The sequence below is a fragment of the Hoplias malabaricus genome, chromosome 2 (assembly GCF_029633855.1).
Source record: "Hoplias malabaricus isolate fHopMal1 chromosome 2, fHopMal1.hap1, whole genome shotgun sequence".
NCBI classification, from domain to species: domain Eukaryota; kingdom Metazoa; phylum Chordata; class Actinopteri; order Characiformes; family Erythrinidae; genus Hoplias; species Hoplias malabaricus.
Genome location: NC_089801.1, coordinates 79,887,558 through 79,948,505, shown reverse-complemented (window position 1 = coordinate 79,948,505; position 60,948 = coordinate 79,887,558). Strand labels below are relative to the sequence as shown.

Genomic DNA, 60,948 nt, shown 5'->3' with positions numbered 1-60,948 from the left:
ATAACATTATAGTTGGGGGTGATTTTAATCTGGAGCCTGAATTTTGGTTCCAAGGTTCAATGTCATAAATGTGATGATCTGATTGTTCAATTGATGAACAGTGCAAATTTGATTGATTACTGGAGGGTTAAAAATCCTGGGACTTCTCAATTCACCTGGTTTAATGCCTCCTCTGGAAATGGTTTCAGTTCTAGAACAGACTACCGTATTTTCCGCACTATAAGGCGCACCGGATTATAAGACGCACCTTCATTGAATGACCTATTTTAAAACTTTGTCCATATATAAGGCGCACCGGATTATAAGGCGCATACAAAAGACGCTACAGTAGAGGGGGTTACGTTATGCATCAATTAGATGGAGCTGCGCTAAAGGGAATGTCAACAGAACAGTCAGATAGGTCAGTTCAACTTTATTAATAGATTACAACCCAGCGTAGTTTAAGGTAAAACATGTAGCGTCTCACTTTATTCCCTCGGAAACTCTGTTTAGTCTTCTTTACTTGGCGTAGGTCATCTTGTTGCTTCCTCCACTTTCGCACCATTGATTCGTTAATGTTAAATTCTCCTGCTGCTGCTCTATTCCCGTGTTCTTCTGCGTGACTGATCGCCTTGAGTTTAAACTCTGCGTCATATGCGTGTCTCTTAATAGGAGCCATTTTGGGGTCTTTACATAAAAAAGAAATGGAAATGAAATATATATACCGGTATATATCCAGCATGCACCGCGCGCGGAAGAAAATGAAGTAGGCGGCTGCTTACCGTAGTTGCGAGACCTGTTGTGGCTCAATATTGGTCCATATATAAGGCGCACCGGATTATAAGGCGCACTGTCGGCTTTTGAGATAATTTGAGTTTTTTAGGTGCGCCTTATAGTGCGGAAAATACGGTACTCGCTCATTTCTACCTCCCTGATAAATTATATCAGCAAATGTGACCCCTCTGCCTCACCTTTAACTGATCATTGTGTTATTTCTTTATCTCTGATGCTTTCAAGGTCAGATCCTAGTCTCATTCGTATTTGGAAATTTAATAACACTCTTTTAGAAAAGTCTGATCTCTGTAAAGATGTCAAACAACTGATATCATAAATCAATGCCTTGGAAATGTTACCTGTCGTCAGGATCGCGGGGACTGACGGAGGCGGACGCACTCGCTATAACACAACATACTTTTATTTATACAAAAGATAACAAAACAAGGACAGTCAGATTTGTATCACACAACAGGATCCTTAGACAAAGAGAGCTAATAGACTAGAGACAGAAACCACAGGTTACACAAAACACAGGAAAGGAAACACTAACAGAGCAGAGAGAGAAATAGACAAACCGAGCACACGCAGCAAAGGAGAAGAAGAAAACAGACCAGAGAAAGAGACACAAACCAACTTGATAGAGATGAGAATGGAGAATAGACAAGACAAATAGACCAGAGACAGAGGACCGAATATGGAATGTCCAACAAACACACACAGAGACAAGGGAACTTAAACGCACACCACAGACAAGGAACACCTGGGACAGCTAACGAGAGGACAGGACTACAAATGAGACACTGATGAGGAGGAGGAACAAAGGCAGGACTAGGGCGGAGACATGAACAATAACAAAGAGCACATGGCGGGGGAACAACAGACACGACAGGACAAGGGCGTGACACCTGTGAGTAAATGGGAATGGTTTAAATTTAAGAGAAGAGAACTGGGGATTTATTCAAGTAAAAAACTATCTAAGTTTAAAAAACAAAAACAACTTAAAATTATCACCAGTGTTAATGATCTTTGTAAGAAAACTAATGTGTCTCCTGAGGAACCTGTTGAATTAAATCACACACAGAGTGAACTAGACTTACATTTAGAAAAAGCAAAGGGTGCATTTGTTTGCTCTGGAGCTCGTTGGATTGAAGAAGGGGAAAAAATACCTCTTTTTTTTAACCTTGAAAACCACAGGCAATTAAAGAAAATCATTAGTTAATTGAATGTAAACGGTTATGTTTCAAAAGATGAAAGACAAATTGATAGAGAAATATTAAAATAAATAAAATAGTCTGTCACCAAACATAGAGGTTTTATTTGGTTGTTCTGCGATAAAACAAGTACATTTAAGTTTATTCGAAAATATGTTCCCAGGCGCTCCCTCTCTCTCCCAGACCCAGAGAGAGTGAGTGATCTCGGCACATCGACTCTCTTTGTCTTCGCCTGAGTCCCTGCTATTGGTTTACAGAGGTGTCAATCACTTCTGACCCGCCCCCTCAGAGCTGTGAGCGAATCCCTGTGGAGAGCGGCGTCCAGCAGCGCACCCCTCCCCCGGGGAATAGGACCCCGCTCACAGCCGGCAGCCGCTCATTGGTCCACAGCTGCACTGAATCTAAGAAGGAACGCCCTCAACTTTGAATTCACGAAGACTTTACGTCAAAACTTACCATTGCCTGGGCGCTAGGAGCTCCAGAACAGTGCGTTACCGTTACTCAGGAAATAAAGGCACGTTTACTGTGGCGTGGTGAGTAAGGGATTGTCTTTTGAAGCTTTTCACCGGTGCGGCGCCTCTCTCCTGAGACTGTGTTTTTTTAAAGACAGAATCTGAAGAGATTTTACAGTCTGTTATGGTTTAAATGTCCGAGTTTAAATGTCGTCCTGCTCCAGGTGTAAACAGTCAGTACCGAGCAGGGGGCTGAAAGTCAGTGTGTGTGTAGTGGTGTTACTACTGAGACATATGAGGTGGTGTTGAGGGCTTTTTGATCAAATAATTTGACGCTATGAACTAATTAATGTTGATTAACAATAGAGGGCGTTTCTGTACAAAGGGTTTAATGGAAACTTTTACATCTGAACATAAAATTGTGCACTAATGTGACAAATGTTGTCTTCGAAAAAACCCCTAAATAAAATAAAGAGCAATTATTAACGATTCCTAATGAAAACAAGTGCACAAGTGTAGTACAATAGGAAACAGTGCTTAAACAGTGAGTGTGTGGCTGTGTTTGCGCTGCTGCTGCTGCCCTCGTGTGGTGCACATGTGTAAATGCGACCGGCACAAATCTGTGTGGAGACACTGACCGGTCGATCACGATAAAAACCGGTGTGGATCCTAATCGTCCCCGTCCTAATCCCCCTTCCCCTTGTTTTCCTGTGGTTGATGTCGTCATGTGATTGGATCAAATGTACGTCAATCAACAACTCGACAAGGACCCTCTAAACGATCAGACGGTTAATGCATGTCCGAGTTTTTACCCACATTAATATTCTTGTGTCTTATATGTTTAATGAGAATGACTGAAAACACCGTCCCAGAGGGAACCACAGAGGGACCCCACAACTTCAACTTAAAAGTCTGTAGAACGATGAATAAAATAGTTGTGTAAATGTATCATTTATAACAAAATAAACTTCAACACTTTTCATTGATCACTGTGTGAAACACAACACAATTTAGAGTGTATTCTACGATTAAATGGTTATTTATATCATTATTGATCTTTTATTAGTTATTTTCAATGTTGTGTGTAGCTTTTACAGCAATTAATGGTTGTTTTTATTGTTCATCTTATTTTCTCATCATCATTAATCATGACGACAGTGACACTTCAATCACTGAATCAGAATCAAAAGATGGGAAAGGACTGATAATTAATCCCTGAAGCACTTTTTTACCAAGATCTTTGTGTTGAAAAACTGAACAGAATGAAATGCACTTTTATTAAATACATGTGCCTCGTGTTTCTTCAGTTTCAAATGGTATAATCTGTTCAGTGACGTACAAAAGTGTACACATCTCTAATGAAGCTTTCTGTTCACTACGACACAGTGACGTTTCAAAATGATTGACAGTGAAGGAGGGTTAATGTGTGATGAGCTCATGAAAATACATCTACATTATCACTGTACGTCTATCGTCTATTGATGTGTTTTATGTTTTTAAATGTTCCTGTGTGTAAACAATTCACTTGAGTTCAACTGAACACCTTTATTCTTTTTGTGTTAAATAAACTGCCACAGTATTTTACATTGGTAAGAGATGGGTCAGTGTAGGAGCTGTATACGTCGTCGTCACCATATTAATGTTTTCTCTCTGTGTTTGTTTCCATGCGCAGTGGGGACATTAATGTTTGTCTGTGTTCATTAAATGTGAGAAAAAATGCTGAACTGTGACAAAGGAGACAAAGAGATGTTTTCACTTTCATCAATTTATTATTATTAGAATTTCAGAATTATGGAGAATATTCTGTGAAAGGTCCATCGCAGCGTCCACAGCCCAACCCCCGAAAAACAAGACATTGGCAACAGTGGCAAAGAAGAACTCCCCGTCTGGAAGAAGCCTTGGAAGGAACCAGACTTTGACGGAGGCCTTTTAACTGAATCCATTTTAAAAATAACCCTCCGAGCACCGTCCATCCTCCATTCAGTGACACACACCCCTCCCCTCCCCCAACACACACACACACACACACTCCTTAAATAACCGTGGTCTGGAAGAAGAGCCAGAATTAAAGGATGACGTCACAGATTCAGTTCAGTGGAAAAGTTTGGACGCCCCCCAGTCACCTACAAGTTTATTGTTTCTCTAAATTCATTTATTTATTTTGTGTTCATCTCCTTCACCTCAGAGACTCAACCATGTACTCAGGTGTACCCAAACTTGTGATGAACTGCACTGAAGCTGCTGATAGAAAGGAGGCGTGTCACGGCTGTTGAGTCAGAACCTCGTATCTCTAAAGAGTGCCTTTACAGGAGCAGTGAAGTGAAGCCCTGGTCTTCAGCTTCAGAACAGAACTCACAGCCCTGAAAATCCCAGCTCTGGAGCTTTTAAACATCTGAAGGAGTTCAGAGATCTTTGGCACGTTCTCAACAAGCTCCACTATAAAGTTCATTACTGGAACCGCCTTGAAACAGATTTTACACAGATTCCTGAAGATAGCTGAAGATTTACTGAAGCTCCATCTGACACAACCCCACTGAATATTCACAACCATCCCAACCCCCTGAGGAGACACCATCACACAGACTACACCCTGAATAGAGGGCTTCAGAGTGTGTGTGTGTGTGTGTGTGTGGAGATGCAGTAGAAAGACAGACTTCTGTTTTTTAAGAGATTTATTAAATGTTCATAATATTAAACTTTAATAAAAGTATATTTCAGAATTCTTCTTTTCCACCAACAAACATCACTCTTTCATTTCCCCCCACAACAAACCCCCAGAATCCAATCTCACAGAAAGGAGAAGAGTTTCTTAGAGAAGCCCCATCTTTTCCTTCTGTTCCTATGTTTGTGTTTCCTTTCAGCTTTAAGACACATCTCTTAACCCCCGTCCACTCAGCATCAACACACTGTCTGTGCTCAGTTTACACCATTAACCAGATTAACAAGAACAAAGACAGTTCAGTGTTAGCCCACACTTACATTGTGTTTGGCGTCATTTGAAAACTAAATATTTAATATTTACAAATATCTGAAGAGTTCTGGAGGTGGAAGTGCACTATGACGAGGGTCTGTGTTTACACTGACGACACAGATGAACACAACCCACCCATTACACCCTGATCCCCTCTGTCCTCTTTCCTCCTACAGGAAACACCTTCACTCACTCACACCCTCACTCCTTCATTACAGAGTAACAATAGAAACCTCTCCCATGTTCTGGGCTAAGGCTGGTTCTCTCTGTTTGAAGCTATATTTCCTGCTGTAGAGAAGAGGCGCTCAGATGGTGTTGAGGAGCCTGGGATACAGAAGTAGGACCGAGCTGGACACGTCAGAGACAGAGAATCCACTGTTTTGTAACTGACTCCCCATAGATTTGATGTGAGAGACGATGGAGACCAGCGCACAGTGTAAATAAACACAGCGCTTTATAACGAGAGAAATCAAATAAACAGCTGAAAAATCCTGTTTACATCAGGGATATAAAAGAGAGAGACGTGCAGGGGTGTAGTGTTCACTCAGATCCAGGTTTTATCACTGTTTTGTCCCTGAAGAGTCTCTCTGCTCGCTTTCTTTTACAAACTGAGCTTCATTTCTGTTTCATCGTCTTTTGTGATTCTCCTCACATTTTAAAGCAGCAGCTCGTTTGACAGAAAAGACCAATCAAAACAATAGATCACACACAGCACTATTTTATCTGACACAAACTCACTGAGGAGTCTGAACCAACCAAGATGCCTGAATAAAGCCTAAACCCAGCACACAGGGGTTCAGTGAATGTGGTGGTGAGTGTGTGTAAGTGTGTGAGTGTGTGTGTGTCAGTGGAGACGCTGTAGAAGGACAGAGTGCCGGCCGGACAGTCCACATACACTCCTACTCTGTTAGAGCTGGAGGGAGGAGGAGGGACATCAGTAATGTTCTTATTGTGACGGACAGAGTAACTGTTATTAGAGCAGAACAGACTCCAGGACTTTTCATTCTTTCCAAACAAACAGTCATCACTGAGTCCTTTTCTGCTGATTGATTTATACGCCACTGAAATATAAACCTCCCTCCCACTCCACTCAGTTTCCCAGTAACAGCTTCCAGTCAGACTCTCTCTGCACAGAACCTGCAGCCAGACACTGAATCTCTCTGGATGATCAGGATACGACTGTGTCTCCTTCACACGCTTCACCTTCCTGTTCCCCTCAGACAGAGAGAGGCGTGTGTGCACTGTGTTTGGGTCCAGTGTGAGCTCACAGGCATCTGCATACAACAAGGTACACAACACACAATCAGACACACAATGGTACCACATTAAAATAAGAATACACTAATAAAGGTTTATAAATGGTTTAAAAGCCTGTTATTACATGGTTATTAATTACACTGTGAACATTTTAAAAGTGATTAATAATCCTTTGTAACGCAGAGAACGGAAGTGTGACAGTGAACTCTTTTGTGTCTAATACTGAAAGTGTGAGAGAACTTAGTGAAAATGTGGAGGTAAAGAATAAGCTCAGACCTGAGAATGTGAGTTTAGTCATTTCACATGTTAAAGTTCACCACATTATCATTAAAGTAGAAAAAGACACTCTGGTGGTGGGTAATTCATTAAAGGGTTAAACTCATTAACAAATATGTGCTGGAGTTGATGGGGTTAATGTCAACTGATGGAGGAGACACAGTGAGGTCAGTATTCAGCAAGATCTGAGGTTTAACTGTAGATAGATGTGGGTTCACTATTTGGCAAACAACAGGTCACTGGTGCCCTTTATATCTGTGTTATAACTGATTATTAATGTGTTAACAACATAACTATTAATAAACAGACTTTAAACCATTTATAAACCTTTGTAAGTGAAGTCTTATTCTGAAGTGGTACCTACACAACACACAAACAACACAAAATGAGACACAACGAATGTAAAGAGAAAGAGCAGGAGAGAAAAGGAAAAGTGAAAACGAAACAGAAAAAGCAAAAGAGCATGAAGGAGGAAGGGAGAAAGAGAGAGAGAGAGAGAACCTACATTTTCTTGGTCCTGGTTTAATCCTGATCTCTCCTCCATGCTCCAACCTACAACACACACACACACAGTTGTGAGTTGATGGTTGTGTTTGAGTTGTGTGTGTTCTCACTGTACTCTCTGAGCCCCACATTCAGCTTCTTCACAGCGTCATTCATTGATGTCATTTTTAGAAACAGAAGAAAGATCATCATCTGTGGTGATTCATCCTCTCTGTCTTTTTATCACAGAGAAATATCCTGTCTCTCTTTCTCTGTGTTTCATTTCCTCCATTTCCATCTGTTCCTCTCAGCCTTCAACACAGAATAATGCAGCAGAGTCGCTCTTCTACAACTTCATTAAACCCTTTTTAGATCCTACACTCAGCTGCTCATTTATTAGGTTCTTCTGAGCCTGATGAACTTTGGTGTCATCCTGGAACAATCCACTGCTGGGACGACCTGGTCATTCAGTCCATTCAGGTCCTCAGTGGACTTTTTTTCCTCAGTGGACATTTTACTGCCACACACCACTGCTGAGTCTAGACCTGACCCACTGAAGACCCCCAGATCAAAAAACTGCTGAGTCTAGACCTGACCCACTGAAAACCCCAGATCATAACACTGCTGAGTCTAGACCTGAACCACAGAAGACCCCCAGATCATAACACTGCTGAGTCTAGACCTGACCCACTGAAGACCCCCAGATCATAACACTGCCAAGTCTAGACCTGACCAACTGAGGACTCCCAGATCATAACACTGCTGAGTCTAGACCTGACCCACTGAAGACTCCCAGAACATAACACTGCTGAGTTTAGACCTGACCTACTGAAGACCCCCAGAACATAACACTGCCTCCAGAGGCTTGTGCAGGGGGCATCACTTCATCCACTTCCCTTCTGACCCTGACACACCCATCGCTCTGGAATAGGATCAGTCTGGACTCATCAGATCACATGACCTTTCTCCACTGCTCCAGAGTCCAGTCTTTATGCTTCATAGCGAACTGAATCCTTGTTTTCTGATTAACCTCTACTAGATTATTTACTATTAAATACTACTAGAGCAGAGCAGAGGCTAAATGAAGAAGGAACAAAGAGCTGTAGAGCTTATAGAAATACAGTAACAGCAGATGACATCAGTAACTGAACACACACAAATACAGAAAGCTGTCCGTACCTGAGTGTGTCCAGTCTGCAGTGTGGATCTTCCAGTTTAACAGAGAGCAGCTTCACTCCTGTGTCTCCTGGGTGATTGTAGCTCAGATCCAGTTCTTTCAGGTGTGAGGGGTTTGATCTCAGAGCTGATGCCAGAAAAGCACAGCCTTCCTTTGTAACTAAACAACCAGACAATCTACAGAAAGCAGGGAAAGAGAGAGAGAGAGAGAAGTGAAAGATGTGGTATTTACTCAGAGCAAAACAAGCTGCTGTTTAGAATCAAATCAACAAGCACCAAATTCTGTTTAATTTACAAAAACACTTCAGTATCAAACAGGTTAAAATCTAAAGGTAAAAGTTATAAAAAAAAAGTTTAAAACCCTTAACATAATTACAAAAAGACCTGGATGTTTGTTTTCATAAATCTAAGACATTTTAGAGTTTAGAGTCAAAACCTCACTCAATAGAAATGAAATGAAATCACAACACAACAGTGTCCCACAGAGGGGTTATTACTAGAAGTATATATACAGACATTAATCCAGTAAAGGTTTCTATACTATGACCTTATGAAATTATGTGTTCATTATTACAAATATGACAAAGCAGATAATGAGGCCCAGGGTCTTACGGAGGGGTTAAGAGTTTGCAAAGAGCTATTGTTGAGAAAATTGGTAAATGGGTAAACGATGGTGAACTTAAAACCTGGCTAGCAGCGCAGGATGCATACACTCTCCATAAGCCTATTTCTGTGAAATTTAAGAAAAACAGAGTTTTTGTGAAAAACATGGATGAGCAATGGCAAGCCGATTTAGTGGATATGACTAGTTTATCAGGGAATAATGAGAATATGAAATTTATGTTAACTTGTATAGATATTTTATCTAAATATGCTTGGGTACGTGTATTACGGAACAAATCAGGAGCTGAGGTGACAAAAGCTTTTGAGTCTATTCTGATGGATGGGAGAGTTCCTAAAAAACTGCCAACTGACCAAGGAAAATAATTATTTAATAAAAACTTTCAAGGATTAATGAACAGGTATAATATCATACATTTTGCAACAGGCACAGGCCAGAAAGTTTCGGTCTGTGAACATTTTAACAAGACGCTTAGAAATAAAATCTGGAAATATTTCGCAGCTGTTAATATGAGAAAAAACGTTGATGTGGTACAGGATTTTGTCCTTGCTTACAATAATAATTACCACAGCTCTATCAAAATGAAACCTGTTGATGTTAATTAAACAAATTCATTCAAAGTTTTTAAAAACTTGTACGGCTTGATTCCTTCAAGAACCAAGAAACTACGTTTTAAGTTTAAGATCGGCGACATTGTAAAGATTTCACGTGTGAAAAGACATTTTGAAAAAAGACATGAGCAAAACTACACGAATGAAAATTTCACGGTTTCGGAACAGATACCGAGAGATCCTCCGGTTTACAAGCTGCAAGATATGGATGGTGAAAACATTGATGAGGCATTTTATGAACAGGAGCTACAAAAAACTAAAGTCGCAAAAGATATATCCTATAAAATTGAGAAAATTTTAGATGAAAAAATACAAAATAGGAGAAAGATGTGTTTAGTGAAATGGGTGGGGTGGCCTGAAAAGTTTAACTCTTGGATTCCTGCAAAGGACGTGATTGACATCAAAGTTTAAAAAGATTTGATATGAACGCATTGAATATCATAACCATATAGTCATGGAAGAGAACAGATTCTACTTGACTCTCCCGAGCAACGCATCCAAAGACATCTATCCTGAAAACAAGATTTCATGTTACACCACCAAATTTGCCAAACCTATTGAATTGACGGGTGACTGGGAGGTGGCTCTCACTGAAGTACAATGTCCTCATTCATGGTACTCGTTGACAGTGTGGGAAAGAATTTTATACCTGTCAAATGAGTCCGGGGTATTACAGCAACATAGATGCTCTGGTTCAGGAAATTAATAGAGTGGTAAAAAAGTTAGCTCTTGAAATAAAAATCCAATATAATGTTAATACCAACAAAATACGTATGGTGACTGATAAAAGTTATTCGCTGGGGGCTCACGGGATTCTATCAATTATATTAGGTCTGGAACCAAAAAAAAAATCTTACACGTGATGAACCTGAGGCTCCCTATCCGGTAGATGTCCGCGCAGGCTTTTATGTCCTGTATGTGTATACAGATATTATTCATTATCAAAGGGTAGGGGATACCATTGTTGAGATGTGTACATATAACCGGTGAGAACAACGAGATTGTCACAATAACTTACGACAAGCCACGCTACGTACCTGTGAGTAAGAGTTTTATAACTGATACAGTTATTGAAATTAAGTCAGACCAGAATCAACATATTCCTTTTCTCTACGGAAAAGTAATTGCTAAACTTCACTTTAGACCAGCAAAACATTCATTTCGTGTTTGAAAAAATGACTGGTATAAGCTACAGGGACCCCAGAAATCTTATACAATATTATACAAACCAAGCAGGAAGTGGTCTGCCGGGGTATAAAGGAACACCAACTATGTATGGTTCTGGGGTTAGGTGGAATCTCCAAAGCGCTTTTTAGGATGGCTGTGCCTGTTATTAAAAGGGGTATAACTATTGTAAAACCACATTTTAAAACAGCTGCACAAGGTATAGTAAGTGATGTCGTGAGCAACATTATTAGCAAGAATCAAAAACAGTATGGATCAGGAATTGCTGCGACTGCGCACAAGAATATTAGGAAGCCTCCTGGGAGGCGCATTTTAATTACAGATAAAAAGCGAAAGCTCACAGAGAGTAAGGGCAGAGTGAAAAAGAACAAACGAAGAGACAAGCGTGCTTCCTCCTAGGCCTCTATCAAGCAAAGAAGATTGAACATTTTATAACACAATGGCTTTCTTTCAACTGAATGCACCAAATCTGAACTAGATATTTTTACGTTACCTTACACTCAAACAAGTATTGAAAAATATACTTATGTCGAAATACCGCCACTTTCTGCCTTGACGGATAACGGACCCTTCGAGTTTTACGTAGCGGGAAATGGGGAAGACTACCTGGACTTGAACAACACCTTTTAACATCTAAGATGTAAGATCAGAAATCCTGATGGGTCAAATATTGCTAACGATGCCAAGGTCGGTAGTTATTATTATTATAACTACCCTATAGCACCTCTATTTTCACAAGTAGATGTTATGCTTGGGATCGCCTCATCAGTGAATCAAGCAATACTTACCCTTACAGATCAATAATGGAGTGTATTTTGAATTATGGCGCAGGCGCCTTGCAAACGCAATTTTCAACCGGATTGTTTTATAAAGATACAGCCGGTCAGATGGATGTAACCGACCCTTAAGGTCAGAAAGTAAAACCTTTGATTTGATCGGGCACATCCACTCTGATATATTTTTTCAAGATAAACTTTTACTAAACTGAGTTGATCTAAAAATTAAAATGGTTCGAAGTAAAGAGGAATTTTGTCTAATGAAAGACGGACCGAGGGATTACAAACTGAAATTACTCTCAGCATCACTGTTTGTGAAAAAAGTAACAGTTTCTCCGGCTGTGAAACTGGGTCATGCGCAAGTGTTACTTAACCCTACACCTAAATATCCATTAGAGAGGGTCTCTATGAAAACCTTCAGTCTACCCGCAGGCAGTCATATCTGTACCCAAGAGAACCTGTTTTTCCTGCGTTATTTATCGTAAATACTGATCCGAGTCACATGCCTGGGGAACACTGGTTGGCTTTATATCTCATCAATGAAGTCACAGGATATTTTTTCGATTCATATGGAAATCACCCAAATTCCCCAAATTCATCTTTCCTGAATCTATTTATTATTTAAAAAAAAAAGAACTGTCTGGAAGTAATACATAACTCAAAACAAGTTCAGAGGTTCGAATCTGTTTGTTGCGGACAACATTGTGTATTATTTTTATATCATAAAGCTAAAGGTTATACTTTAAATGAAATTATGTCTATGTACAGTGATGATTTAAAAAGAAACGATGATATGGTTGTAGCTTTTGTTAAAAAATGTACCCTAGAAAAAATTACATTACAAGTTATGAATTGTATTCAATGTGTTAACTCTGGTGAAAAAATTACAGTGTATTTGAATTAAAAATAATAACAATGATATGTAAAATCATTGAAATTACATTTTATTTAAATAAAGAAAAACATTACATGGTTAATTGTTACAAAGATTCATCATTTATGAAATAAAATTACAATATGATTAATAAAAAATTCAACCAGCTTGAAGTGGTAAATCTAGGAGTTTTAAAAACAGGTTCAAGATTAGAGGACTCATTACTTTTAGGGGAGTGTGGTGGAAAATTATGACAGAAATAAGAAAGCTGAGTCGGTTTCTCAACTAACTTCTCTTATACCTGGAATGCCCTTTGAAGTTCACCATCTGTTTGCTCTTTTTACATTTCAATCACCTTTCAATGTATCCTGCTCGCAGTATGACTCCAAGTCTTTTACCATTTGTTTTTTACTCTCTTTTGTATTTCTAACACCTTTGCAGACGTGCTCTGTGCCTCCCCCTCTACCCCTTTGGTCTCAGTTATCTCCTCTCTGTGTTCCGGAGACAAGAGGAGTTGATTGAACGGAAGGTGTCGATATGCTGTTATTTGAAACACACACACACACACACAAGTCTGCTGTTACACACAGAGAATTAAGAATAAAACAATTTCAGTTTACACAAGCATGCATGGTCATTGCTGATTAAAAATATCTATATGGATTATGAATAATTTCTATAAACAAATTTCCATCACAGGAGTAGGCAGTGGGAGAATACAACGATTTTGATTTTTTAACATCAGATATTTTACGTCTAACCCCTGCATTAGGTATGGTTGATAACGGAATGTTTAAGTTAGCGACAGTTTGTAACAGTTCAGCCCAGCCTAACGGTCTCTGGTCATCAAATACTTTTTGAGGAGCTGTGAGATTTTTAATCAAATCCAACATGTGTGATCCTTTGACTGTTTGACCTTGAAATAAATTCTCCATCATTCCATGAAACTACATCATTAGACTTGAATATTTTCTCCATTATGTAAGAAGCATTTTTTTCGGGTTCTGGCTGGAACATTTCCTATAGCCTCTTTAATAATTTTGTATTTAGTTGTTTGTAAATCCTCAGTAGCCACCGTCAAAAAGTAGCCTCTGTCAACGCCATATTTTCAGCAGGTAGGGAAACGGTTAATTGAGACGTTTCTTCTTCTCCCTGTTTGACAATTTTTAAAAATCTTTGCAAGGCTGATGCATAAAGTTTAGCCTTTTCATAAGGAATCAAATCACGCATCACATTGTCTATATAATTTTCCACCATTTTTCTAACAATTTCTTTTCCACTTGTCATGTTTTTAAGTTTATCTAATTGGTGTTGAGGCACCAAATACATCTTATCAGCGGTTTCCATGTTATCTCTGACCATATGCTATTAAACTGCTGATGAAGGGGACTGCGACACTTAATAAAGGCAGAAGAAAACCTCCGGATTGGTTAACAGATTTTGTTTTAGCATCCACTAAAAGATTCTGTTCTTTAATTAGCAAATAGTTTAATTAATTTTTTCTGTCTTTTAAACTGATGATATTGACGAGACGTTAAAGGAATGTTTCCTCTCAATGGATGTAGGGCTAATTCGCAGATGGCTAATATGAGATCTGAGGAAGCTTTATGTAATATAACCTTCCTTTCTCCAGGGGTAGCATGATATAGAGATGTCAACATCTGAAAATTTCTCTTTAGACACGCAGACATTTTTCAGTACTTTAAATTTTTTTTCTTTGGAATATACACTGCAGGATTCTCCCACGCAAACAAACCTGACCTGAGACAAAGTTCTTCTGGTGTTGATGCATTTAAATCTAGAAATAAATACCCATAAGGTCTAGCAGTTGCTTCTTGGTAACATTCTAAAAAGTATTTGTTGTTACCCGGATACATTTGACGTGCCAGTATGCTTATCTGTAGCTTATCTCTAGGATGTTTAAAAAGTACCATATAGTTGGTGTTTAAGTTGATGGTTCTGGTACTTTTTCCTTGAAAAAACAGATTTTGAACCAAATAGATGACGCTCAGGTTTCTGTGGTGTGTATAACCTGTGGTGTGTAAAGGCATTCTCTACCTCCTCGTTCTTGCTAGCTGTTTCCATCAGATCATCAATTACCAATAAATTAGTTTTGTGCGGTGGAAATAGTTCATCATCACACAAAGAGTCGGGTATTCCTTGAACAAAACATATGTTTATTTTGTTCATCAGATCATCATAGAGAGGCTTCCTGCACATATAACACCATACAATTTGATCTGGGATTTTTGACATGGAATCCGTACAATTTTCCAACGACATTTTGATAAAAAAAGATTTCCCACTATTGCTTGGTCCACACACTATACAAGAAAAAGGAAGCTGAAGTCTAGAATCAAATCCCTTTGGATTAATAATTTTTAGTTAATTTAGTTAGTTATTTAATATCCGTATGGTAATGTTGTGAAATCAGGTAAGAGAACATGTTTATCATACACAGCTCTGAATCTTTTCATCAGTGATTTGTGTTTTTAGTGAAAGCCTCTTTTATCTCTCACAATTTGATTGTGGGTAGTCATAATTTACGCATCAGAATTAGGATTTTTCACAAGTTCATTAACTAGTTCCGTCAAGGATTTCAAATACACAATTTCACCATTGGTGTAGTTTAAAGTAATACCCTTAACTTTCATTGTAATTTTACCTTTGAGAGTGCGGTAACCATAGGTTTTCGGACCCACACTGACAAATTCTACTATTTGATCACCTGTGTCCAGTTCGCTCGTAAGACCTCCTAAGTAATCACTTAGAGGAGGCATCCAGTCACCTTCTTTACTTTTGAAAATGATGCTGTCAGTTTCCGTGTATAAGCATCTCTGCTGTAGTCAATCTATCAGATTGTACAATTCAAGTCTTGCATAAGCTGTGGTGAAAATACTGATAAATACATTAGCATTACCCGGTTTGAGACACCTATCGTCTGCGTAACGCCACTGCACCAATGCCACCTCCTGATTCAGAATAGAGAAATGACTTACGTTGTACATATCCGAGAATATGAATTGTAAAAACTCACTATGGTCTTTGATCAGTGAAGTGTTTGTCCTGTCAGTTCTCTGACACATTTTTCCCCATAAAGAATTCAGTGCCAGTTTAGCCACAGTTCTCTGTGCAGGATTAACTTCAATGCGTGATTGTTCTAGTTTGATCCCTTCATTCTCCTCATACTTTTGTATGTACTCTTTTTTCTCGGCCTCATCAACCACCCAGGAGGGATAACCTGAGCTCTCCTGTTTTGTCTGCAGAAACCTGTTGATGTATTCTGTAAACAAACATTTCGAATGATTAGGTAAGTGCCATATTTCAATCACCTTCAACACTCTGTACCCCTTCTCAATGGCTTTCATCACCTCAACGCAACACCAACTACCTGTCAGGGCCCTCTCCTCATCCGTGTGTTTACAATTTTGCATTTGTTGTTCAGCACACATTCGACACAAAGGAAACAAGAGTTTGCATTTCACCTTATAAGGGAGAACAGGGGCCCACAAGCCCTTAGTGGGGAGAACTTTTGCTCTAATGAGCCTGAAATATGTTTCCAACGGTTGAAAATGACAGAAGATGATAGTGGGGTGACCCACGGGGTACCTCTTTGTTTTATTTAGATAAGGATAGAGTGAAATCGTAGTAATCAATCCTTTCACCGGGCTGAGCTACACAATGGAGATGCAATGCATTTGTTCGACCACTGAACAGAGCATCTCACAGTTTTATGCGCTCAGGAAAGTCAACGTGGGTCATAAACAATTTAACATCCTGGTTTGTTCTTTTCATCTCATTCCAGGTATGCTCTCACATCACAGTTACGTTCAGTTTGAAAGTGTTTTGCAAAGTCTGAATTCTATCCATAGAATTTTGATAAACATCCCCAAAAGGATTGTGAACTCTTACTTAGAGGATGTGGTAAATTTGAAGGAAAACATTTATCACATCCGTGATAAAAACATCCTAAAAACTCAAAAGCCTTTCGTCCACTACCATTTTCATAATAACCATCCACAAAGTAGTTTCTGAACTTGACCTCACCTTCATTGAGGGCATGTCAGATGGGGATCTTGCCTCTGTCAGAGATGTACTCGAGCCATTGTATGGAAGGTGTTGAGAATGATTTCTGACTGTCGAAGTAATTATCTAAAGGTGGTATAGCTAAAATGTTTTCAGACAGAAAGTTCATTCTGAATATTTGCAAACAGACACTAGCTGTAGTGATGCATTTGAACGGGTCAACCATTGTACTGCTCAGTATCTCATCCCTGAAAGCTATACAACCTTTTCTCAAAATGTGGACAACATTCTTACAATATTGAGCCATTTGTTCCTTAAAGTGAAAGAGCTTTCCTGCACGTGTATTGTACCATTCAAAAAACTATTCTGTTTCTTTGGCCATCATAGTGTCTACCCAATAGAACTAGGTGGATAAGGCCCTACAAAATTCTGATTTTCTTAAGTATTTCAGAAATGTGGAAAATATCCTTTTTTGTCTGTTGTGAACCCCATAGCCTTTGGAATAGCACTCAGTCTCATAGGGAGAAAAGAGAGACTGTCGATGTATCTCTGTTTATACTCAACATCTTGAAAACACAAGATTTTTCCACCTTACGCTATGATGTTAGGGGTGATACCTTCCTTTGCGAAATGGTTCAACAAAAGGTATGAATCATACCCTCTAGCATTGTGTGCTTTGAATGTATAACCTTTGTACTTTTCCCTGTGATACCTCCTAAAGAATGATGCCACACATTTATCCCCTTTTGCTGTCCACTCCTTACCTCTGAAACCAATGCAACATATATAATTAGCTACGTGGTAACCTGTTTGTTGATTTGTCTCAAAATCATAAAAGACGTACTTTTCATCAGGAATTTCAAATGTTTTAGGTTGCATAAAACATTCATGCATGATTTCTGAATCAACTTTGGCTCCGCAGTTTTTACAACGACTGTTTTGACACTGGTGTTTTTTGGATGCTTTACCCTGATCCTGCACTGTGTTACATTTAGGACAGTAGAATCTAGTTTTGCATAAAGTTTGATCATCGCTTGAATCAATCACTGTTTTATGTTTATCATAACAATACTGCGATCTACAAACCCTTAGACAACAAGTCTTTTTTAGTTGCTTAGGACAGTCTTTGTCAAGACATACGTTGCAATGAAAATCACATTTGTGATGTTTCAGATTGTTAAAGCCAGTGGAACAGTAAGGGCAGACATAGGATGTACCTAAAACACCTTTAAGATTTTTGACACCGTAAGAATGGTTATCTAGCAAGAACAGGGAAATGGTTTTGTCATGAGGCATGTTCCTGTTCTGAAACAAACTACACACTTCTTTTCATCACTTCGGTACAACACTATGATTTTGCAGTTCAAATGTTGCTCAAACCATGTAATATGTGCAAAGCTAACCATTTCATCTGTGGATAAACCTACATCATTTTGCAGTTGCGTCGCTATTTGTTCTACTTCAAAAATGTTTTTATCAGGATTCAATATTTGAGAAACGCATAAGGCAAAACAGGTTATGTTTGTTGTGAAAAACATACAGATGTTTCAACTTTTTCTGAACAAAATCTGAAGATACCCGATAGTTTTTTTTCCCTCCACCCTGAGGAGCATGCACAATTCGTATAACTAATTATAAAGTTTCATTGGAAAGTATTTCAAATTTACTCTGAATGACGTTTTCAAACAACATCAGAAAGGAATTCAGGTCGATACCCCCATCATTTATCTGCGACGATTTAACACGCGACGAAACATTGAGCGAATCACCCTGAATTTCTACAAACACACCATCACTCAGACCACCTATTTCATCATTGGCAATATTAAGCATTTCATTTAAAATCTCAAGAACATAATTGTAAAATTCAGCAAAACTATCAGCATTGCCTAGAGAGGAAAAGTTTATCCTTCTTCTAATTTCTGTGGTGCGGAATCTGTCTAAGCGATTTATATTGATATTTGGGTCAATACCACCCCCCATTTGTACATCACCATTGTCAGGTGGAGGAGAATTGTCATTCAGTTCATCCTCTCTTTCAACACTAGGGGATGGAGGAGAATTGTCATTGAGATCACTCTGATTTTCAATATTAGGTGAAGGAGGAAATATTTCAACCTCTCTTTCAACACTAGGTGAATGTTCGTTACTCGGATCATCATGATAATCAGGACCGGTTAATGAATTTTGACTTAAATTTATCAGATTATCATTTAATCTCAAAAGAAAAAAATCTGACAAAGATTCAGGATTATTTTCTGAGGTATTAACAGGAGATGTTAAACATTCAAAGTTTGGGGTTGGATTAGGAGGTTCTGACAATCTGTCGTTTAGCTGTTTTACAGCGTCTAACAGAAAAGGATTCAGAGTTGTACACGTATCGTGTTCATTGAGTGTGTTTTGTAATTTCGATAAGCTCTGCTCCAGTTCAAAGAAAACATCACACAAACTTTCAGCTGTATTTTCTTCAGTATTGTTAGGAGATGTTAAACATTCAAAGTTTGGGGTGTGATTTACGGACAAACTGTCATTAAGCTGATTTACAGCTTCTAATATAAAGGGATTCAGAGTTGTACCCGTATCGTGTTCATTCAATTTAGTTTCTAATTTTGAAATACTTCGCTTTAGTTCGCAGATTATCGGAGTGCTATTTAAATCATGTGAAAAAGGACTGATGTTAAACTTCTTAGCTTCATTGTTTAAAACCTCATTGTTAGGGCGTTTCTGTGCCATTTGACTAATACAATAACGCAAATTGAATAAATAAACATTAAAATAATATAAGTATTACATTCTTGAGTCAGCAGTCGATGGTTCTTCACAGATAACAGCATTTGTAGAAAGTAGCATCATAATAGTACCAGATTTGTTTTTACTGAAATCTAAAGATGAAAAAAAAAAAGTTTCAATTAGGACTAGGAAATACACATAAAATTATAAATTACATAATGTACTTTACTTACAGGGGAAGAGCTTCATCATAAGTGCATGTGTTCAAGTAGGAGGTGTCTCCAGTTCATAACTGTTTAGCATACTTGACTAAAGAGATACGAAAATTTCCATGAATAACATTATAAAATACATATTATATAGCAGAGGCGATTGCTCTAAGACTGCAAGGGAAGCTCAGCTTCCACTAAAATGTCAAAAAATAAGTGATCAAATATATACTGTTGTGTGTACATGTCATTGAATAAATATGCACTACAGTGCGCTCAACTTTTGTTCAGAATCAGCTTTTTATCACTGGTAAAACACGGCTTTCCTCTCAATCATTCCCTTCACGGTGCTTTAAACAGTGAGGACGCTGAGCGTCCACAGAGTTCAATAGAGAAGCAGCGAAGTGCAGCGAAACGAGACGAGTCATTGGATAAATGCTGGGCTTTGTCCCGCCCATCGGACGCTCTGTGTCTCTGGGAGTCTATGAGGCAGTGGGCTGGCCTCGGCTGGCCCGGACGCTCAGCTTCTGCATGATGATTGGATGATCTGTCTGAGGCTGAATCCCTTTTTGATTGACAGCGAAATGAGCGAATCAGCGATCCTTTGGTTTAAAGATCCGTGGGAGCGGATCTTTAATTACATTTTCATTCTGTTCTGAGTTGAACCAGACTTTCTTAAACCTCTTAGCGGCATTTTTTTTGTTAAAAATGACTAGCGACAAATCGAGCTTCTATTTCTGGTGGGTTTTTTTGTAGCTGCTTGTGTTTGGAGACTGACTTCTATCACTCTTTCTGATTTCTATCACAGTTTCTGTCCAGCGGGTGCTGCTGAGCCCCTCCACCGTCACAAAGCACTCACAGGCGGACACACTTCACATGGGCCAAGGCCGTTTAAGCAGCCTAGCTCTGCTGGCCATTGAGAGGACACTAGTCAAGTCCCTGGAAAAGACGCCTTGTTGGTACGACAGGGTCATAGATCATTTTCTTGAAAAAGAACGGAGGGTAGAATTTACGTATAAATAAACCGACACATTTTATGATGTAGGCCGAAATTGAGCTTCCCCTCCTTGAAAGACCAGCATCCGCCACTGTTATCAGTGGATATAAAATAATATTCTTAAATTAATCTTATTTTCCGTGATAAATAACAGAATGTCAGTTCTTACCTGTAGATTTTGGTACAAGTCTGAGCTGTATGTCAGCCAAAGTCACTCTGAGCTGCGTGTAATGTGTAAATTTTGAGAGCTAATCAACTCCTAGATATACTGAGTCACTGATCGTAAACTATCTGAATGTACAGCGAGGGGGGGGGGGGTTGGGAGGGGGCAGCGTTAAGAAATCTTCAAATGTAATTTTTTATCATATGAAAACAGTATGTTTTTGGGGCGAGGGTCATATACTGTTTTTTGAACGGGTGAGAAAATGAATGATTTAAAAAAAAAAATTAATCACTAAAACACTATTAATCATTTAGAACTTGGAGTTAGAAAATTATAATTTTACTTATGTATGCGCGTGTGTGTGTATGTGTGTGTGTGTGTGTGCCGTGACCATTAGGTGGGGGTGGGAGACCGTTGGGGAGATACCTGGAATGGAACAGCGTGTGCGCGCTAAAGGGGGTGGGGGGGGGGGGGGTTGTGTATGTGTGTGTGCGATAAAGGAGGGTTTGTGTATGTGTGCACGTGATAAAGGGGTTCATAGTGTGGGGGTGGTAGATCGTTAGCTATTATGGTAGCGCATGTGCGCATGAGAAAGCGTAGGTTGTGACGGGGTACCTGTAATAAAACAGAGCGTGTGCGCGCGTGTGTAGAGAAAGGGCGGGAATTACGGTTAAATTACACGATTATGATTGGTTGAGAGGAGGGTGGGAATTCTGGGTAAAATACACGCTTATGATTGGTCGAAGCGAGGGCGGGACTTTTGATCAAGGGCAGGAAAATACACGCTTATGATTGGCCGATGCGAGGGCGGGACTTCCAGTAAAATAGACGCTTCCGATTGGACAAGGGGGCAGGACTTCCCTCCCAAAAGGGGGCGGGGCTTGATGTGGCACGCTCTGATTGGTCCAAATGACCTGTCAAAACAAGGTTACATATAGTGCCTCATATTCTCTCTCTGACGGCCTTGGAACCATACTCTCAAAATAATTTTGGATACGGAGTAGTCTCCTATTTTACATTTTCCCAGTTTCAAAACGAAACACACGATACACATCCTCCATGTTTGTTTTTCTGTAGAAGGCTTCTCCCAGTAGGAGGGACATATACAGTGTATAAGGCAGTCACAGAACCAGGAGACATCAGCCAATAGCATTCACTCAGAAGAATGGCCCTGACCCCGCGCCCAAACTTCCCCGTGTCACAAACCTCCCATTTCAAAACATTTAAAATTAAGAGGGTAAAACACATTTGAGAATAAAAAAAACAGACAGTTTGAGAGTCAGATTATGATCTGTGTATGAGCGCATTCTCTCTCTCTCTCTCTCTCTCTCTCTCTCTCTCTCTCTCTGCTCACACAATTTTAAAAAGGTACAGATTTAAATGTTCCACCTGGTGTTACTGCGTCCTCTATTTTTAACACTGACGTGACGCCATTTGTTTCCTTTTACAGACACAGATACACATTAAAAAGTACTTGTGTTGTGTTTTAATCTCAATGGAGTGTAGCCTTGGCTAATGGTTAGAGACCAGGCTTGGTACCGGAAGGTTGCTGGTTCAATCCCCAGGTCCAGCAGGAACATCCACAGCTGAAGAGTCCTTGAGAAAGGCACTGAACCCCAAACGCTCTGGTTGTGTGTTCACAGCCCCTAGTGCACTAGTGTGTGTGTGTGTGTGTGTGTGTGTGTTCACAGCACCTAGTGCACTAGTGTGTGTGTGTGTGTGTGTTCACATCCACAGATGGGTTAAATGTTGAAGACACATTTCATTGTACGTTATACAATGACAAATAATTGCACATCATACATTATATAAATTATAGTCAAGTAATCCATTCTTTTCCTTAATATTTTATACTAAAGCTTAGTATATATATATATATATATATATATATATAAAGTCAGGAGTAGAAAATGAAGAATAAAATCCAAGATCTCTGACCTGAGTGTCATAATAATTATAATAATTATTTTTCAGGTCTTCCTTGTATTGCACTACTTTAATTATCTTCTTATTTACACAGAGAGCGCTATGGTGTTGTGGAGATTGAGGAGCTGGATTCTGCCATGAACACAATTATTTATCAAACTGGGTCTATTTTGTAATTTCTAGTTCTTCTGGAATTGTTATTCTCAGATTCATCAAATTTAACTCTCACTGATTAAACACTGAGGTCGTTACATTAGAACTTCCTTTTGCACAAATCAGCCACGTTTACATACGGCCTGATAATCTGCTAATAATCAGACTAACAGCTCAATCTGAATAGAATAGGTCCATATATAAACCTCAATCAGAACAGAGTAGTCCAGCTGAGGTCAGTCAGATTACAGTTTCTATACAATTAAAGGAGCTGAGTAATCCTTTAAATAACCGTAGAAGGTAACAGCAGCACACATTATCACTGGAACAGGGTCTAACAGTGTGTTCTGTGAGGGAGAGAGAATCTTTCATCCACTCACAAAAAATCATGAATAACTGCTGTGTCGTACAGAAATGTATCTTCCGCTCAGAGTCTGAGAATTCCTTCAGTCCGACTCTCTCCCTCCAGTCTTTACTCTGAAGGGGTTCTGAGGAAATTCACTGAGGAGAAACTAAGTTTATAACAAAATACCAGAGGGAAACTTTGTTTTATCGCCGTGTGAAGGACTGGCGCCCCCTGCAGGGTGTGTTCCTGCCTTGTGCCCAGTGATTCCGTGTAGGTTCCAGACCCCCCGACCCTGAACTGGATAAGGGCTTACAGAGAATCAATGAATGAATGAACGAACTTTATTTTAGCGAATGTGTACACAGAAGAAAACATGTCTTAATGAGACCAGTTTCTCTCTCTCTCTCTCTCTCTCTCTCCCCCTCTCACAAAATTCTCCTCTCAGCCGTATACATACCCTACAAACTCACGTCATTTCCGCATCAGACAAACTTGCTTCCACCTCCACCCTGTCTCCACTCTTTTTTTGTGTGTGTGTATGTGTGTGTGTGTGTTTGTGTGTGTGGGGGGTGGGTCTGGTTTGATACGCAGTCATGAGCCACCCTGAACTCCTCCCCAAAGACTTCTGAGTTCACCTCCCCCTTTTCAGTCTTTGTGGGCGTGGTCTGGATTAACAAACGTGTACTAAGTGCTACTTTGTGCATGTTTTGAGAATTTGATCAGACTGGAGATTAGACTGAACAGATAAACACCTCCGTCTGGGTCCATGTACCTTCTGTTCATTCTTTTTTATTTTAAAATCAAATATAAAAATAATGAAAAACAGATACTTATTTGATTTTCATTTCATTCTCCAAATCCATAAAATGTAAAAACAAAATGTAAAAACGCTTCAAATCCGAATGCACGGTTAGGCACAACATTGTTTTTATTACTGAGAAATGAAGTAAAATATTGGACTTGTGGGAAAAATTATTCAGTAATCATTATATTTTTCAGCTAGCTTGATACTTTTATTATTTTTAAGAAATAGCATTATTTTACCTTGTGCAGTAGGACAAAGGATAAACGGTGTGTGTGTGAAGGGGATGGGTGTTAACTGGCTGAACTTACTATAAACAACAGGGTCTCCCAGCAGAGAGGTCAATAGGTCATTGGAAAGCCTTAGCAACAACCTAGCCACGACTGACGTCTGTTATCAGGGAGCCAATCAGGGTGAAGCACATACGCTAGGGAGAAGGATATTATCGGGGGTCAGATGTGAAACCAGCGAAGAACAGCGCACAGAGACAGAGAGGCACATCTGTACTGTTCTTCCCAGAATTCTGTTTAAATAAACTGTTTGATTGTTTATTCGAATTCTCTGTGTTGACCTCATTTGTTCCCAGTATCTACATCAACAAATACGCAGGACAGTTTTTGTCCAAAGACTAAAGTGGCGCAGCAGATAGTGTCGCAGTCACACAGCTCCAGGGGCCTGGAGGTTGTGGGTTCAATTCCTGGTCCGGGTGACTGCCTGTGAGTAATTGGTGTGTTCTCCCTGTGTCCACGTGGGTTTCCTCCGGGTGCTCCAGTTTCCTTCCACAGTCCAAAAACACACGTTGGTAGGTGGATTGGTAACTCAAAAGTGTACGTAGGTGTGAGTGTGTGAGTGAATGTGTGTGTGTGTGTGTGTGTGTGTGTGTGTGTGTCTGTGTTGCCCTGTGGAGGACTGGCGCCCCCTCGAGGGTGTATTCCCACCTTGCACCCAATGATTCCAGATAGGCTCTGGACCCACCGCGACCCTGAACTGGATAAGCGCTTACAGATAATGAATGAATACATGCATTTTGGCAAAATGATACAGTTGACAGCAAAGGGGTTCTTCTGTTTAATAACACTGAATTGATTCTGGCATCAAACTCAAAGTATTAATTATCAATATAATTGGTACAGTAAAATTTCACCTGTATCTTTACATCAGTCTTACCATTCAAATCCAAATAAGTGTTAATAAAATAAACAATGCTCGTAAGAAATGCATATATATATATATATACACACGAAGGCTGGAGGAGGTGGAGGAGATTTCCTTTTTGTGTTCTATCTCTTAATTTGCTCGCTACACCGTTAATGCTACAATGCTATAAAAACAGTGATACGACTGAGATGTTTGCACGACAAGACAGGGCCATCACTAGAGATGAATGATGAGGGGCTAAGCTTTAACCAGGGGGTCTGGGGTAAGTGTCTCATAGCAGAACATTTCTTTGACGAGGTACAGATTAAGCAAAGCCACAAGGAGCTAAGATAACACTAGTGTACACGTAGGGGTTCGATAAAGGGTGGTTGGATCACTCTTCATTCAAAAAGAAACCAGATGGAGACGGATAATTTCCTGGCAGTGCTGTCTTTTATTTTTCCACCGTCAGAAGCCACACACTCACTCTCTACTCACTTCCCCGTTTTCCTTACATCACGTAACTTCTTCAACCAATCATAAATCAGGATGAATATTTGTGATAATAAACAAAGAACAGTTATTCTCTTAAATATTTGGACTTAAATTCTGCCAGAATAAAACTTTAAAATATAAAAGATAAAACAATTTAAAACTATAACATTTATTATCTATTGGCCCAATTTAACCCTTACACTAGTTACTATGGAGTGAGATCACTGTCTTTTATGCGAGAGCGTAAAATCACACTAAATCAAGCAAGTCAGACTCGACGAGCGCACAGAATCATGAAAACCGAACGAAAACAGCGACAGCGATGTAGCTCCGCGCTCTCGTTTCACTGTTTTCAGTGCGCGTTCCTGTTTTTTCCTCGCTTTAAAAATTTGAGCTCTCTCTCGCTTCTCGCTTTTAACAGGAAATACGTCACAAATTCAGAACCTGGTAACCGATTCCTAGTGATGGCACTCTTGAATCTGAAGCTTGAAGCACGCACAAAAAAATCTCTCATGTTAAATACCTCATAATGCAAGCCCACATGAGCCTTGCCTATGGAAAACACAGGCAATGGATTAGTGCTGTGTAAATGTATTATCAAAAGCCCTGCTCATATGTTTCTGCAAGAATATTAGAATTTTAGATATTAACCGAATAAGATTCAAGAGTGCCAAAACCTGAAAATTGGACTGAGAATGGAAAAGTGCTAAAATGTGGTATATTGTCTAAAATTCTGTTTAATCACCAGTGGTCCGGCCAGAAAACGCTGTGTAAAACACTAGTGGACCTCCAACTTTGTCCTTAGTGGGTCTACAGTGGTCCGCCCTCTCCTTGCTATCAGTGATAGAATATACTGTAAATGATAGGTAGTTATCAACATACATGGTTAGTTGATTGTGTAATGCTAAAATCTAAATGACTTAATAGCTTAATACTGCAGTTAGCTTACGGTTAGCTATTCATAATTCTGTCGGCTATAACTCTAATGTAGAAAAATATCCGCGCGCGCTTGCAAAAACCTTCAGTGCCTTTCTCAAAAACCGCTGTCAGAGGGACTGTGACTCCATTATTCATAAGATAATTCACTCAATCAGTTTCATTGTGTACACACACACAGACACGGTTTCACTGTATATATTGTACACTATACCCAAATAAATGGAATAAACAATACAAAATAGCCACAGAGACGGCTGTAGAAGATAGTCCCCTTTTTTATTGTGTGTACAACTGTCTGATAATAACAGCTCTGACAACAGTGACCTTACAAGAGCAAGTGTAAAAACATCAAAGTGAGCACTCTGTATTTATGCCTTGAGTTGCCTTGATGACGGTGTTAAAATTCGGTTTGCACTGCCGGGCCGCGCTGAGCCTCGTATCTGTGAGTGTGGGTCGAGTGAAGTGTTTTTGTCGCTGTGCAGTTCAGATCAGCACCGCCCGACAGTGCACACTGACACATGGTGACGATACAAAACTGTTTCTGAGAGAGAGCACATTTTAAAAATGAGAAAACTTTCTTTATATAATACCATTATACGAAATATAATAATTATATATTAAATTATACCGTTATTTAATATACCACATGAAAATATGAATAAATAAAATTTTATACACAATATTCTATTTTTGGATTTAGCCACAAATGATAAAATACTGTTTATCATGTTCCATATTGTATTGTTCGTGATAATATCATCAATTTTCAAAACTATAAAAAAATAAATTTATCGTGACTTGTTTACGTAACATAAGTCATGCAGTTACCCAGAATACAGCGTATGTTCTTTACATGAGTCACTTAGACACAGTGAAGTACGGTGGAAAGTGGCTCTGAGGCAGAGGAATTTACTCCAAAAAGGTAGAGTGACTTCAGTCGTGTGGAGGTGGATTGTTACAAAATATCAGATGAACAATAAACCGTGGTGTTATGTAAGAAATGAAAGAAGCCTGTAACAACAGAAGGAGGAAACACAACTAATCTGTTTCACCTCCTCGAGCAGAAGCACCTGGTGGAGGACAAGGAAAGTCCTTTAGAAGAGTTCAACAGCCAATGAGCTCTAACCAAAGCAGATAAACTACTCTGACTCTGCACAGACACTATTCTGTGTTTATTTATTTATTTTTTGTTATTTACCATAAAGCTTTAATGCTACTTTTTGTATACTTCCTTCCTATTCACACTATACACTTTCTGCTACGTTATTCATTTCATACAAAATCAGAATCTTGGAAAGTTACTGTTGTTTCCAAAAAGCAAATGTTTACAGATTTGTTTGTCGCTTCTTCTGAATGTTGTAACAGTTACATTTGTAGTAAAATAAATCTTTTTAATAAATAAAAGCATTTAAGATCATTAATATGTATTAAATATCAGGGCTGGGCGATATATCGATATTTTAAAATATATCAAGATAGAACAGAGATATGTAGTGAGGCTATATCTCTCATATCGATATTTAAAGTTTTTAAAAGTCTAAAAATTGCCACCCGGGTTCTCTCTTTCTCTCTCTCTCTCACACACACACACACACACACAATGGAGCAGAGTAACACAGGGCATGAAAAAGAACAGCGGTTTGGTTATATGTAAATCAGAGGCGATTGCTCTAAGACTGCAAGGGAAGCTCAGTCTCCCCTAAAATGTCAAACAATAAGTGATAAAATATATACTGTTGAGTGTACATGTCATTGAATAAATATGCACTACAACATGCTCAACTTTTGCATGATGATTGGATGATCTGTCTTGAGGCTGAATCCCTTTTTGATTGACAGCGAAATGAGAGAATCAGCGATCCTTTGGTGTAAAGATCTGTGGGATCATTACATTTTCATTCTGTTCTGAGCTTCCCCTCCTTGAAAGACCAGCATCCGCCACTGATGTAAATGGTTCGGATTTTACCGGTCAGATGATAAGCAGAAACGTCTATCTGCAGGGAATGCTGAAAGGACGTAGTATCAAAATGTGGGAGTACTCTCAGCCTATTTCACCACTTACAACAGCAGCACAAATTTCTGTATGAAGCTGTTAAATTTCGAGGGGCTGCTGCCACTGTTCTGAAGTATTCACATCCCAGTACAGTTCCCTAAACCAGTTCAGACAGCACTGCAAGCTTCATTAGCTAACGCTGTGCCTTACGAAGAGAAAAGTACGAAGTGGCGTGGTGTTACTAAAGCGGTAGTTTACTACAGAGCAAAAGGGTCTGCTCCCCGTCTCAACAGTAAAGAAAAAGGGCTCCAAAAGGCTGATTAAAACTCCTGACCCACGATAACAATTGTCCAGTCGCAGTTGCACGTGAAGCGTTCCCTTTCAATGTACAATTATGAGGAAGAGTTAATGAAAACCTTTGTCTTAAACACACATGGACATTTGATTTTCATTTGAATATTGAGAGACGAGGTGGAGCTAACACACACAACTGAATGTTCTGTTTATAAAATGTTCATAAAACATTTGTTCACATTTTTCACAACATGTATCGTATATCACTATTCAACTAAAATATATCGAGGTATGATTTTCTGTCCATTTCGCCCAGCCCTACTGATGACTGAAGGATGGATTTATTTTTATTTCATTCAGTCTGTTTACATGATTTGTTATTTACACAAAGTACTAGACGTACAGGAGCACACACAGGAGGAAGCACTTTGGTGAAGTCTGCTTCACAGGAAACTCACTTTTAAAGAACAAATGAACTTTCTGCTATTGTTGCTCTGTATGTTTTCTGTTTACAGTTTAACAGCACAGCTATGAGTCTTTTGTTATGAAGGAAAATCACATTATTTTATTTAAGGAGCATTATTATTTAATATATGCCAATAGTTTATTTTTGAGCAATGTCTCATGGACATCTACAGCTGAATGTTAATAAAAGTTCCTGTGTGACATTTGGGACATGTAGCTTTGACTCAGAAGTGCCTTTTTGTTATTATCTCATAAGAAGAAAAATGTCGAGATATATATCGCCCAGCTCTATTAAACATATATTATTGAATATAATTCATATTAATATAACATTTATTTAAGTATTTTCAGTGTTTTATTCATATCACCAAGAATATTGTTATTGTCAAGATTAGGGCCGTATCCCCCACCCCAAGTTGTGTTAATAATCCCAGTGGAGTGTTTATTATAATCTAGTAACACAGTCTTTTCCTTTATATTTTATAAAAGAACTTAGAGAAAAATGTCTTTATGATTAAAGTCATGTTTGTGAAGAATAGAAAATGAATAAAATCCCAGAACTCTGACCTGAGTGTCTCCAGTTTACAGAGTGAACTCTTCAGTGCAGCAGAGAGCTTCTCCACTCCTGAATCCTGCAGGTCATTGTTACTGAGGTCCAGTTCTTTCAGGGAGGAGTTCACCAGTAAAACTGAGCCCAGATCTTCACAAGCCTTTTCCCCAAGTTTACACCCAGTTAGTCTGTAAAGAGAGAGGACATTACTCACTGAATAGATACAGGAACAACAAAAACAAACAAACAAAAAAATACCACTGCAACTCAGCTTTCCTCCAGTGCTTCATTTAAACATTAAAACACTCAGTTTAACAGAACAGAACTGAAGCTTCACAGAAACCTCTTAGAGCAGCTAAAGAGAAATGCCTCAAATAACAAGATAACTTTAGGAATAACAGAGTTCAGTCTGATCTTTTACATTACACTGATCAGACTCTGTGTAGAACACATTAAAAGATAAAAACCAAAGACTCAGTGTCTGTATATCACTATAATAATAAACCTCTGCTCTGGTTCATAGCCTGTATGACTGATAATATCACCATGGGGAGAGTCTGCTGTTGACTGTTACTCCAGCAGTCGAAACACTTTACAGAAGTCCTGAAGTGTTCAGAGAGCAGAGATAATGTAGGAGAAGATGATCTGATTTTTGTGAGTAGTGAATTATAATCTAGGAATCCAGCACCTGACTTCATCTTAATATTTCATATTGTATGTTACGTGCCAGAGAGGCACTGTTTGTTTTGTTTTCTCCCTCTACTTTCTTTCAATTCCTCTCTCTAGTTTATTACCTGTTCAGCCAATGGGGGAGCTGTTGCCCAAGACTGCTGTCCTAATCCTCCTATAGGACGAGCTGTTCACCTGGAAGAGGTGGGACCTCTTGGATATAAAGACCACCAAGTGAAACAATGAGGGGGGGAGCTTTTTACCTGTGTGATATTTGAATGCTACTAACTTATGGTTTGAGGCTTGTTGCTGCTAGCTTATGTTTACAGATGTTGCTGCTATTTTGTTTGATGATCTTTGCTGCTAGCTCAACTTGAGGTTATTGTTGCTGTCACTAGCTAGAGTTTGAGGTTTAGTTGTGGTGCTGCTAACTTTACTTTAGCCTAGCTTCACTTTAGCCATTTTAAATCTGTGGATTGCTCTTCCCTTGTTAAATCTCTCTACCACCACCACTGGTGTGAACAGGCAAGTGCAGGCACCTACACATTCCATGGTAGGACAAACCCTGTATATACACACACTAGGTAAGGGGTGAGTGCCACGGTTGTATTTTTGGGGCATGTTAGTTTTATTTGTTACGGAACTTTTGTTTATTTCTTTTCTTTGGCACCATCCACAGTCCACCCAGTAGTAGTCGGATGGTTATAGCATTTGAGATTTTTCATTTTCTTCTACTTTTCATATCACTGCTACAACTACATTTGCATTGTTGTGTTCTTAAACCATTATCATACCCCTACTGCTGCTTTATTATATCTTGTACTTGGCTTTAGATAAAGGCTGAAAAGAGCATTCTGTTGTTCCCTCACTTACACATTACACCACACATTCCATCTTACACCCATCCCTCGATACCTCTAGATACATCTTACAGAAAAGTGTGGGGCGCAACATTGTATCCACTAAATAAAATGTTAAAGATGTACAAATTTAATGTTGGTGAAGCATTAAAAATCAAGTCTGAACTGACAGAACTGACCTGAGTGTCTCCAGTTTACAGTGTGAACTTTTCAGTGTCTTAGAGATCAGCTTCACTCCGGAATCTTGCAGGTCAGTTTGACTGAGATCAAGCTGTTTCAGGGGTGAGTTTGGTGATTTCAGAGCAGAGTAGAGACTATTATAGAAATCCATGGACAGGTCACAGCGAGGCAATCTGTAAGGAGAAGTAAACACAGTGTAGAGTTAAAACAGAGAATGTGAAACTCACCCTCACAGGAATCAAGAATGATGACATGTGGAAAACACTACTGTTATAAACTTTATGTCTGTATGTTATAAACGTTATTAAGAGGCACAAACAATGAGCTCAATCTGAACATTCATTCATTTTCTGTAAGTGTTTCGTCCTGTTCAGGGTCACGTGGGTCTGAATCCTCCCCAGAATCACTGGCTGCAAGAGGAACACTCCCTGGACAGGGCCCCAGTGCATCACAGGTCTTCACTTACTCACCCATTTGACATTTATGAGGTCTTTTATGATTTAGGATTCACACTGACATTTGTGATCACGGTCAATAATGACTTTCTTAAATGTACGAGAAAAACAAAGCAAAAAACTTTATTCCAACTTATTGTAGAGAAGAACAAACTATAGACACCTGCTGCTGGGAAGAGCAGAGAAACTCTGCCACTGAACTGATTTAATCTGGAGAAATTCTTCAGGAAATACATCAGTTCTTTACTAACATTTATATTTGTATTTGTAAAACCTGTTTATTCTCAAGTGAAATGTTTCAGAAAACAGCTCCATATTGTTTTGAAAGAAATGTGATCCTATGTTCAGTTCTGTTTTTCTTGCCATGTGTCTTTTCCGCTCATTTCCTAGCCATGTCCTGCACCTGTGAGTCCTGAGCGTTCACAGGTGTTTCCTATCGTGTTTTCCTTCATAAGCTCCTCTCTGTGTCCTTGGTTTGTCCTTCATTTTGTGTGTGTCATTTGTTTATTTCTTGTTCCCGTGACTTGTTTAATAAATCTCCATCTCTGCATGTGCTTCAGTCCCTTCGTCTCGTTCCTGAACTGACAGCTGCATAAATCCAGATCCATGTGGAAGATCTCAGTAAATAGTGTTGGAGAGTGTGGTTTGATGAGTGTGGTTTGATGAGTGTGGTTTGTTTATTTCAAACACTTTCAAACATTTCTGTCAGAAATTAAAAGATAAAAAGCGTGTCTTACATGAGTATCTCCACTTTACTGTTTGAACTCTTCAGTCCGTCAGAGATCAGCTTCACTTCTGATTCCTGCAGCTCAGTGTGACTGAGGTCCAGCTCTTTCAGGGAGGAGTTTGGTGATTTCAGAGCAGAGAAGTGAACTTCACAGGAATTCATGGTGAGTTTATACACATTCAGTCTGCAAAGCAAAGTAAATACAGCACAGTTCAAACAGAATGTGGATTTCAGACTCAGAATCAGTTTAATGAGATTAATGAGTAAAATAATACTTTCCATTATTTACATTATTCAGAGGGGCATTAATAACAGACTCAGTCTGAACATTTTTTTTGAATATTCTTCTGAATATTTTCTGCACTGTTTGCATTCTCTTATCCACATGAACTTTGACCCTCAAAAGTAAACTCTCTTTAAACTCCCTCTCACTTCAGGAGGCAGAAACAGTGGAAGAGAGAGTTACAGTCAGATGAAGACAGTGTTGAGGACTAATCTTAATGGAAAATAACTACAGACTGCACCAAAATAACCAATGAATATATGAATAAATTCATTAATTCATCTTCTGTAACCACTTCATCCCAAACCAGGTCAAAGTGGCGACTGAAGCCTAACTAGAATCATTGGTTGAAAGGCAAGAACACACCCTTGACAGGACAGCAGTGAATCACAGGACATCACACATTCACCCAGACACACTCACATACCCGTGGATGTGATCACGCCCCACACAGACGCAGAGAGATCACGCCCCACACAGACGCAGAGAGATCACGCCCCACACAGACACATTAAATAGAAAACTATATGAGTCCTGAATGTTGAATATCAAAAACATTTAGATCACTTCTGTCCAAATCACAGACCAACCTTTATTAAATGTTCTGTGTAAAACTAGAGCAAATCTTACTGTTTCTACAAACCTTTTCTATTCAGGAACACACAGAAATCTCACCTGATTATCTCCAGTGTACAGTGTGAACTCCTCCATCCCTCAGAAACCAGCTTCACTCCTGAATCCTGCAGGTCAGTCTGACTGAGGTCCGGCTCTTTCAGGGGTGAGTTTGGTGAGTTCAGAGCAGAGCAGAGACTTTCATAGGAATTCAGGGTGAATTTACAGTCTGTGAGTCTGCAAGGTAAAGTAAATACAGGAGAAAGTGAAGTTAAAATAGAGAATGTGAAATTCAGACTCATGTGAATCAGGAATTATGAGATTTTCATACATCAGTATTTCTCCAATATTAATTATTCAGGGGTGTGTACATTATGAGTTCAATCTGAACATTTGTTCTGAATGTTATTCTGAATATTTTAGTGCTATTTACATTCTATTTCCACATGGTATTTCACTCCAAACTAAACTTTGTGAGGGTAACTACAGCCAACTGGAGCAGGAGAACACACACATTATCCACATGGACATTCAACTCACAATCACACAACTCTCACCTGAGTGTCTCCAGTTTACAGTGTGAACTCTTTAGTGCCTCAGAGATCAGCTTCACTCCTGAATCCTGCAGGTCAGTGTGACCGAGGTCCAGCTCTTTCAGGGGTGAGTTTGGTGATTTCAGAGCAGAGCAGAGACTATTATAGAAATCCATGGACAACTCACGGCGAGACAATCTGTAATGAGGAGTAAACACAGTGTAGAGTTAAAACAGAGAATGTGAAACTCACCCTCACAGGAATCAAGAATTATGACGTGAGGAAAACACTACTGTTATAATCTTGGGGTCTGTGTGTTATAAACGTTATTAAGAGACACAAACAATTAGCTCAATCTGAACATTCATTCATTTTCTGTAAGTGCTTCGTCCTGTTCAGGGTCACGTGGGTCTGAATCCTCCCCAGAATCACTGGCTGCAAGAGGAACACTCCCTGGACAGGGCCCCAGTGCATCACAGGTCTTCACTCACTCACCCATTTGACATTTATGAGGTCTTTTATGATTTAGGATTCACACTGACATTTGTGATCACGCTCAATAATGACTTTCTTAAATGTACGAGAAAAACAAAGCAAAAAAAACTTTATTCCAACTTATTGTAGAGAAGAACAAACTATAGACACCTGCTGCTGGGAAGAGCAGAGAAACTCAGCCACTGAACTGATTTAATCTGGAGAAATCCTTCAGGAAATACATCAATTCTTTACTAACATTTATATTTGTATTTGTAAAACCTGTTTATTCTCAAGTGAAATGTTTCAGAAAACAGCTCCATATTGTTTTGAAAGAAATGTATATCATTTAAAAACACACTGTTTCTAAAGGTTTGTTTTTGTAAACAGTGGGAGAACATTTACACAACACCTCATTTATTTACTCTTTTCAGGCACTAAATTGAAGAAGAAACAGCTTTATTGATCCTCTTAGGGAAATTACTTCTCTGCATTTTACCCATCTGTGGCAGTGAACACACAAAGATACTCTTGTGAGCAATTCTTCACAAACACTAGGGGCAGTGAACACACACACAACCAGAGCAGGGGGCTGCCAACCACCTCAGTGCCCGGGGAGCAGTTCGTGGGTTGGGCGCCTTGCTTAAGGACACTTCAGCCGTGAATGAAATTTTCCTTAAAAAATTTAACCGGCAACCTTCCGGTCTCATGCTCACTTCTCTAACCTCAAGGCCACGGCTGTCCCCGTTATTAACTCCTGTTATAATCTGTGACTGTTCTCCTGTGTTTATGTCCTTTGCCATGTTTTGATCACGTGTTCAGTTCTGTTTTTCTTGCCAGGTGTCTTTTCCGCTCGTTTCCTAGCCACGCCCTGCACCTGTGAGTCCTGAGCGTTCACAGGTGTTTCCTATCGTGTTTTCCTTCATAAGCTCCTCTCTGTGTCCCTGGTTTGTCCTTCATTTTGTGTCTGTGTCATTTGTGCTCCCTTTGTTTATTTCTTGTTCCCGTGACTTGTTTAATAAATCTCCATCTCTGCATGTGCTTCAGTCCCTTCGTCTCGTTCCTGAACCGACAGCTCCATAAATCCAGATCAATGTGGAAGATCTCAGTAAATAGTGTTGGAGAGTGTGGTTTGATGAGACACATTCAATAAAATGCCTCATAAAATATGAAATAAGAATAAGAACATAGTGAACATGTGCTGTGTGTAAAATATAAAGTGAATCATGAAGCTGAAGCAGCAGAGCCACGCCGTCAGACCTCCACAATCTGATATTTCAAACACTTCTGTCAGAAATTAAAAGATAAAAAGCTTGTCTCACCTGAGTATCTCCACTTTACTGTTTGAACTCTTCAGTCGGTCAGAGATCAGCTTCATTTCTGATTCCTGCAGCTCAGTGTCACTGAGGTCCAGCTCTTTCAGGGAGGAGTTTGGTGATTTCAGAGCAGAGAAGTGAACTTCACAGGAATTCATGGTGAGTTTATACACATTCAGTCTGCAAAGCAAAGTAAATACAGCACAGTTCAAACAGAATGTGGATTTCAGACTCAGAATCAGTTTAATGAGATTAATGAGTAAAATAATACTTTCCATTATTTACATTATTCAGAGGGGCATTAATAACAGACTTCAGTCTGAACATTTTTTCTGAATATTGTTCTGAATATTTTCAGCACTGTTTGTATTCTCTTCTCCACATGAACTTTCACCCCCAAAATTAAACTCTCTTTAAACTCCCTCTCACTTCAGGAGGCAGAAACGGGGGAAGAGAGAATTACAGTCAGATGAAGACAGTGTCGAGGACTAGTCTCAATGGAACATAGCTACAGACTGCACCGAATTAACCAATGAATATATGAATAAATTCATTCATTCATCCTCTGTAACCACTTCATCTCTAACCATGTCAAAGTGGGGACTGGAGCCTAACTGGAAGCATTGGGTGAAAGGCAAAAACACACCCCGGACAGGACACCAGTGAATCACAGGACATCACACACACACACACCCAGACACAGAGAGATCACACATCACACAGACGCAGAGAGATCACACCCGACACAGACGCAGAGAGATCACGCCCAACACAGACGCGGAGAGATCACGCCCCACACAGACGCGGAGAGATCACACCCCACACAGACACGGAGAGATCACACCCCACACAGACACGGAGAGATCACACCCCACACAGACACGGAGAGATCACACCCCACACAGACGCAGAGAGATCACACCCCACACAGACGCAGAGAGATCACACCCCACACAGACGCAGAGAGATCACACCCCACACAGACGCAGAGAGATCACACCCCACACAGACGCAGAGAGATCACACCCCACACAGACGCAGAGAGATCACACCCCACACAGACGCAGAGAGATCACACCCCACACAGACGCAGAGAGATCACACCCCACACAGACGCAGAGATATCACACCCCACACAGACGCAGAGATATCACACCCCACACAGACGCAGAGATATCACACCCCACACAGACGCAGAGAGATCACGCCCACACAGACACAGAGAAATCACGCCCACACAGACACAGAGAAATCACGCCCACACAGACACAGAGAGATCACGCCCCACACAGATGCAGAAAGATCACACCCCACACAGACACAAAGAGACCTGAGCTATAAATGTTCAATATCAAAAACATTTAAATCACTTTTGTCCAAATCACAGACCAACCTTTATTAAATGTTCGGTGTAAAACTAGAGCAAATCTTACTGTTTCTACAAACCTTTTCTATTCAGGAACACACAGAAATCTCACCTGATTATCTCCAGTGTACAGTGTGAACTCCTCCATCCCTCAGAGACCAGCTTCACTCCTGAATCCTGCAGGTCAGTCTGACTGAGGTCCGGCTCTTTCAGGGGTGAGTTTGGTGAGTTCAGAGCAGAGCAGAGACTTTCATAGGAATTCAGGGTGAATCTACAGTCTGTGAGTCTGCAAGGTAAAGTAAATACAGGAGAAAGTGAAGTTAAAATAGAGAATGTGAAATTCAGACTCATGTGAATCAGGAATTATGAGATTTTCATACATCAGTATTTCTCCAATATTAATTATTCAGGGGTGTGTATAATATGAGCTCAATCTGAACATTTGTTCTGAATGTTATTCTGAATATTTTAGAGCTATTTACATTCTATTTCCACATGGAATTTCACTCTAAACTAAACTTTGTGAAGGTAACTACAGCCAACTGGATCAGAAGAATACACACATTATCCACAAGGACATTCAACTCACAATCACACAACTCTCACCTGAGTGTCTCCAGTTTACAGTGTGAACTCTTTAGTGTCTCAGAGATCAGCTTCACTCCTGAATCCTGCAGGTCAATGTGACTGAGGTCCAGCTCTTTCAGGGGTGAGTTTGGTGATTTCAGAACAGAGCAGAGACTTTCATAGGAATTCAAGGACAGTTTAAAGAGAGACAATCTGTAAGGAGAAGTAAACACAGTGTAGAGTTAAAACAGAGAATGTGAAACTCAACCTCACAGGAATCAAGAATTATGACGTGTGGAAAACACTACTGTTATAATCTTGGGGCCTGTGTTTTATAAACGTTATTAAGAGACACAAACAATGAGCTCAATCTGAACATTCATTCATTTTCTGTAAGTGCTTCGTCCTGTTCAGGGTCACGTGGGTCTGAATCCTCCCCAGAATCACTGGCTGCAAGAGGAACACTCCCTGGACAGGGCCCCAGTGCATCACAGGTCTTCACTCACTCAGCCATTTGACATTTATGAGGTCTTTTATGATTTAGGATTCACACTGACATTTGTGATCACACTCAATGATGACTTTCTTAAATGTACGAGAAAAACAAAGCAAAAAAAACTTTATTCCAACTTATTGTAGAGAAGAACAACCTATAGACACCTGCTGCTGTGAAGAGCAGAGAAACTCAGCCACTGAACAGATTTAATCTGGAGAAATTCTTCAGGAAATACATCAATACTTTACTAACATTTATATTTGTATTTGTAAAACCTGTTTATTCTCAAGTGAAATGTTTCAGAAAACAGCTCCATATTGTTTTGAAAGAAATGTTATCCTGTGTTCAATTCTGTTTTTCTTGCCATGTGTCTTTTCCGCTCGTTTCCTAGCCACGCCCTGCACCTGTGAGTCCTGAGCGTTCACAGGTGTTTTCTGTTTCCTAGAATAAGAACATAGTGAACATGTGCTGTGTGTAAAATATAAAGTGAATCATGAAGCTGAAGCAGCAGAGCCACGCCATCAGACCTCCACAATCTGATATTTCAAACACTTTTAAACATTTCTGTCAGAAATTAAAAGATAAAAAGCGTGTCTTACCTGAGTATCTCTACTTTACTGTTTGAACTCTTCAGTCCGTCAGAGATCAGCTTCACTTCTGATTCATGCAGCAAAGTGTGACTGAGGTCCAGCTCTTTCAGGGAGGAGTTTGGTGATTTCAGATCAGAGAAGTGAACTTCACAGGAATTCATGGTGAGTTTATACACATTCAGTCTGCAAAGCAAAGTAAATACAGCACAGTTCAAACAGAATGTGGATTTCAGACTCAGAATCAGTTTAATGAGATTAATGAGTAAAATAATACTTTCCATTATTTACATTATTCAGAGGGGCATTAATAACAGACTCAGTCTGAACATTTTTTCTGAATATTGTTCTGAATATTTTCTGCACTGTTTGTATTCTCTTCTCCACATGAACTTTCACCCCAAAATTAAACTCTCTTTAAACTCCCTCTCACTTCAGGAGGCAGAAACGGGGGAAGAGAGAATTACAGTCAGATGAAGACAGTGTCGAGGTCTCAATGGAACATAGCTACAGTCTGCTCTAAATGTCACCAAAATAACCAATGAATGAAGGAATTAATTTATTTGTTAAATGTCAGTTACAGCTTCATCTTGATCAGGGGCACGGTGGGACCGGAGACTCACTAAAAATTACTGGGAGCCAGGCAGGAACATCTCACACACACACACACCAACATGTGTGTCTGGACTGTGTGATGAAACCAGAGTCACTGGAGGAAACCCACATAGACACAGAGAGAACACACCACACTCCTCACAGTCAGTAACCCAAGGTGAGGACTGACTCTAGGACCCAGAGACGCTGGGGCTATGTGGCAGCAACGCTAACTGTGTTTCACCACCGCTGAAGTAGTGCTTCCACTTTGTAGATAAGTGCTCTGTTCTTATTCCTCTAGAAAGATCCTCAGGTCTAAAAGAATTTTAATGTACAATGAAACGTGTCTTCATTCAACACATGTGGCTGTTAACACACACACACACACTAGTGCACTGGGGGCAATCATCCTCGAAGCCTGAGGAGCAGTTGGGGGTTCGTGCCTTGCTCAAGGGCCCCTCAGCCATGGACTGAAGGAGGACAGTGCTTTTCCTTCACTCCCACCACCCCCAATTATTTCTGTGGTTTGTGGGGATTGAATCAGAGACCTTCCAGCCCCAAACTCTCTTCTCTGATCACAGCTCTCCATTTATAACACCTGAAATATTAAAACTAAGACTTTACCTCAAAGATAAACCACCAAATGTTCCTAATAAACACACTGAGGTGACTGGTTTAAAACCTTGTAACGTAAACAATTTCAGAGCCATTCTCTGCACCATTAAATGGAAAACTATGTGAGTTTTGAATGTTGAATATCAGAAATATTTAGATCACCTCTGTCCAAATCACAGACCCATCTTTATTAAATGTTCTGTGTAAAACTAGAGCAAATCTTACTGTTTCTACAAACCTTTTCAGTTCAGGAACACACAGAACTCTCACCTGATTATCTCCAGTGTACAGTGTGAACTCCTCCCTCCCTCAGAGACCAGCTTCACTCCTGAATCCTGCAGGTCAGTCTGACTGAGGTCTGGCTCTTTCAGGGGTGAGTTTGGTGAGTTCAGAGCAGAGCAGAGACTTTCATAGGAATTCAGGGTGAATTTACAGTCTGTGAGTCTGCAAGGTAAAGTAAATACAGGAGAAAGTGAAGTTAAAATAGAGAATGTGAAATTCAGACTCATGTGAATCAGGAATTATGAGATTTTCATACAGCAGTATTTCTCCAATATTAATTATTCAGGGGTGTGTATAATATGAGCTCAATCTGAACATGTGTTCTGAATGTTATTCTGAATATTTTAGTGCTATTTACATTCTATTTCCACATGGAATTTCACTCCAAACTAAACACTCTTCACTCTTCTTTCACAAACAGAAACAGAGCGAGAGTAAACTACATTCGGCTGGAGCAGGAGAATACACACATAAGAGCAGGGGAGCGAGTGACTGGTCTTAGTCTCACTTTAGCCCAGGGTCTAGTCTCTATTCCTTCTTTGAACTGATCGTCTTCTGTCGTGTCTTATGTAGTCGTAGTAGTCCCTCTGTTCACAACAGCATTAATATCATTACTTTACTAACTCTGTTAACCTCTTCAGTGGGTTGTAGCACATTTCCATTTTCCTTTCACAGATAAACTATGGTGTTGTGCTCTATCACAGCTTTTTAGAGAACTGCAAATGGAGCACTGACCGTGTTAGGCCTGTGAAGAAATGTGTCAAAAACTGGATACGCAGTTACAGATAATGAATGAATGAATGAATGAATGAATAATCAAGGAAAACCTGGCCTCCCTTTTTCCTTTTCTCAATGCATTTACGGAATGTAGCACATTTCACATGTTTAGCATCGTCACAGATTTTCTGAAATGCAGTATATTAAGTATTGTTATTATTATTATAATTATTATTATTATTATTATTATTATTAATTCATTCATTCAATGTCTGTAACCCTTATCTAGTTCAGGGTCGCACTTGGTCTGGAGCCTACCCGGAATCACTGGGTGCAAGGCAGGAACTCACCCTGGAGGGGGCGCCAGTCCTTCAAAGGGTGACACACACTCACACTCTCACATCTACAGTTGCCAATCCACCTACTAATGTGTGTTTTTGGACCGTGGACACAGGGAGAACACACCACACTCCTCACAGACAGTCACTAGGAGCAGGACTTGAACCCACAACCTCCAGGTCCCTGGAGCTGTGTGAGTGCGACACTAACCTACAATGCGCTACAATGCTGTACATTTTGTTTTATTATTATTATTATTATTATTATTATTATTATTATTACTGGTAATTTTACTGCCTGAGAATAATGTTTTCTTTTGGGAATAACTGTCAGTTTACAAACAGATAATAGTAAAAACACAAATAGTAAAATCTCTGAACCTTATGGATGTAAAAACAATGGCCTAAACTTTTTGAGGGCAAACTACGGCCAATCAGAGCAGGAGAATACACTCATTATCCACATGGACATTCATCCAAAATCTCACCTGAGTGTCTCCAGTTTACAGTGTGAACTCTTCAGTGCCTCAGAGATCAGCTCCACTCCTGAATCCTGCAGCTCAGTCTCACTGAACTCCAGCTCTTTCAGGGGTGAGTTTGGTGATTTCAGAACAGAGCAGAGAGTTTCACAGGAATTCTTGGTCGGCTTACAGCCAGACAATCTGCAACACAATGTAAACCCAGTGCATAATACAGTAAAAAACGTGAAGGTGAGGAACTGTCTGTTAGTTTGGTTTGTTAGAGCAAATGTGAACACTTCCTTCTGACACTGGTGCTCACAAAACAAACAGCACCTCCTTTTTTATTCTGTGCAGTGGAGGAATTTCAGGTGCTGTTTTGACTCCTTTATCCATTTGACCACTGTCTTGTTGTGTTTCCAGTTGAAAATATACCACCAGGTACACAGCCCCGAGAAGTGCATTAAGCTCAGTGTGGGGCATTGTTCAGACGACAAATCTAATGTCATACATGCGTCGCTTTCATACATCATATGTCAACGCTTTTTTTAAAATACATATTTGGTTCAGGACCCAAACCTGTAACGTCCAAAGAAAAACAGAGAAACTAAAGGATCCAATCGCAGGAGTTTTATTTGTAAAGAGTATTGAGTGGATCGCAGAGACGTGTACAGTCCAGATGGGTTTATTCCGGTAAGCGTAGTCAGGGAAAGCGTGGGTGACACTAGGAAAGCAGAGTCCAGAGATTATCCGAGGGGCTAGGCGAATGACGGGTCCTGAGGGGAAAAGCAGAGGTCGAAATATCAGAAGACAGAGAGGAAAATTAGACAGTTTAGTTAAACGCATGTAAGGGCGATACTTCGCAAGGAAGAGAGAGGAGAGAGGAAACTTAAAGGCTGCCACTGGGGTGTGGCTTATGAGGTGCAGGTGTAACTAATTAATACTCAGGTGAGCTGGAGCGCGAGTGGTTCATAACAGTACCCTCCTCCCGACGGGCAGCTCCTGACGCCCCGGAATGCCCTCCCCTTGGTCTACCTCGCCTTCTAGGAGCTGGACGGTCTGGGTGGTCTGCATGAAAGTTGTCGATGAGTGCAGGGTCCAGGATATTCCCAGCAGGTACCCAGCATTACTCCTCTGGGCCATAACCCTCCCAGTCTACGAGGTATTGGAGGTGTCCGCACTATGTATGCGGGTTGACCTTCAACCTCCAGGGGTGGAGGAGGGCGGAGACCGGTTCCAGCTGCAGAAAAAGGACTGTAGAAAACAGGTTTCAATAAGGAGACATGGAAGGTAGGATTCATTTTATATTGGGGTGGTAGTTGTAGCCGGTAGGACACAGGGTTGACCCGTCGAAGCACCTTGAAAGGGCCAATGTACCGGGGACTGAGTTTTTTACAAGGAAGTCTGAGGTTCATGTGGCGAGTGGATAGCCAGACCCGCTGACTGGGGTGGAATACCAGGGTGGGATTACGGCGACGGTTGACGTAGTCCTGCCGGAGTTCGGAGTGCACGTCTAAGGTGGACATGAGCCTTCTCCCATGTCTTGCCACTATTGTGAAACCACTTGTCCAGTGCTGGGAGGTCACCAACATTATAGTTTCTCTCCGCAAGCAGTAGTTTCTTAGAAAAGAAAGCACAGGGATGTAACTTAGGGGGGTTACCTGACCGTTGTGAGAGGATGGCTCCTGTGCCCACCTCAGAAGCATCCACTTCCAGCACGAATGGTAGGTCGGGATCGGGTTGGCGGAGAATAGGGGCAGAGGAGAATGCTTTCTTCAGGTGTTCGAATGCCATGTCCGCGTTAGATGTCCAGGTAAGTTTCTGTTTGGGATGTTGCTTGAGTAGGTCTGAGAGGGGAGCAGCTAAGGATCCAAAGTTACAAATAAACCGCCTATAGAAATTAGCGAAGCCCAATAATCGTTGTAAATCTTTTTTTGTGGTAGGTATAGGCCAGGAGGTAATAGTGGAAACTTTGTCAGACTTCATAGATATATAACCTGGAGTTAGGGTTTATCCCAGGAAGGTTATGATATTTTTGTGAAACTCACATTTTTCTGCCTTAACATAAAGGTGGTGTTTGCGTAACCTGGAGAGAACTGCTTTCACATGTTCGATATGTTCTGGGACGGAATGAGAATAGATTAAAATATCATCAATGTAAGCTAGGACGCTCCTCCCAATCATGTCACGAAAGATCTCATCCATGAAGGCCTGAAAAACAGAAGGACTCTTAGTTAAACCATAAGGCATAACTAAGTACTCATAGTGCCCCCTGGAGGTGATAAAGGCTCTTTTCCATTCATCTCCAGCTCAAATCCGAATGAGATTGTATGCACCTCTCAAGTCAAGTTTAGTGAAAATAGTTGCTCCTTTTAACTGTTCATGAGAGACAGACATGAGAGGAAGTGGGTAGGCGTACTTCACTGTGATGTTATTTAAGGCCCTGTAGTCAATACATGGTCGGAGGCCGCCACCTTTCTTTGTGACAAAAAAGAAACCTGCTGCTAAAGGAGAAGTAGAAGGCCGTATGAAACCATGGTGTAAAGCTTCTTCCACGTATTTCTCCATAGCACTTTCCTCAGGACGGGATAAGGGGTAGGCTTTAGCATGTTGGGGTAAAGGCACCCCTGGTAGAAGGTTAATAGCAATATCCCATGACCAATGGGGTGGTAAATGAGTTGCCTTGGATTTGCTAAACACATCACTGTAAGCCTGGTAGGGACGTGGGATAGATTCTCAAATATTAGGAAGCCTAATATGATAGGATCACGTGGGATAGGAAGTAAGAGAAATTGTATTTTTTCCTGATGAATTAAACCAACCTCCAATGAGACCGGAATAGTCTGATGTTTCACCCATCCCTCTCCTATGGGTTGACCATTAATAGAGTTTACTCGTATGGGGGGGTGCACAGGAATGGTAGGGAGTTCTAGTTGACGGGCTAAATTGATGTCTAAGAAATTTCCTGCTGCTCCTGAATCTATGAGAGCAGACAGAGACACCTTTTCACTGGCCCACGAGAGCATTACAGGTAAGTTAATCTGTTGATTTATGAGATTTAATAAGGAGGATAACCTTACTTGAGTAACGCAATGCGGTTGGTTTCTTAATCGGTTGGGACGTCGAGGACATCGATCCCGAAAGTGATCCGTTCCCCTACAATACAGGCGTAGTCCCTCTGACAGGCGTCTGGTGCGTTCCTGCACAAACAGCGAGGATCGACCCAGCTGCATAGGTTCGGGAGTGTCCTCCGTGAAACCGTGAGATGAGGTGGTGGGAGTTGAAGGCATTGGCCGAGGTTCTCGGTTCCTACTGCTTGGTTGATGCGTGCGTCTCAGGTTGTCCACGTTAATAGCGATCTGGATGAATTCGGTAAGGGAGCTAGTATCCCCACGGCATGCGAGTTCAAGTTGTAGCTCCCTGGAAAGCCCTCGGCGAAACATAGTTTTCAAGGCTGGGTTGCTCCACCCACTCCCGGCCGTGATGGTGCGGAATTCCCTTGCATATGCGGCTACGGTACATTTACCTTGCTGAATCTCACATAGGCGTGTACCAGGGTCTTTGCCGTCAGCTGGGTGGTCAAAGACTGATTTAAACAGAGCGATAAACGCTGTAATCGATTGGAGAGAGGAATCTCCACTGTCCCAGAGTGACGTTCCCAAAGCCCCAGCTTCGCCAGTGAGGAGGGACAGCATGAAATAGATACGCTGTTCCTCTGTGACAAACTGAGAGGTATTGTAAGCAAAATATATCGAACATTGCATTAAGAAATTTTTACAACGGTCGGGAGAGCCGTCATACCTCTCTGGTAACGCTACTGGAACGTGAGGAGAGTTTGCTCCAGAGATGGTAGTTGAACTAGAAGCAGGTTGGGCTTGGGTAGGGTTAACGAGTCCTTGAATTGTTTCCTGGAGCCGAGTGATAGTAGCGTCCTGTCGAGCGAGGTGAGCTGACAACTCCGCTGGATCCATTTTTACTGGTAAAGTATTCTGTAATGTCCAAAGAAAAACAGAGAAACTAAAGGATCCAATCGCAGGAGTTTTATTTGTAAAGAGTATTGAGTGGATCACAGAGACGTGTACGGTCCAGATGGGTTTATTCCTGTAAGCGTAGTCAGGGAAAGCGTGGGTCACACCGGGAAAGCAGAGTCCAGAGATTATCCGAGGGGCTAGGCGAATGACGGGTCCTGAGGGGAAAAGCAGAGATCGAAATACCAGAAGACAGAGAGGAAAATTAGACAGTTTAGTTAAACGCATGTAAGGGCAATACTTCGCAAGGAAGAGAGAGGAGAGAGGAAACTTAAAGGCTGCCACTGGAGTGTGGCTTATGAGGTGCAGGTGTAACTAATTAATACTCAGGTGAGCTGGAGAGCGAGTGGTTCGTAACAAAACCAGAACTAAAATATAAAAATGTATGAATTTACATATTTGGTCCAACCCAAGGAAACTGAACTACAAGTCTGAACACTCCTTGAAATTCAGCCTCACGGGAATCAAACATCAGATTTGCTGCTTTTATAAACTTGGGGGATTTGTGTGATATACAGTGTGAGTGAGAGAAAACAAGAGAAAGACATCAGTCTTATCCATGTTCATCAAACTCCACCTGTCTCATTCATTTTATTTATCACATCCTAATTATACACAGAGTGAAGAACTTCTACTGACCGTAAAACATCTGGAAACTTTTCTCAGTCAACAACAACCTGAAATATATATATAAAAAAAACATATAGAAACAGCACTCACACTGCCTTTCTGCAGTTGCTCACAGCTGGGATCAGTCTCCAATAACCCTGCTCAGTGGTGTTGTACTTCCTCAAGTCCAGTTCATCCAGCACCTTGTCTGAGTTCACGAGCATGTAGGCTAATGCTAAACACTCATCAGCAGACAGTGTCTTATCTGAGTGTTTCTCTGTTTTGAGATACTCCTGGATTTTACTGGATAAAGAGGAGTCGTTCATTTCAGTGAGACAGAGGAACAGGTTGATAGATCTGTCAGAAGGAAAATCCTCTGATTGTATCATGTGTTTGATGTACTGAACTGTTTTCTTGATGCTCTCAGAGCTGCTCACTGTGTGTGTCAGTAGGTCCTGCAGGAGTTGTTGATTGGACTCCAGTGATATGCCCAACAGAAAACGGAGAAACAGATCCAGGTGTCCAGTCTTACTCTTTAAAGCTGTACGAACAGCTCCCTCCAGCAGCTCGTCCAGTGAAACACTGTCAGACCACTTCATTTTTTTTGGCTTCAGAAACTTCATTTCCTTCCTCTTGTTGTTCACACAGCAGTGAAACACATAGAAAGCAGCCAGGAACTCCTGAAAGCTCAGATGCACAAAGCAGTAAACCTTCCTCTGGTAAAGCACAGACTCCTCCCTAAAGATCTCAGTGCAAATTCCAGAGTACACTGAGGCCTCAGTGACATCAATCCCACAGTCTCTCAGGTCATCTTCATAGAACATCACATTGCCCTTCATCAGCTGTTTGAAAGCCAGTTCAGACAGTTTCAGAAACATGTTCCTGTTGGATCTCAGGACTTCCTGTAAAGTTCCTCTCTCATCTTCCTCCTCATACTTCTCCTTCCTCATGATCGTCTGAGTGCACAGAAAGTGTGAGTACATTGCAGTCAGAGTTTTAGGGATTTCTGTGGTCCCTTGTTTCATGATTCCCTGAAGCACAGTTGCTGAGATCCAGCAGAAAACTGGAATGTGGCACATGATGTGGAGACTCCTCGTTGTCTTAATGTGGGAGATGACACTGTCGGCTTGGTGTTGGTCACTAATCCTCTTCCTGAAGTACTCCTCCTTCTGTGGATCATTGAATCCCTGAATTTCTGTCACACGGCTGATGTACTGAGAGGGGATCTGATTGGCTGCTGCGGGTCTGGAGGTTATCCAGATGTGAGCAGAGGGAAGCAGGTCTCCTTTGATGAGGTTTGTCATCAACACGTCCACTGAAGACACCGTGGTCACGTCTGACACTTTCTCACTCTCTGAGAACTTCAGTGGAATTCTGCTTTCATCGAGGCCGTCAAATATGAACACAGTTTTACACACGTCATATTCCTTTGTGTCCAGACTTCGGAGCTCAGGGTGGAGGTCACACAGAAGCCCATGAAGACTGTACTGTTTGTCTTTAATCAGGTTCAGCTCTCGGAATGGAAGCACAAACATGAACTCTATGTCCTGATTGGCTTTTCCTTCAGCCCAGTCCAGAATGAACTTCTGCACAGAGACAGTTTTTCCAATACCAGCAATGCCTTTAGTCAGAACGCATTTAAGTTTTTCCACTTGTGGATCTTTATCTGCTTCTCCTTCTTCACGTCTCACATCTTCATCCATCACAGCTCTTGTGTTGTCTTCTTCCATTTCTCCCATCGTACACTGTACAGGGTTAAATATGTCTAAACAGTTTATTGGTGTATCTGGCAGGTTTTGTTTCCAGGGTTTGTTTTCAATCTGTAAAACTTCATGTTCTTCATTCACTCCTTCCCTCTCTCCCTCGATGATGTAGAGCTGAGTGTAAACCCTGTTCAGGAGGATTTTATTCTCTTGTGTTTTGAATCCCTCAAATAAGCTCTCGTACTTGTTCTTCAGGCTGATTTTGTTTCTCTCTGAGACACTGAGCAGGACGTCATCCACTGGTTTGTATTCATCCAGCTCCATGGACTCCTCCGTGTGTGGAAACTGAACAGAGCCCGTTTTAAACCTCCTTCTGCAGCAGGGACAGGTCAAGTCTCCAGAGTGGACAGACTGGTCCCTAAGGCTCCTGATGCACTGTCTACAAAAAGAGTGTCCACAGGTGATAGAGACTGGATCTGTCTGAATCTGCTCACACACTCCACACCTGGAACCATCCTGGAGCCGCACATCCCTCCTAGAGACAGAGACAGAGACAGAGAGAATGCAGAAGGGATTATTGAGTGAGTGTGTTTCAGTAATAAATTCAGATGCTGAATGACTTCATTTTTCATAAAAGGGTTTCTGTTGTGTGGTGGTTGAGAGTATTTTTCTTTCATTTAGACCAGTGTGTGTGTGTGCGGTTTACACTGTATATGTGTATACGTACACTGAGTGTCACTGATATTTTAACACTGACATCTGTTGTAGCGATGGAGAATCCCAGAGATGGTTCTCTGTAGAAACTGTGTAAAATCTTCCACACACCAGACATAGTTCTGTAGTTACAGGCGCAAGCACAAAAAAAAAAAAAATAAAAAAAAAGAAACCATTCCACAGAGAGAAATACTCACCTCAGATCAGTGCTGATTTCTTCATTACTGAAACCTGGAGGATTGTGCATCGAGATGTCGCTCTTCATAGACACACAGCTGGGCTCTTGAGATTCTGCTCTAAATGTCTGCTGCTTAAAACATAACCTGGAAAAATGAGAAAGATTAGTTTAATAATTGAACTGAACTCTACAGAAGTCTACCATCCAGTATTCAGTATATTTCCTGATTAAGTTGAAGATACTGAAACATCCACAGAGAGAAATACTCACCTCAGATCAGTGCTGATTTTTTCATTACTGAAACCTGGAGGATTGTGCATCGAGATGTCGCTCTTCATAGACACACAGCTGGGCTCTTGAGATTCTGCTCTAAATGTCTGCTGCTTAAAACATAACCTGGAAAAATGAGAAAGATTAGTTTAATAATTGAACTGAACTCTACAGAAGTCTACCATCCAGTATTCAGTATATTTCCTGATTAAGTTGAAGATACTGAAACATCCACAGAGAGATATTGGAAACATAGCCTTGAAGCCTGATGACAGATCTCAATCACTGATTTTCAGAAAGAATGGAAATGTATAACAGGATGCAGTAGAGCAGCAGGGAGTGTCTCTGTCACACAGCTCCTGTTTCCTGGGGTTTGGGTTTGAGACACACCTTCAGGTGACAGTCTGTGGGGAGTGTGGTGTGATCTGCCTGTTGCCCTCCTGTCAGGGTTTCCTCAGGGTGCTCTAGTGTCCTACTACAGTCCACACGATGGTAGATGGATTGGCTGTTTTAAAGTGTCAATAAGTGTGAGTGTCTGTGATGGACTGAGGCCCAGATCAGTGTATGTTCCTGACTTGTACACAGTGATTCACACCACAGTCTTAAACAGGATGAACTGATTACAGAAAATGAATGAACGTATGAATGGAAATGTATTTTCGGCTGAAACATATGGAACACCACAAAAATCTTTTTTTAATGTTTTTTTTTTTGTTTTGTTTCATTTTGATTTTAAGGTCAGTGATGAAAGCAGTCGGAAATGATTAAGTGTTCTTTATAAATCTAGGATCAATTTACTCGGTGGAGATTAACCTGGGTCATTTGGGGACAACAAAGCAATTCATTCTTTATTTCATGCTGTAATTAAAAAAATATATAAAATTAAACACAATTACTTTCATAATACTTGTTTGTTATTATTCGTGTTAAAATGATGTGCTCCTTCTTGCTGAGGAAAGATTACATGGTGTTTTCAGAAGAGGTGCAGTGTAATTCCTGCACTGATGACTACTGAAAGTTCTCAGTATTTTGACAAAATTATTAAAAAGCTTGGTTTCATTCTGCTTTGAATGGTCTACATGGCTAAATACATGTGGTCACAGATATTACACTTTTAACTTCTTCATCCTGTAAATATCTTTGTAAACAAAGTGAGTAGCAGCGTCTTGGCTCAGAGGATTTTAATGTCAGTTCAGTTATTGACCGATTGATTTACCTGTCCCTACAGACACTTCAAACATGAAGATTGTCTTCAACGTCAACAACTGCATCAAAAAAATAAGTCTTCCAGCAAAGCAGCAGTGTACATCAAAGTAAGAAGTGAAGATGTGGTGTTTTTATGTCTCACCTCGGGTCAGTACTGAGTCTTTCATTTCTGAAACCAGGAGGATCCATCTTCAACAAGTTGGTCTTCATAGACACACCACTCGGCTCTGGAGGTTCTGCTCTGAACGTGTGCTGTCTGAAATAAATAACATGGAGAAATGAGAATGAGTTCAGTGTGGACATTTAGTGAAAGCTAAAGGTGATATTTGGTTGTTCTATTAATTAACATCATCATTGTCAGCCATTAGCAGAGATCATTAACCAGTCTGAAAATACACCAAGATTTTGTCCTTTGGATTTTATAAAAGTATTTAAGGGGCCTGCAGTTCAGTGTTTTCCTGATTTAGCTGAAGATATTGTGACATCCACAGAGAGACAATGGAAACATAGCGGTTAAGCCTGAAGACAGATCTCTATCACTGATTTTCAGAAAGAATGGGAATGAATAACAGGGCAGTGCAGTGGTGCAGCAGGCAGTGTCTCTGTCACACAGCTCCAGTGTCCTGAGGTTGTGGGTTCAAACTCTGCCTCAGGTCACTGCTTGTGTGGAGGGTGTTATTTTCCCGGTGTCTGTGTGAGTTTCACACCCACAAGCTTGCAGGTCGACTGTCTATTTAAAAGTGTCCACAAGTGTGTGTGAGTGTGTGTGTCCCTGTGATGGACTGGTGCCCTGTCCAGTGGGCCTCATTCATGAAACCATCGTAATAAAACACGAGCAAACTGCACATAATGTATGAAGAAATGTACATTCCTGAAAACTTTCCACCAGATTCATGAACGCTGCGTAAACACCATATTTTTTTATTAGAACGTGAATATGTTAGTGAATACGCAATGTTCGCAAATTGGGTGGGTGTGCACATTCCTTTGCAATTAACGTGCAATTACCATAAGCTCCGCCCATTAATTTCAAATGACCACTTTATAAGGAAGCGCTCTGACTAAGGAGCCACAGCAAAAAGCCTTAAAATCTTTGCAGAAAAGCAAAAGAAACAAATGAGCGGAAATCAATTTTGTTGAAGTGCATTCAAATCTGCACTTTTTTAGATTCGTTTAATGTATATATATTTTTTCCACTTATGGGCCACTTATGCCATCTAAATGCTGAGATACATAGTACTGTGCAAAAGTGTTTAGATTAAATGAGATGTAAGAAGCTATTATCTGAGCAGTAAGTATGTGCTCCAATGAAAATAAATAACGTTTTTACAGTGAGTGTGATATTCTGGGTGTTAACATCTCTCCTTGTGACGGTGCAGTTTTATTTGAGGTTATTATACTTCATTTTGCTAGATAACGTATGCTGGTTATTTCACAAATTCATACGATCAAGAAAATCATCCGGAAACCAACTTGTTTCTTCCCACTGGCTCACAACACGCACATACTTTTAGAAAAGAATATCCCCTTTTTTGTTTTCACAATTATATAAAATTTTATACAAACACCACTCTTATTTAGACAATATATTATTTTAAATAATGATCATTTTCTAAGGGTCTAAGACAATTGCACACTACTGCACCTTCACTAAAGTTAGCCCTGCACAATTGTGCTTAAGGTGGGGGAAGCTGCACGGAAGCTAAAGGCATTTATTCTTGACATTAGCTCTTGGCCCATTGGACTCGCTCTGTAGTCTCTCATAGAGGGATAAAGAATGGACCTATAGTGAACCGACCAGAGAGACATCACTCGGCTAATAAACCTTACGTCTCCAAAGATGTTAAAGTTCTCTGTGCAGAGCTGTCTGTTAAATCCAGCATCAGCACAAGATCAGCCATTTACACAGGTTACAGACCAAACACTTGTTTATATTGCAGTGATCCACATGAAGTAACTTCATGATGGAGCCTCCTAGCACACGAAACTAACATGAAAATTTCATGCATTTCATTATTTATTCATTTATTTATTTATTTTATTAATTAAAATTCAGTCATGCCAGATTATACTTTTACTTTGCGCATTTTCAGGAGCAGGTGTAAATTACATTTGTACCTACAAACATTTAGATTAATTTAGATGCACAAATTCGTTCTTGTCACAGATGCAGGGAGAAGAAGGAGGCAGACGTACACAGAAGGAATTTTTTTCAGGGAGAAAACAAAACTGTAACAAAACAAACACCAGTACAGAGGCAAAAACACAAACCTGAACAAGACTAAACAAGGACAGGAACCAACAGGGGACAGCCGTGAACCAGTGTAGATATAAATGAAACACAAAGACTTGGAAACACACATCCACACACAACACCAGACAAAGGAGCACTGAAACCAAAGGAGTATACACAATGAGCACAGACAAGAAACACCTGGCAAGGATAACAAGAGGACAGGACCACAAAGGAGACACAGGTGGGAACACTAATGAAAGAGCAGGGTTAAGGTGGAGCTAAGGCAGAGGCTAGGGACAAAACAAAAACAGAGCCATGTGCTCTGGAAACAGAAACTGGACTGGGGAATGAACAGGACCAGAAACAGGAGATGGAATTAGTGAAGATGAAGATGCAAAGAGGAGAAAAACTTGCAATTGGCCCCTTAACACTTTCTCATAACTGGATTCACCTGTGTATGTAGGTCAAGGGTCAATGAGCTTACAAAACTAATTATGTGTTCCAATAATTAGTGCTAAAGGTATTCAAATCAATAAAACGACAAGGGTGCCCAAATTTATGCACCTGCCTAATTTTGGTTAATTATTGCGCACTTTCTGTAAATCCTCTAAACTTCATTTCACTTCTCAAATATCACTGTGTTCGTCTGCTATATGATATATTTAACTGAAATTTCTGATCAGTTAAATATGATTTATAACAACCAATGATTTATAAAGGAAAATCATGGTAATTATCAGGGATGCCCAAATTTTTTCATACCACTGTATATTTATATATGTGTGTGTGTGTGTGTGTGTGGAAATATAACAAATTACTCATTTACATTATTGATAATTGCTAACTCACTTGGTGTCACAGGTTCCACTGCTGAAGTCTGTTGTGCTAGGAGGCTCCATCATGAAGTTTTCACATTCACAGACACAACTGGACCCTGGAGATGCTGTTGTCTGCTCCGTGTGAAGAGTTTTTGACCGAGGCTCTCAAACAGAGATTGAAATGAACTTAGATCACTATAAGAAGCAGTCAAAACAGTTTACAGAAATGCAGCTAACATTACATTGGTTGAAACTCATAAACAAAGCTCTTCCTCCTTAAATTTCATAACTAATCAATATTAGTTTTCCATCATTTTTCCATGGCATTTTTTCTGGGAGTTGTACCTCCCACTTGGAGGTGCCTCCAAACTGCAGGGATACCCTTCTCCAACCGTGACGCTCGAGCAGGTTGAAAGTTTGAGGAAAACCGAACGAACCAACAAGAGACGAGTTTAAGAACTTGGGCAGTAATCGCTAAGAAGAGTGTGCCATAACCAACATATTTACACAGAAATATCACTGCGTTTACAAGCCTTTACTGTCCAAATCCACCTGAAATATTTAGACTAGACAAGGCTGGTGTTGCTTATCGATTTTCCCTTCCATCATAAATGTCGTTTAGGAAGCAGATCTTATTCACAATTTTCATAGTCAAACATTAGCTATTCCACCTTACAAGTGTCCGTTTACGAGTTTTATTGGCATTATACGCCAGGTTCTTGAATTCTCTGTTCCACCTTAAGAGCTGAAGCTAGCACTAAAGCTTTTGAAACATTTTGGAGTAACTGTTATTCCACATTATCCATTTAAAACAAACAAACCAATTGTATTATACAACCAATTATTTACAATTTTTTTCCCATTTTATCCATTTAAAACACAGGGTGCACATCATGTCACTAAAACATGTAACTACCTACTAGAGAAACACATTTGTTGTGTACTACCAAGCTTGATTTCTCCATTCCACCTTAAATAGGTCAAAATGCGAGGCTTTTCAAACACAATTTTTGAAAAAAAGAAACACACATTAATCTGAGTTAATTTCTTTAAAAAAAACAATGGTATTAATACTTTTCCTGTTGTTATTCATCCACTTCATATAAAACACAAAAAACACACACCGTCCTGTTTTTAAACCTTTCAAACGTCGCCTTACTTCACTTTCTTTAGATAAAACACAAAAACTACGGTCTTTACTCTTTCTAATCTATACAGAGGCGTCTGTACTTCTATATTTTTTCAGAAATGACTTTGACTGTTTCCTTAATCTATGATCACACACCCTGGACATTTTATGACTAAATACAGTTAATATCCTACATTACATGTCTGTTAAAGTTAATATGAACATCAGTATACACTGCTCTACCACAGTAGGAATATCAAGCTTGTAACAACTATGTAGTTTTACTGCAGGTTTACTCTTTTTTTAAAGAACTTATTATAAAAGGAGACAAAATTCTCTTTTTATTTAACTGTTTGTCTGTGTGATAATAATAATGTTAGTTTCTATAAAACACAAATAAATGTTTGTAGTCGTTGTTGTTTCTATTTAATTCTATTGTTGTTGTCTGGACTCCATTTATTATTTGACTTTGTTCAACAGCAGTTAACATTTTAAAATCCCAGGTGAATAAACTCTCCTTTTCTCTGCAGTAAACCGGATGAACCTGTTTATTGTCACAGACACTTGGCCGTGTTCAGTTTATTCACAGACGTCAAAAATACGTCTTTTTGAACAACACCTTAAATATAACTTAAGCCTGAAAAACATAACTAAGAGAAGGAATGGCAGATAAACACACAGCTGTAAACAATGAGCCAATTTTCCACAGAAAAATAATGTTAACGATTAAACACCTACCGAGTGAAATCCAGACCGTCTTCCTCTGAAATCTTCTTCAGCTCAGAGTCACTTTTGGTTCAGTTTGTTTCCTCATTCTTGTTTTTCACCTGTGGATAGAAACCTCCTGATCATCACCCAGTGCTTCATACCCAGCCATTACCGTGTCTTGGTATGTCTTAAGACATGTCTAAAGACACATTATGAAGACGTCTTAAGTCATCTTGTGGCATGTCTTAAGATCTGAGTACAATGTCTTTAAGACATGTCTATAGACATGGATCTTAAGATGTCTTGACTATAATAACATCCAAAGATGTCTCAAGATGTGGGATGCATAAAAATTATTTAAAAAATTTTCCTTAAAATATAAAAAAATAAGTCATTTACAGTTAAATATCTTTAAGGGCATATTAAAACATTATGCATTATTTATAGCAAGGACTCTTTTTTATATATATATGTATATATATATATATATATATATATATATATATATATATATATATATATATATATATATAACTATCTTTAGTATCTTTATTTTTTTTTTATTCTATGTAGGATGAATAACAGTATTATTTACATTCATACATACTTAATAAACATTTAAACATTTTATAAGTATATATTTACTAGTACATGCTACAGTGAGAACAATTCAACAAATTAAAAAAAAAAAAAAAATATATATATATATATATATATATATATATATATATATATATATATATATATATATATATATTTATATATATATAATTATTAATCACCCCTGCACTGTTGTCTTTCAACATCCTGAGTTCCTCAGGGGTCAGCGCTGTCCTCCACTTGCAAAGAAATTGAGATACATTGCACAGAGACCTCAGGCCTAACCGTTCAGCCAGGCTCTCTGTACCGGAAAGGTCAGGTCCCGCAATGTCCACCAGTTGACGCAGTGTGGTGACCACTGAAGAAAACAGGACTCTGGTCAGTGCAGGAGACGACACGCCTGATATGTCCATCCGGGCGCCGTGAAGCAGAGGTTCCTCCAGCAGCCAGTGCAGCGTTGTACTCTCCGGTCCTTTAACCTTAAAAAAACTCCATATTTTAAAAAGGCCATGATAAAATGCAGGTAAACCTGCAGTGTTCAGTGACTTTGGGTTCATTAAAAACAGGGTCCTGTCCATCCCCAGGCCTCCCACTGTGTGCAGGATCTTGTAGGCTACCACCCTCCAAACCAGTTCCTTGGGGCCAGTAAGCAGTCTTTGTATGAACTGGAGGCAGAAGGCAGCCACCCTGCTGGCTAAATGAATGAGCACCTGCCCGCCCTCATCCTTGGGAAGATGAAGAACCCCCTGAGGAACCCAAAAAAAATCCACCAGCAGAGCTTGGAGATTGGCCAGCAGGCCTGGTGGGGGATCGACACATGCCAGTTTATGCCACAGGGAGGACGCAGCCAGGTTGTTGATGATGAGAAACGTACCTCGGTATGACATTTGAGGGACCAGCCACAACCATCGGTTGAGTCTGTCCTTAACCTTCTCCAGCACACCGTCCCAGTTCCTCTCTCCAATAACACTGTCCCCCAAATGCACACCAAGTTATTTAAACCTGCTCGTCCCCCAGGCCAGTCCGTCTGTGATTCTGGGTTCTTCACCTTCCCAGTCCCCAAGTAAAACCGCTTTGCTCTTGGCCCAGTTTACCTTTGCAGAGGATAAAATGTTAAAATCATGTAAAACATCAACTAAAACATTTACATCATCTTGAGCACTGATAAGTACAACAAGGTCATCTGCATAAGCTGAGACACGTATTGGGGCAGTACAGTTTGGAACATAAAAACCCTCAAGTCCCTCCCTCAGTTTACAGAGCAGGGGCTCAATGGAGGGTGAGTATAGCATTCCCGACAGTGAACAGCCCTGTCGGATCCCTCTAAAAACTTTAAAATGAGCACATACACCACCGTTAACCTTCAGCACACTCTCAATGGCACCATACAGAACCTTGATCATGGCAATAAAACCAGTGTTAAACCCAAAGCTCTCCAGAACCTTCCAGAGATACCCGTGTTCAACCCTGTCAAAAGCCTTTTCCTGGTCTAGAAATACGAGACCAGTCTCTAACCCCAATAATCTGGAGACGTCCAAAACATCACAAATTAAAAATACATTGTTAAAGACAGACCTACCGGGTACACAGTACGACTGGTCAAAGTGAACCACCTGCTCCATCACCTTCGCCAGTCTCGAGGCCAATGCTTCAGCAGAGACACGGGGCGCCAGTTCTTCAGTTCGGACAGTTCCCCCTTTTTCAGCAGCAGCGTCAGCACCGCCCTCCTGCAACTCAATGGAAGCTTTCCATCCCATATGCTGCACCTGAGGACCTCCAGCACATCCTGGCCGATGACCGACCAGAAAGTCTTGTAAAACTCTACTGGTAGGCCATCAATGGCAGGAGCGCGGCCATTCTCCATTCCTTGGAGGGCCTCGTGCAGCTCCCCCATAGAGAGTTCAGCATCCAGCTGCACAAGTCTGGTCACATTCCTGAGGAACCCTTCTCCACCTCCTGCGTCGCTGTGCACTCGCTCTCATATAGCTTTGAGAAAAAGCTGACTGTTCGCTTGCGAATGTCAGCAGGATCAGTAAGGAGATCCCCTGATTCTGATCGCACAGCATGCATGTACCGCTTCTGTCCATTTCTACGCTCGAGACCAAAGAAGAACTTAGAAGGAGAATCCAGTTCATTCACGCACTGAAAGCATGAGCGGACCAGCGCCCCCTGTGCTGTTATACCCAGTAAATCAGCCAGAGCAGCCTTCTTTTTGTTTAGAGCTCTAATATGCTCTAGATCTCCTGTGGTCTCCACAAGACCCTGGAGCCCCACTATTCCAATCTCCAGAGCTTTCAGTGACCTAGTAATGTCCCTCGTGACATTGAGAGTGTACTGTTGACAGAATAATTTAACATTAGCTTTGGCTATGTCCAACCATTGCTGAACAGAGGTAAAATCATTTCTCTTTGCTCTAAAAACCTCCCAGAAAAAGGTAAAAGACTCTTTAAAATTGGCATCTTCTAAAAGTGTGGTATTAAATTGCCAGTACGCACTCCGCGGCTTCATGTTATTTTTTGAGATAGTTCCCTGGATCATAGAGTGGTCAGAGATTCCTACCGGGGTAATAAAACTCTGTGTAAAAAGAGACCTCTGGTGTCTAAAACAATAAAAGCGGTCCAGTCTGGCCAGCGAGAGCATGTTATCTTTACTGTGGGCCCATGTGTACTGTCTTTGTTCATCATGGAAACTTCTCCAGACATCACATAACTCATGGGCCTCCAGCATCTAGCAAAGACGCTTCCGTGAAGCTGCGTGAGGTTTGCCATGATTCCGGTCTGTTCTGTGTGCTGTACAGTTAAAATCACCACCCAAGACTAAAAGCTCCGTGGAATCACAACTTGTTAAAAGAGAGCTCAGTGCGTCTAAAAACATTAACCTCTCAGCTCCTAGTGTTGGAGCATAGACGCAGATAAAAACAAAAGTGTCTTCTTCAAAAACAGCCCTCACTTTTAAAAGTCGCCCCTTTAAAACTTCCTCCACTGTATAAGAGACCGGAATAAAAGACTGTGAGAAAAGGAGTGCCACCCCACCACTAAGGGATGAGTTGTGGCTGAGAATAGTGAGCCTACTCCACTCCTTCGCCCACTCAGCAGCATTTTCCACATTACTGTGAGTTTCCTGCACAAAGACAACATCAATACGTTTGTGTTTAACCAGCTCAAAAAACTTTGCCCTTTTCTCACAGTCCCTTGCCCCATTAATATTTAAGGTGGCGATTTGAAAACCTTCCTTTAAAAAAGGTAAAAAAGAAGGGACAAAAACAATCAGAGATAAAAGTCCGTTCAGGAGTCGTCTTCACACTGCACTTTGTTCAGTTTGATCAGTAACTTTTTTAGTCTAAACGTCTCCTGCTCCGTAAAAACCCCCTCCCTCCGCAAGTGTTTGACGTCCCTTATAAACTGTACACTGTCTGGGAAGTGTAAACTGTACACTGTCTGCTGAAGAGGGCCCCACCTCAGCTGACGCGGCCCCGGCAGCCACCTCAACAGCAGGCCCCGCCGAAGAGGGCTCCACCGCGTCCGACGCGGCCCCGGCAGCCACCCCAACAGCAGGCCCCGCCGAAGAGGTCTCCATCGCGGCCAACGCGACCTCGGCACCCACCCCAACAGCAGGCCCTGCCGAAGAGGGCTCCACCATGGCCGACGCGGCCCTGGCAGCCACCCCCACAGAGGGCTCCGCCAAAGATGGCTCCACCACTATCACCACGGACCCAGCAGCCACCCCAACAGCAGGCCCTGCCAAAGAGGGCTCCACCACAGCCAACGCGGCCACGGCAGCCACCCCCACAGAGGGCTCCGCCAAAGATGGCTCCACCATTATCACCACGGACCCAGCAGCCACCCCAACAAAGGGCCCCGCGGAAGAGGGCTCCACCGTGGCCCCAGCAGCCACACCAACAACAGCGGACCCCGCGGAAGAGGGCTCCACCGCAGCCAACGGGGCCCGGCAGCAACCCCAACAGCAGGCCCCGCTGATGAGGGCTCCATCACAACAGCGGACCCCACCGAAGAGGGCTCCACCGCGGCCAACGCGGCCCCAGCAGCCCCCCCAACAGAGGGCCCCGCTGAAGAGCGCTCCACTGCAGCCAACGCGGCCCCGGCAGCCACCCCAACAGAGGACCCCGCCGAAAAGGGTTCCACCGCGGCCAACACGGCCCCGGCAGCCACCCCAACAGCGGACCCCCCCAGTGGTGACATTGTGCTGTTCGGAGTCCGTGCAGCCGGCCAACCAGCGGTCGCAGGGGGAACAACCACCGCAGGCACAGCCGCTACAGGCCCCGACTGCTCAGTGCCCCCCCGTCCCCTCAGTGCCTGTATTAACTCGGTCAGGGCAGGCACGAACAAGATGTCTGACCTGTCCACACCCAAAATACCTCATAGTACTGTCAGTCGATGCAAACACTGAGTACACAAAACTGTCAACTCTAAACTTCAAAACTAAGTCCAACATTTCAGCTCCTCCATTCAGCACCATGAAAACCACTCTTCTAAAAAACACCAAGTGTTTAATTAGGGGCGACTTACAGGGTAAAGGGACCTTCTTGATCGGGGAGACGAGCTTCCCAAACCGGGAAAGCTCCTGAGCAATCTGTTCATCCTTAATGAAGGGAGGGACGTTGGACAAAGTAATTCTTTTAGACGGGGTACTCAGGTGCAGCACAGGCGTAAACTGGTCATTTATAACCAAACCTTTTTCCACCAAATCAACCACGAACTGCTCGCTAGTCAAAAACAAAACAATCG

General features: G+C 40.8%; 1 long non-coding RNA gene and 1 pseudogene across 1 annotated transcript; both read right to left on the bottom strand.

Annotated features, from left to right (window-relative positions):
• Window positions 1-6,104: 6,104 nt before the first annotated feature.
• LOC136687337 (NLR family CARD domain-containing protein 3-like) lies at window positions 6,105-55,672 on the bottom strand (annotated as a pseudogene).
• On the bottom strand, window positions 12,823-19,534 carry LOC136687382 (uncharacterized). The gene is made up of 3 exons (XR_010800458.1): window positions 19,468-19,534; window positions 15,688-15,933; window positions 12,823-13,190 (listed from the first exon to the last, which is right to left on the bottom strand). It is a non-coding gene; the product is annotated as an uncharacterized lncRNA (long non-coding RNA).
• Window positions 55,673-60,948: the final 5,276 nt, after the last annotated feature.